At 37.9% G+C, this 72,089-nt stretch overlaps 3 protein-coding genes and 2 pseudogenes across 3 annotated transcripts; all 5 read left to right on the top strand.

Annotated features, from left to right (window-relative positions):
• The first annotated feature begins 8,137 nt into the window (after positions 1-8,137).
• Positions 8,138-9,073, top strand: LOC101717147 (olfactory receptor 2L5). The gene is given in 3 exon segments (XM_004841917.2): positions 8,138-8,189; positions 8,192-8,552; positions 8,554-9,073. Coding segments are annotated over 3 exon segments (933 nt in total).
• Positions 9,074-16,742: 7,669 nt separating this feature from the next.
• LOC101704107 (transcriptional coactivator YAP1 pseudogene) lies at positions 16,743-18,292 on the top strand (annotated as a pseudogene).
• A 20,963-nt stretch (positions 18,293-39,255) lies between these two features.
• Positions 39,256-40,927, top strand: LOC101697868 (cyclin-Y-like protein 1 pseudogene; annotated as a pseudogene).
• LOC101697493 (olfactory receptor 2L3) lies at positions 40,357-44,777 on the top strand. Its single transcript, XM_013067878.3, has 2 exons — positions 40,357-40,437; positions 43,818-44,777. The coding sequence occupies exons 1-2, from the start codon at positions 40,357-40,359 to the stop codon at positions 44,775-44,777; spliced, it is 1,041 nt and encodes a 346-aa protein (XP_012923332.3).
• A 14,213-nt stretch (positions 44,778-58,990) lies between these two features.
• On the top strand, positions 58,991-59,908 carry LOC101697124 (olfactory receptor 2L3). Its single transcript, XM_004870960.3, has one exon. The coding sequence runs from the start codon at positions 58,991-58,993 to the stop codon at positions 59,906-59,908; it is 918 nt and encodes a 305-aa protein (XP_004871017.3).
• The last annotated feature ends 12,181 nt before the right edge of the window (positions 59,909-72,089 follow it).

The following is a 72,089-nucleotide window of genomic DNA, read 5'->3' as shown; positions in this document are numbered from 1 at the left end:
AGCAGAGAAAGACCCAACCAAAAAGGAGAACTATACGCCAATCTCACTAATGAACACAGATGCAAAAATTCTTAATAAGATACTGGCAAATAGAATGCAGAAAATCATCAAGAATATCATACACCCTGACCCAGTGGGATTCATCCCAGGGATTCAGGGACGGATCAACATATGCAAATCAATCAGTGTAATACACTGTATCAATTGAGCTAAGGACAAACACCCTATGATTATCTCCATGGCCACAGAAAAAGTATTTGACAAAATCCAACATGCATTTATGATAAAAACCCTACAAAAATTGGAATAGATGGTCTCTGCCTCAAACTGATAAAAGCAATCTATGAAAAACAACAGTCTATATCATAATAAATGGTCAAAAACTGAAATCCTTTACACTAAAATCAGGAACAAGACAAGGATGTCCACTATTATCACTCTTGTTCAATATAGTTTTGGAAACATTAGCCACCACAATTAGATAAGAGAAAGAAATAAAAGGAATAAAGATAGAAAATGAAGTCAAATTGTCATTATTTGCAGATGACGTGATACTGTATATAGAAGACCCCAAGAACTCCACCAAAAGTCTTCCAGACTTTATAACCAAATTAAGTGAAGTAGCAGGTTACAAGGTCAACACACAAAAATCAATAGCTTTCCTCTATGTGAATGACAGACTCACTGAGAGAAAAATAGGTCAAATAATTGCTTTCACAATAGCATCCAAAAAACTGAAATACCTTGGAATCAACCTAATGAAAGAAATCAAAGGCCTCTTCTCTGAAAACTATAGCACTCTGAAAAGAGAAATTGAAGAGGATATCAGAAAATGGTCAGGCATCCCTTGCTCCTGGGTAGGAAAGTTTAATATAGTGAAAATGGCCATAATTTCAAAACTGCTATATAGATTCAATGCAATTCCTACTGAGATCTCAGCAGCATATTTCATGGATCTTGAGAAAACAATCCAAAAATTCGTTTGGAACAGGAAGAGACCCAGAACAGCAAAAGCAATTCTAGGGAACAGAGACATGGCAGGGGGTATCACAATCCCCAACCTACAACTCTACTACAAAGCTACTGAGATAAAACAGCATGGTACTGTCAAAGAAACAGACTTGAGGACCAGTGGAACAGATTAGAAGATGCAGAAACAACGCCAGACACACTCAGCCATCTCATCTTTGACAAAGGAGCCAAACACCCTCACTGGAGGAAAGATAGCCTCTTTAATAAATAGTGCTGGAAAAATTGGGGTTCAACTTGCCAAAGATTAAAACTAGACCTATATCTCTCACCATGCACTAAACTAAAATCAAAATGGATTAAAGATCTAAATATTAAAATAGAAACTCTGAACGAGTTGGAACAGAGGTTAGGTAGAACCCTTGAAGACATCTGTGTAGGAAAAGATTTTATGAACAAAACCTCAGTTGCCCATGAAGTAGTACAAACAATGAACAAGTGGGATCCCTTCTTATTAAAAAGCTTCTGCACAACAAGAGAAACCACCAGCAGTGTGAAGAGACAGCCCAAAATGTGGGAAAAAGATCTTCACCAGCTTTGCCTCAGACAAGGTTTACTATCTTGAATCTATAAAGAACTTAAAAAGATCAGACCTCCCAAATTTAAAGACCCAATCCAAAAATGGGCATCTGAAATAAACAGACATTTCTCAAAGAAGTAGAAATAGCAAATAAATACATGAAAAAATGTTCAACATCACTGGTCAATAGAGAGATGCAAATGAAAACAATGCTGAGATTCCACTTCACTCCAGAAAGAATGGCTGCTATCATGAAATCAACCAATAACAAATGCTGGCAGGGCTGTGGGGAAAGAGGAACCCTGCTCCACTGCTGGAGGGAGTGTAGACTGGTGCAACCACTGTGGAAATCAGTATGGACATACCTCAAAGAACTAGGACTGGAAGTCCCATTTGACCCAGCTATTTCCCTGCTGGGGATCTTCCCCAAAGAATTAAAAGAATCATACTAACAGTGATATATGTGCACCCATGTTCATAGCAGCAAACTTTGTAATAGCTAAAACTTAGAAACAGCCCAAATGCCCATGAACTGCAGACTGGATCAAGAAAATGTGCCTATTTTTTAAATAAAATGGAGTATTACTCAGCCATCAAAAATGAGAAATTAGAGACATTTATAGCTAAATGGATGCACATTGAGATGATACTCTTAAGTGAAATAAATAGGACACTCATGTATAAATACTGAGTAGTTTCTCTAGTGTGAGAAGCTGAAAGTGTAAATAAGGCCTAAAACATCTAATAGGTAATGTGAAATAGGAAGAAAAGCGGCAAAGAAGAAGAAAGTGGGAGGGGTAGGGGAAAGAAAAGAAGGGAATGGAATTAATAAGAGAAAATGGAAAAATGGAAACAAAATCTTTGTAAATAGGGAGGGATGGAGTGGTTGAAGTGAGGGCTGGGCAATGGTGAAAAATAAGAATCAAGAGAGATTATGTAAAGGTGCAAATTTCCAAGGATGAATGTCATTATATTGTATACCTAAAATGTACCAATGATTAGAATGAATAATTGATAATGCAAAATAGGAAGCAAGGTTCCAAAGGGGTAGGGGTTGTGGGAAGGGCAAGGGAAAGAAAAGAAGGGAAAGGCAAAATGATGAGAAATGGAAAAAATGAAAATAAAGTCTTTGTAAATAGAGAAGGGTTGGGGTGATGAAGGGTGGGCTAGAAATGGGGAAAAAATAAGAACCAAAATGCATCATGTAAAGGTACAAGTTCCCAATGAGAAATGTAAATGTGTTGTATACCTAAAATGTACCAATAAAAGAATTTATGTAAAAAAAAAAAATCACCTGTGAAGTGACAGTGAAGAAGAGTGAGGGGGTGACAAAAATATTCAGGAACCAATTGAACAGCATGTGAAGCCCAGAAAAGAGAATCACATAAATGATTGTATTATTTCCCACAGATGTGCTAAAACTATTCAATGGGAAAAGTATAATGTTTTCAATAAATATACTAGACAAACTTGGTATTAACATGAAACCATTCTATTTCAACCATTCTCTCTCTCTCTCTCTGTATATATATATATATATATATATATATATATATATATATATATATATTGAGTGTGGGTTAAAGCCTTGAATGTAATAATGAAAGATATGTAACTCAAGAGAAATACAGTCTTCATATAAAATCTTATTCACATAGATTTTACCAAAGACCTCATAAGTAAGACAACAAAAGTGCAGGTATAAAAATAGATATAATACTTTGTTAATTTGAAAAATAAACCCCCCAAGGAACACTTTCAAAAGAGGGAAAGGACAGTTTATGGACTTGGAGAAGTATTTGTATAAATTATAGGCATAAACCTCAACGGTATCTAAATAACTTCCTACTGAACAGCAACAGTGTCTAGAGAAGCAAGTACACGATCTTTATAAACAGAGAAAAGGCCAGTTGTGGCTCAGTGGTAGGACATTGGGGCAACAAGCGTGAGGCTCCAGGTTCACCACCCTGCATCATCTGAAACTAGGCATTTGATTTGAAGCCATATCCTTCTAAGGAGGATGCACACATGAGCAACAAGCACATGGGAACATGGTCAACTTTTCCAGAAAACCAAAAATGGGAACTTCTGTAAGATAAAACCTTCACATCCAGATGGAAATCTACCATTAAAAAGGAAAAGAAAGAATAAAAGAAGAGGAAATACTAGGTGTTGGCTTGAGTGACAAGAGTGTTGGTGAGCTGGAAGAATCTTGGTGCATTTCTGAAGGGAATGAAAGTGTGAGCCACTGTAAAAATGGTGCAGGAGTTCCTCAACACATTATGGATAGAAGTATCATATTTTAAAGTAATTCCAGGTCATTCAAGAATTGGCTCTCAAAGTAATGTTGCTGCACCAATGTTTATAACAACATCATTCACAATAGCCAGAAGTTGGAATCCAAACCAATGCCTGAAGGAGATGAATGAAAAGTATATAAGCTATGTACATCCAGTGCGGGATTATTTGGTCTTCAACAGGAATAAAACTGTGACACATGCTCTAAGGATGATCCTTGAGAACATTATTCTAAGTACAATAAGTCAGACTAAGAAAGGCAAATACTGCACAATTCAATCTTCATAAGAAACAGAAGCAGTAATTCATAAACTGAGAGTGACTGAGTTAACAGGATTACAGGGAGGGAGAATGAGAAGCTTCTCTCTATGTTGTGAATTCAAACTATGTATGATGGAGGTTCGGGAGCTGCGAGGTGTCAGTGGTTGCACAAAAATGAGAATCTGCTGAATGGAATTAAATAGCACCACCACAAATAATCAAATCATAAATTTTATGTAACCTGTGGTTTATGACAATAACAAATTTAGAAACATTATACCTGTACTAAGCCAGTATGTTCACTTCCCAGGAAACTTCTCATTAGTTCAGTGGTTAGAGATCATGAAAAAGACATAGCAGAACTTTAATATTTCATCTGCAATGAAATGTAATATGGATATTTCCTATAAAGAGTCCCACCAAAGTGAGGAATGGTAACTGTGTTATCCATTTTAATACTTAGCACCATTTTCTATGAAATAATAATTTTTACCAACATGAAACCAATTTGATCATAAATACTACATAAAGCAAATTAAAAATGAATTCTCAAATGCCAGAAGTTTTAAGAACTTACTGCACTGTAATGCAGTAAATTTGGTACCCAGTAAACTCAAAACTGGCAACCCCATGGAGACACATTTTAGCAGTGCATGGGATGGATAAGGAATATTTCATCATAGGTCCCATCAGAGTGACATGCAGTGATCCTGGGAGAGTCTGAGTGGAATACCGGGATCTCCCCAGGCACTGGCCCTCGGCACCCAATGAGGACCAGCATGCTTCTTCCAGGATTTGGCCCAGGCCCAGTCTGTGAGCAGGATGTATCCTTTATGGTCCTCATCCCCAAGGACTTTCTGGGAGCATGTGGACCACAAAGCACCCACATCAGGAAGGCTGGATTTGGGCTTGGGGCTCACTGCCAAGGAGCCAGGCACAGATGCATGCGGGCTGCTGGGACTCCGGAGGACTGGGCAGGATCTGCTCATATGGGGTTGGGTTGGGCATCCGTGGTCTAGGGGAGGACGGGGCTGGGCTCTGGGTGTGCATTCTGGTGTAGTCCTCAGGGGAGTCCAGACTCTGGAGGAAGCGCTTAAAATAACAAAATACTAGAATAAGCAATTTGTGATTGCAGAGAGGTTTTCTACAAGAGACCTGGAGATGGAATTTTTATTTGATTAACATGAGTTTAAAAGACAAATGAATGGAAGATAATCAATATTTTTCCTTAAAAAATAGAGTGTGTGCCTTAAAATTGTTGCAAAGTATTTTTTTAAACTTGAAGGTATATTAACATCTTAAATATAAAATATCATGCAATCCTGGAAGGGATGATTGTGGTTTTAGATACCTAATGTGAACTGGTTGTGAAATTGATAATCTACAGAAAGGCTGACATTATCTAAAATTACATTTACTTGATGTATAGTAAGACTGAGGTACACTTTAAATGATTCTCTATTCTTGAAATTATGATTGTTAATGTTAATGACAACATATAGTAAATTTTACCTTAAAAAGTTTCATAAACTCAAATAATATTTCAAAATCTGTGATGGTATTTCATCTTAAATTATCCAAAGTATTAGCAGAAAAATTCATATTTGAAAGATAAATATTTACTTATAAAGGGCACGTGTGTCATGGCTAGACCTATGATAAGCTGAACATGGAAAAGATTGGAGTCCATTTGAGCATTATTTTATATGGACATGGTAATCTCAATTATATTTTACAGGAGAAGGAATATTTTCATGCCAATGCATAAAGTGTTCAAAAAGATGCTGATTCCTTGTCATGAGTACTTTTGTCATGCAGATTACCATTTATATTGAAATAATTCTGTATTTAATTTCATTATTGTAGAAAATGAGGTCTGTAATTAGTGCAAGAATGGTGAATTTGAAAGTGAATTTGAAGTGGAGTTTTTGGGGCAGTGGTTGCAATTCTACAAACAGAAGTGCTTTACACAGTAATTTAGGAATATGCCTCTGGGTGTGAAGGGAACTGAGGTCATTTGTAAATTCTGGGGCTGAGTCACAGAAGGGGAGTCTCTGATGGGCTCCTGTGAATTGGGTGGAGGAAGCAACATCTAAGAGCCCAAGTCCTCATAAACTGTGCAACATAGATTTTCTTATGTCTGCTTTCACTTTGGTTTTAAGGATATTTATTATTTATTTATTTTTGCAAATGAATGCAATAACATGACAAGATCTCAAAGTAAATTTAGTTTTTAGATATACACTAAATCATATGAATCTGTTGATTATGAAAGTGTTTTTAAAAATGTTGCACAAAACTGTGTAACCAACATTTTACACTAAAGCATTTTGGACAAAGAAGTATTCCTTTGTAATTTAAATATACTATATTTAAACTAAAGCAGTAATGAGTAAAATTACCTGTCTCTGGGGCAATAGTTTATTTTAAAGAACAATGATTGTAAATAACTGAGATTTTCCTAGGAATCATGGATGCGTCCCAGTCATCCACCTTTCCTCACCTATAGTTGCCTGATTGTGCTCCTTCACAGGTCACATTAGCACTTCTTGACCGTCACTGCTGCACAATCATCTCCTTTGTCAGGGAAAACACTCAAGACATGGGGACTGTTCCCCAAGAACTGACCCAGCTAGGGCTTGTCCTCTGTGCAGGCTGGGGAGGGACCCGCAGACCTTGTCCACCAGAGCAGTGCACTTCCCTGATGTGTGGGAGAAGAGGAACTGTGTCACACTCTGTGTCAGGATCGTGCAGTCAGCAGTGTGAATCCACCCCAGTCTCACCCTCATTCACAGGAAGAAACCCTGTGATTCTCTCACTACTCTCTCAGAACACCTGGCTGCCTGTTTAGGTTCCACATCTGGCTGATGCTAATAGTTCCTCCGGGTATTTCATGGAGATACAAGTTTTAGGATGCAGTAATATTAATATGCAAATATACACTGTTCATTCCAAATCTCTTCAACTCCTAAAAATGTTGTTTCTTGCTTCTACATTTTTTTAAATGATTAAAAATAAAATTGCTTCTATAGCAATGAAGTTATAATAAAATATCATATATTAAAATAGCATGAGGAATTGCATTAACTTTGTACTTTACTAGAAACTGTTATGGAAACACTTGAAGAAAGGCATTGTCTCCTGAAGGATTCAGTGCCAGGACACTGGGTCGAGCAGTGCTTGTCTGTACTAGGGAGGACAGGATCCTGGGGAGTCAGTTTGCATTTTATGCTGCTGTGAATTCTCTTCTCTTTTGTCATTTTGACATAAGCCTTATGTATGGACATGCAGATAAATGTATGATCACACATTTTAGGAAATATGATGCACAAAGTGGGAGCCAGTGGGTTCCATGAGCCCCTGGGGAGGCGTCTGTCTGAAGGGTGATTAGGGAAGGACCCTGTGGAAAGTTCCAGCTCTTCAGGATAACGGGGAGATCATAAGAAAAGGACAGTGGGGAAATATGTGCAAAACATGGTGGAGAGGTTTCTTGAGTATTATTGTTCAGTTTTTTGAGATTTGTGTATCTACAATTATACATTTAAATTAATTATAAAATTTCTTACAAAGCAAAATTAAATATCATTTGTTATGCAAAAAATTTATGATATAATCAGACCTCACAAAGGAGGAAAAATCATTGACAGGGCTCATTAAAACTATATTAAAATTGGAGTCCACCATTTAGATAATTCCATTAATTTTTATGCATACACATATTTGGCAACATCTCATAGTAGTGACAATTGATCTAAGTAAATAAAGTATCTGATTTGAATAAAGCATTATAAAAATATATTATTTTCATCAATTCATGGATTTATATAGTATCTTCCCATATGTTTGTCATCTTCAGATATATGTATGAAGCAGAAAATGGAGATGATTTTTCAAAATAGTTTCTTCATAATTTCAGAGATGTGATAGTTGTATAAATCAGCCTGAATAAAATAGTGAATTGAAATAACGTCTTATTTATATGAACCATACCATTTCAAGTGCTCTCAGAAAAAGCTAAACAAATGTAGGATGGAAAACTACAATGAAACATCTACTGACTTCATCCTCCTGGGCCTGTTCCCACATCAAGCCTTGGCTTTTTCCTCTTCATTCTCATGGTCCCCATCTTCCTGATGGCCCTCAATGGCAACCTGTGCGTGGTCCTGCTCATCCTCCTGGATGGCCAGCTCCACACACCCATGTACTACCTGCTCAGCCAGCTCTCCCTTATGGACCTCATTTACATCTGCACCACTGTGCCCATGATGGCTTCTGGTTTTCTCTTTGGAAACAAGTCCATCTCCTTCATTGTGTGTGAAATTCAGAGTTTCTTCTTCCTGACTCTAGGAGCTTCAGAAGGACTGATCCTGATGTCTATGTCCTATGACCATCACGTGGCTATTTGCTTCCCTCTGCACTACCCCATCCACATGAACAGAAGAATGTGTGGTGATGATCCTGGGATCCTGGGCAATGGGTGCCATCAACTCCTGTGCTCACACAGTCTAAGTCCTCTGCATCCCTTAGTGCAGGTCCTGGACCATCAATCATTTTTTCTGTGATGTCCCAGCCATGCTGAATCTGGCCTGCACAGATACCACTGGATATGAACACACTGTGTTCCTGTTTGCCATCCTCTTTCCCCTGTTTCCTTTCATGGTCATCCTTGGTTCCTATGGGAAAGTGCTCCTCGCTATCCATCACATGTGCTCACAGGAAGGCAGGAAGAAGGCCTATTCCCCCTGCACCACCCACCTCATTGTGGTGACTTTCTACTATGCACCATTTGCTTACACTTATCTCTGTCCCAAATCCCTCCATTCTCCAGCAGAGGACAAGGTTTTGGCTGTCTTCTACACCTTCCTCACCCCAATGCTAAACCCTGTGATCTACAGCCTGAGAAATAAGAAAGTACTGGGGGCCCTGTGAAGAGTGACTTGGAGAATCTGCTCTGTGAAAATGTAGGCAAATTTCTGTCTATGTATGTTCAGGAATGGATAGGCACTATAGCAATGCTTAATGCTGAGGTTCAGAAACTAGAATTAGTAAAGTTTAAAATTTTTAAGACGTGATTTAATAATTATATATGCTAGTATATAATTTTTTTATTTTTCTTTGTTTCTTCTTTCCAATAAAAATAATGAACCTATGTTTTTGACAAATATAAGGAAAACATTTTAGTAACAGAAAAAATAAGAATGGAAAATCTAGAAAGAAAATCTAGTGATCTTTCAGAGTATGAGATGCTTTGAAAAGGTGATTAAAAAGTTTGTTGCATGTTTAAATTTGTTTTTCAAAATTATAGTAAAATCTATATTGCCATGAATCCCCTTTAAAATCCTCCTCCTTACTGAAACACATTGATCACATTATCCTTGCCACTTTTTGATGTGTTTCTGGTAGTCATCTTTGGCAAGTGTTGTTAGTTATGCTATTTTTGCTGCCCTGATGTCCAGAATTCATTCAAAATATTTACCTTTCATGGTTTCTTTGACTCTAGTGAAGAGCCAAAATTCCCCGGTGAAGTCCTCATGCATTATGTAGATGGAGACACTATCATGTTTTCAGGCCCTGCCTTTCCCTTTGATGGCAACTGGCCTCAAGCTTTGGATCACACTTCTTAAAGACAGTCACAGAGGAGCCTTCCCAAAGTGCTGCAGGGATTCAAAGAGGAGGGAAGAAATCTACTTCAAAAGGGAAGAAAACTATTTTGTGGGGGACTTATGGCAATGTACCTTTTATTGTAATTATATTTTAAGATATAAACATTTGTTATAAATTAAGATCTCCCTTTATATTTGCATGTTTATACTAAGAAATTTTTATTTCTTAAGTTTGGTAAACTAACATAACAATTACAACAAATATTTGTAATGGCTAGGCCTAATTGCAAACAAAAATAGTTTTGTAATAGTTAACCTGTAAGTCATACTGCACAGTTTCTAAATTGTTGGGGACCAGCCATGATATGTATAGATTGGTGAGGGACCAGGCTACAGGCTCCACAGTCCTAAGGTTGGTGTTACCTTGCCTCAGGAACAGAGAAGTATGCAAAGACTGCAGACTTCCTGGCTGGGTGAGAATGGCATAATCTTAGCACTCCAAACACCAGATAACTTCTTCTGGGGACAATAAAAAATGCAGGCAACCAGGTATGCTATGTGGAAGGACCTTAACTAATTCCCTTTGAGATGCTACACTCATTCCCTACATTACTACCCTAATCTTAGTGCAGTCACTGTTCTTACAATAATATACCCCTCCCCTGCTCTTCCAGCACAATAAAAGAAGTGGGGCCACCATGGAATCTGTTGAAGCCTATTAAAGACAGATTCCTCCTTGTCCCCCCTTGTGTATTGAATATTGTCTTTCTTTTATTCCCCCTCATCCTTCCTACAAGTATTTGGGGGTCTGATCAGCTCCCAACATGAAATGTTGTACTTAAATTATACATTTAATCTCATAGCATAGTCTTAAGGCATGGAGAAATGATGTTGTCTTTTTCCCAATACTCAGGGTAACTTACAATAGAGATTATTAAGTGATTTTGATCACAATGATGTAGGGCAAATTTGTGTATACCAGGCATAGACCCCACTGAAGTCATGTATTCCAGGTCTGCCTACAGTCCAAAGTTGGTGTCTGAAATGGTAACTTATTTTTTTCCTTTTACTCTGGATGAAAGTTCATTTGTGTTCAAAAGTAAATATTTCTACTAAATTTGTCACTATCTGAGGACAGATGGAAGTAGAACGTGGGTTGGGAAAAGCTTTGTTTATTCTATGACAGTGATGATGACTGGTGTGACCCTCTTGGGGAAAGTGATGTCCCAGACCAGCAGATAGATCTGCACATGAACAAATGACTTGAACAAGACAATGGCTTTAGTGTTTGCTTGGGTGCCAATTAAAACCTTGCATTACACAATAGCAAAAGAGTGTGACTTGTTTTTCTCAATTCTTATGAAGTAGAAATTTCTGATCACAAGAATTTTATGCTAGCACCATAAAAATATAGGAAAGGCCAGGAATTTCTTCTTGTTGGAAATTATACATTACCTTACCCATAAGACCTCACATTTGGAGGAAAACAAAAACTAGATAGTTGCTGCTTGGGACTACTAAATCCTTCCTAAGCACGTGGTACACTGCAAAGGAAAGATAGAGTGATCACAAGTAAACTTAGGCCAGGGGTTCTTTCAGTGCAAACCATAGAATCACCCCACAATTTTCCCAATTCTGGGCTGCTTGCACATTTTAAAGACTCCTTATCATCAATTTCTATAGTCACTCAGTGCCTTCCTCCAGCATTCCATCCTCCCTTTCACATATCTTCTTCTAATCAATGACTCCATAGAATTTGGTATCTCATATTATCCACTAGAATTTTTCAGTGAAAACTGAGAATCCCATCCTCCGATGTTTAAAAATCTTTGAGTAGATGTTTCCAGTAGGCAATCCTTACTTTCTCTGTGTGGTGTTGGTACAGGGACATGACAGCTTAATTCCTTCTATGTAGCCTTCCCCTTTCTCCCTTCTCATTACCAGACACTTAGATTCATAAGCTCAGGTCTGTTTGTTTGCCTCTGACTGAATAAAAGGTGGCCACTTATTTTATTAAAATGATGAAAGGATTTATTCAAATCTGGCTCCAAGGAGATGGAGAGGTTCATTTGCCTGGAATCACCATCTCCTGTGAGCTGATGGGTGAGGGGTCTTGTATCATAAGGAACAGAGGGCAGGAGAGCACAGGGAGATGATGCACATATCTATGCCTGCTTCAGCACTTTCAGCCACATGCAGCTCACTGACCCCTTTCTTGTGGAAAGAAAACTGCACCATCCTCCTGGGACTGGTGTCTGCACATTCTGTCTCTTTACTGGGGCGGAGGAGAGGCAGGGGTGTTGGTTATGTGCTCAGCAGGAGAAAGCTTGGGGAAGCTGCTTATCTCTAAAAGAATTTCTCCTGGCCTCCTTATTGAGTTCTTTCCAATTTAAACAGAGAATTGAATCCTACATAATAGTTGCAAGACCTGAATAATCAGTGATGGAGAAGAATCAGGTCTGAAGTCTGCTGCTCTGGAAATTTCCAGTATACACTTGAGAAAATTCATGAAAGGAATGGCTCTTCCCCTCCTGGGTGTGATCCCAAGCTCCCAAAGAGTATGAGACGGGGTCCCTAGAGGACGAGTATTCACCTCCATTGTAGTCATTGTTCTTAAGAAGACTCTCTTTTCATGACCTTATCTCAAGGTGAAGTCAGAGTCAGGAGTGTAAAGCAGACTGCACAATGTCTTATTCACTTACTCATTGTCAAGGATAGGGGAGCTGTGAGAGGTGTTTTAGGGATCATGGTTGGGGAAATAAACATGGGATATGGAGCAAAGTGTCAAGTGATTTGACCACTGTTCCCCAGTGAGAGTGAAGAAATATGACCACACTTTCACAGTCACATGAAAATACAGTGGAAGAGGCATGAGGAGAGTCTGTCACATACATGTGTCACACACAAGTGGGCATGTAGTGCTCCCTCCAGGCCTCTTGGTTGACTATGGCCACTGCTGGACAGGGGCAGCTTTTCATTTCAGGAGGGGTCAATATATGCAAAATTGCAGGGAAACCTCTCCCTGTCTTTGTCATCTCCAATATCCTACATCATTCAGACATCATGGCACGAGAACCTCTTGTGGAGGAAGATTTCTTATTGTTCTCAAAAACAAGTTGAATCTGGTGATGATTATATTATTATAGCAACACAAGTTCATTTCTCTCTTTCCAGTTATTTAACAGACTCACCTTGAAGTGAAGAATAGGTAAATGCTAGCCAAGCTTGGCACCACTTGCTTCCATTTCCACCTTTGGAAACTGAGGCAGGAAGATATAGTTTACACAAAACTGAAAAATGTAGGCAGGCTTTGTCATAACAAAAACTTTTTAAAGGGTCAGAGATGTACCAGAACAGTAGAGCAATAGTCTAGCACATAAAGTCAAAAATGCTACATGACATCACCTATTGGCTGGACATAAAATAAAGTGAATTACATGGAAACAGTCAGTAGCCTGGTGCTTAATGATGCTTACCAGGGTCCTGAAGGAGGAAATGGGGAGAAGCATGTCCCATGCTACTACAATGTGCAGTTAGGTAGATATGTAAATTTGATGTAGAGTGCATACTCACAAAATTATGTCTAATAATATTGTAATATTTGATAAAATGTTTTGAAAGTATACTTTCATTGCCCATATTGTATATGAAGAGATTGTAACTATGGAAGATTCATAGGTGAATTCGCTCATTATCTTAATCAACTCTGTTTGTATATCAAAGCATCTTTGTTTACATCTTAAATGTAGTGAACAAATGAATGATTAGATAAACCTATGGTAGTTTGAAATTGTTCCTGGGCATGTCTAGGGGACATGGAGTGATGATGTCATTTTGCATAATGTGATGTGCAATCATCTGCGCTAGGCCATTCCTTCCTCGGCAGCTTATGTTATGTTTGTGCTAAATGGAATGCAGCGCCTGAAGGAGGTGTCAGAGTCACCGTTCCTGACATCAGCTTCCCCAGTCCATGACACTCCAGTCTCTCAAAATGCAAGTGATTGGGTAATTTGCTGATGCAGTTTTCTCATTTATTAGGAATATTTAAGGAAGTATCCTGAATTCATATCTTTAACCATGCCTTTCCTCTACTTTATACAGCCCACATTCACATTAATACCCTGGGATGGCCCAGAATTTTGGAAGTCTCTACTTTAGGGTCACTTCCTACACCTACTGTATGCTGACACCAGGATGTACTCTTCCTCTCCAGGTGACTGAATCTTCCTTACAGTGTGTTCTGCATTTAAACTGTTTACCCCTCAAAGCATGACTTCTTTTTTCTCAGCACACTCCATCTCCAAATAATGACAGCATCAGCAAGTAAAATGGCCAGCCTAAAACACAGTGCACTGAGCATATCATTGAGCAAAATATGAGGGAAAATGGGAAAGAATAAATAGCATCTGTCAATTCTTCTTCAGTGAACATGACAGAACTAATATAAGCCCATTTATGAAGCAGAGAAACCCACCTATATCCTATTTAATATGAATGGATTAGGTTTCCTTTCATTATTTCCCAGATCTTTTACAATGTGTTTTGATAAAAGTCATTGCTGTCCTGTCCAGGCTGGAACTCCCTTACCCAAGCAGTCCTCCTGCCTCAGCCTCCTGAGAGTCTAACCCATAGGCATGTGCCACTGCAGTTCAGACAATTTTGTCACCCAAGCCTTGATCTTTGGGACACAGACTGGGCCTCCTTTTACAAATGAGTGAATAGGACTGCTCATCTAAAGAGCTGTGTGCTGTAGTGAAAAATTCCTGTGGGTGAAAGGGAGATAGATATTCAGAGATGATTAAGAGCAACAGCTGCATTTTACTCAAGGTTGGACTCCTGATTTCTTTCCCTTTGAGCCCAGTCCCCTGGCCATCCATGGTTACTGCAGGCTCACAGTCCAGAAGGTGAAGGCTGGGTCCTGGCCCCTCCATACCACCCTCAGGATGACAGTGCCCTGGGTCTCCAGGGACAGGTGGGGCTCTGGGGGTGCCCTGGTCCTCCTGGGTCCTGGCTGACTCACCCTGTTTCACCCACACAAGGCCCTGGGCTCCCTGGAGATGCTGCTGCCCTGGTCAGCCCAAGGCCTGGGTCCCACCCATGTGCTGAGCTCCATCTGAGTCTCCTCCTCAAGTTCCAGGACCTGGCCCAGGGAGCAAGAGATGCCACCGAGAAAGCCCCAGGTCATGGAAGCCTCCTCAGCCCCTGCATCCACATCCAACACAGTCGCTCAGCTCCTCCTCCGCCTCACAGTTCAGTCCCTGGGGGCCTGGAGGGCCAGACGGCCCTGCTGTAATACTCAGGGCAATTTGCTGAGGTTGATGGAGAGGAACTGTAGCTTATAGCGACCAGGGTATGCAAACTCTGTGTATTTTGACTTCAGGAATTGTTTCTGCCTGAATATTAACAATTCAAATATTAATAAATCCTTATACAAAATGAAACAATGTTATTCCCTCTTGAAAACAAGACACAAATACTTATTTCCTAAAAACTATGAAATATTTGTGAATATTTAAAGTAATACAATAAAATTAATTTTTGACTGTCATGTGAATAATTCCCTGAAATATGTAATAACATTGTTTTCATTATCTGTTTTAAAGAGGAAATTATTTCATAACTTAATGAGCATTTCTGAGAGGAAATAATTTGAAACAATATAATAGCCTGTATGTGATAGTCTAATAATTTGAATCTATGTGTTTCTATTTTTTTTCTATTAAGTTTATTGGTCAATTTTAAGTATAAAATACAGTTAGATTCACCATTGGGATCTTATCCCTTTACATGATGTATTTTAGTTCTTATTTTTCCCCATCTCCATGCTCTCCCTCCACCCCCTCCACCCTTCCCTATTCACAGAGACTTTGTTTCCATTTTTTCCTTTTCTCATATTTTTCCTTTTCCTTTCTCTCCTTTCTTCCACCCATCCCAATTCCCCTACTCCTTTTCTTCCTATTTCACATTATCAATTATACCATTTGAACTTTATTTACACTTTTAGCTTTTCACACCAGAGAAACTATTCAGTACTTATGCATTTGTGTCCTCTTTATTTCACTTAAGAGTATGGCCCCAATGTGTATCCTTTTATCTATAAACATCCCCAGTTTCTCATTTTTATGGCTGAGTAGTAGTCCATTGTAGAGAAAACCTTCATCTTTAACCAGTCTCCAGTTGACAGGCGTTTGGGCTGTTTCCAAGTTTTAGCTATTACAAACTGTGCCACTATAAACACGGGTGTGCATATATTGCTGTGGTATGATTCTTTTAATTCTTTTGGAAAGATACCCAGCAGAGGGATAGCTGGGTCAAATGGGACCTCTAATCCTAGTTTTTAGAGATATCTCCATATTGATTTCCACAGTGGTTGCACCACTCTGCACTCCCATTAACAATGGACAAGATTTCCTTTCTCCCCACAGCCCCAACATTTGTTATTTGTTGATTTATTGATAGCAGCCATTCTTTCTGGGGTGAGGTCGAATTTCAGCATTGTTTTCATCTGCATCTCTTGAATGACCAGTGATGTTGAACATTTTTTCATATATTTATTTGCTGCATTTATTTGTTTTTCTCAGAAATGTCTGTTCATTTCAGATGCCCATTTTTGAAATGAGTCTTTATATTTGGGGGGGTAATTTTTTGAGGTCTTTATATATTCTAGATAGTAGACATTTGTCTGAGGAACAGCTGATAAAAATTTTTTCCCACATTGTAGGCTGTCTCTTAGCTTTGTTGGTGGTTTCTCTTGCTGTGCAGAAACTTTTTAATAAGATGAGACCCCACTTGTTGATTCTTTTTGAAAGTTTCCCTGCCACCAATGATTTGTTCATTAAATTTTTTCCTATGCCAATGTCTTCAAGAGTTCTACCTAAATCAGGGCGGGGGCTGCGGGGCCACAGCGCAGCCCCCTGGCCCTGAGAGTGAGCACAGCACCATGCCTGCTCCTACTCTCGCCCATGGAGCCCGGGGTCCAGGCGGAGCCCTCGCCCGCCTGGCCAGTGGCGCCCATCAGGCAGGCTTGAGCCATGGATCCCGGGCAGCAGCTGTCACCTCAGCCGGCACCCCAGGGCCCGGGGCAGCCTCTCGCCCATGCATCCCGCTCAGGGCCAGGGCCTGCTGTCCGCGCCTGGGCAGCCATCTCCTCCAGTGTCCGAGGTGACGCTGAAGGCCCCCTGGCTGGCCACCAGATTGTGCACATCTGGGGAGACTCAGAGAGCAACCTGGAGGTGCTCTTCAATGATGTTGTGAACCCCAAGATGGCCAGTGTGCCCCAGACTGTGCCCATGAGGCTCCGGAAGCTGCCTGACTCCTTCTTTAAGCCGCTGGAGCCCAAATCCCATTCCAACAGGCCAGTACCGATGCAGGCACTGCAGGAGCCCTGACTCCACATGTTCAAGCTCATTCTTCTCCAGTGTCCTTGCAGATGGGAGCCATTTCTCCTGGGACGTTGACCCCCATTGGAGTAGTCTCTGGCCCAGCAGCTACACCGGCTGCCCAACATCTTCGCCAGTCTTCTTTTGAGATACCTGATGACGTACCTCTGTCAGCAGGCTGGGTGATGGCCAAGACATCTTCTGGTCAGAGATACTTCTTAAATCACATTGACCAGACAACAACATGGCAGGACCCCAAGAAGGCCATGCTCTCTCAGATGAATTTTACAGCCCCCACCAATCCACCAGTGCAGCAGAATTTGATGAACTCGGCCTCAGGTCCTCTTCCTGATGGATGGGAACAAGCCATAACTCAGGATGGAGAAATTTACTATATAAATCATAAGAACAAGACCACCTCTTGGCTAGACCCAAGGCTTGACCCTCATTTTGCCATGAGCCAGAGAATCAAAGTGCTGCAGTAAAACAGCCACCACCCTTGGCTCCCCAGAGCCCACAGGGAGGTGTTATGGGTGGTAGCAACTCCAACCAACAGCAACAGATGCATCTCCAACAACTGCAAATGGACAAGGACAGACTTTGGTTGAAACAGCAAGAGCTGTTTTGGCAGGCAATGTGGAATATCAATCCCAGCACAGCAAATTCTCCAAACTGTCAGGAATTAGCTCTTCGTAGCCAATTACCAACACTGGAGCAGGATGGTGGAACTCAAAATCCAGTGTCTTCTCCTGGCATGTCTCAGGAATTAAGAACAATGACGACCAATATCTCAGATCCCTTTCTTAACAGTGGCACCTATCACTCTCGGGATGAGAGTACAGACAGTGGGCTAACCATGAGCAGCTACAGTGTCCCTCGGACTCCAGATGACTTCCTAAACAGAGTTGATGAAATGGATACAGGTGATACTATCAACCAAAGCACCCTGCCCTCACAGCAGAACCGTTTCCCAGACTACCTTGAAGCCACTCCTGGGACAAATGTGGGCCTTGGAACACTAGAAGGAGATGGAATGAACATAGAAGGAGAGGAGCTAATGCCCTGTCTGCAGGAAGCTTTGAGTTCTGACATACTTAATGACATAGAGTCTGTTTTGGCTGCCAACAAGCTAGATAAAGAAAGCTTTCTTACATGGTTATAGAGCCCTCAGGTAGACTGAATTCTAAATCTGTGAAGGATTTAAGGAGTTGAGACATGTATACCTGAAATTTCCATATAAGCTCATTAAATTTTCCTGGCTAATACAGAAAAAGATGAACGTCCAGCAAGATGCTTTCATCCATTATTTTGCTCTTCCTTGTTCATTGCTGCTGTTAATATATTGCTGACCTCTTTCACAGTTGGCCCTAAAGAATCAAAAAAAAGTTTTTTTGTTTCTTTTGCTACTATAACTACTATTCGTTGTGGGGGCTGGGGAAATGAGCCTGTTTGGATGATGGATGTCATTCCTTTTGCCCAGTTAGAGGTTCACTGATCATTTTAACTATTTAGACTTGGAAGTCAAATGCTTCATTGTCACAGCATTTTAGTTTGTTCAAGTAGTTGTTTCTTCAGCTGCTGTTGGCCAGTGGCAAAACATGTCTTACTGGCCTGGCAAGCCGAAAATTATGTACCTGATTTAAGTACTTAATGCTGATTTGAAGAGATTGCTGAAACCAAGGCTGAAGACTGTTTTTGATTTTCAGTGTTTTTTTTTCCCCCTAGTGCTATCATTAGTCATGTAGTGACCTTGATTTTACTTTAGGGGCTTATAAGACATGAGTCAATTTCCATAGAAATACATTAATTATTGCCACATACTCTAGTATAGATTTGGGTGGATATTTTTGTGGGTGTTTTATTTTTTGTTTGGGTTTTTTGTTGGTGGTGTTTTTTTTTCCCCCCCAGAACCTAGGCAAATTACTATATTAGTGAATCTGTTTATAATTGTAGCTTGGGGAAGTTATTGTAGTTCTTTGGTAAAACCTGTATTTCCTGGTTTTTGCCATCTTATTTAAATCTTGATTATCTCCTTTTTCTATATATTCACACACCCAGTTACAGTGTTTATAATAGTGTGATAGCAGAATGTATCTTTTTTTAGGCTTCTCTACTTTCAAGTTTATTTTTTAAGTGGTAGCTTTAAATGTGTGCATTTAGAATACACAGCTAATAGTTTATATTTCACAAATAGTTTAATTCTGTTGGAGAAATCTACAGATATTTGAGGTAGTTTAGTATTCTAGAAAGGGTATTACTATGGATAGTGCCCTGAGGAGTACTCTCTGCCCTATGGACACATGATAAATATTATCTGATGAATTGAAAAGGGGTAAACAAGAAATGGCTTAATCTCTCCCTTGTACTAATTTGAGTCTTGATGAGAAATTACTGAGTAGGTTTGTAATGTACATGGCAGAAGTAAGCTTAGTGGTTTACCTTCCATTAACTTTGGAAGTTTACCTTCACCATAGTTTTGGAAGTAAATTCTAGTACCTTAGGTCTCATTTATAATAAACACAATAAATACTAGTAGGTTGAAATAAGACTTTATAAGACTTGCTCCTACTTTTGTATGCTGAAAATTGACCTGGGTAGTATGTAGAATACTGTAAGGTCATAAGTTAGCTGGTAAAGTGATTAGATTAATAAATGTGTATTGGTAGCTGAATTTAGCAAAGAAATAGAGATAATTATGATTATACCTTTATTTTTACAGGAAGAGAAATAACTAGAGTATGTGTCTACAGAAGTAATAATGGCTTCCAAAGAATATTTTTTAAAAGGAACAAAATGAGTATGAATTAACTCTTCAATATAAGCTATGAAGTAGTAGTTGGTTGTGAATTATAGTGGCACCAGCTAGCCCCTCTATGATTTAAGGGTCTTTCAGTGCTTCTAAAATAAGCCCTTATTTTCAAGGGTTTATAACAGACAAATTCTCTTTTCCTTGCTAAAGCTTCTATGAAATGCCTCAGCTTGGGAAGATAGAGGGTTTTTTTCCAGTTACAAAATCTAAGTATTTTGACCCTTCAATTTGGAAGAGTGCAAAAGTAGAAGTAAAGTTTTAATTTTAAATACCTTCAGTGCTCAAAAATAATGCAATCATTGTACTGTGTATAATGATTCATAGGTTGGTCATTCATCATAAATGACTACAGAATTTATATAAAAAGGCAAAAAGATTCTATCTTGAATTAAATCTGGGGTGATTTGGCCACTGTGCAGATGCATTGAGTTTTAGAACAATAATGAAATTCTACCTAGAATGCAACTTTGAGCATATGAATGATGCAGAATGTTGTGATGGTTGTTAATGTGCAGAAGATCAAAGCTACTTACAAGGAGTGCCTACAATTTTCCAGTAAGATACAAATTAAAATCACATCATATATATATATATATATACATATATAAATATATACATATATATATATATATCAGTAGAGTAGCTGTAGCTTAGCGGGAGGGTGGGGAGGTGGGTGTGGGTTGTGCAGAGTTAATGAGACCTTGATAGAAAACTTTATAAACTCTTTTCACTTCAGTAAAGATTTGTCTTGCATCTTGCTGTCATTAAAGGCAGTTGATCCTAAAATTTCAATCATTTAAATATACCCACAGAACAAAAATATGTAGTCTCCATTTCCCTTGGACTTCAATTTGCTCAATTATACCTCAGTGTTGTAGCAGCCTTGTGTACCTGACACAGTGCTTTGATCTTTTCATACCCTTTGTACTGACCTGAATGCGATCTAAGAGTCCTTTCTCCTTTTGAGTTTGAATCACAGTCTTAAAGTGGTCTTTCTTGCTTTATGTCCTTTTTCCTAATGTAAAAGTGTTTTAATGCTTCTTGTTTGTATTGGGTAGCATGGGGATAAGATTTTAACTGTTTATTCTTGAATTGCTTTTACAATAAACCAATTTTATAATCTTTTTTAAAAAAGAGTTCTACCTAACTTATATTCCAGCAAATTTAGTGTTTCTGTTTTAATATTTAGATCTTTTATCTACTTTAATTTTAGTTTAGTGCTTGGTAAAAGATAGGGGTGTGTTTTTAATGTTTGGCAGGTTAAAATCCAGTTTGTCCAACACCATTTATTAAAGAGGCTGTCTTTCCTCCAGTGCAGATAGTTGGCTCCTTTGTCGAAGATGAGGTAGCAGAATATGGCTGGAGTTGTTTCTGTATCTTCTAATGCATTCCCCTGGTCCTGGGGTCTGTTTCTTAGCCAGTACCATGTTGTTTATATCACAGTGGCCTTGTAGTATAGTTTCAAGTTGGGGATTGTGATACCACCTGACTTGTCTTTGTTACCTAGAATTGCTTTTGCTATTCTTGGTCTCCTCTGCTCCAAATTAATTTCTGGATTGTTTTCTCTAGTTCTGTGAAATATATTGTTGGGATTTCAATTGGGATCGCATTGGATCTGCATAGTAGTTTTGGAAGTATGGCCATTTTCACTATGTTAGTTCTTCCTAGCCAGGAGCAAAAGATGTCTTTCCATTTTCTTATATCCTCTTTGATCTTTTTTGTCAAAGTGCTGTAGCTTTCAGTGTAGAGGTCTTTTGTCCCCTTTGTTAGACTGATTCTGAGATATTTCATTTTTTTGAATGTTATTGGGAAAAAATTACTTCCTTAATTTCTCTCCCAGCGAGTCTGTTATTTGTGGGCAAGAAGGCTACTGATTTTTGAGTGTTTACCTTATATCCAGCTACTCTACTGAATCTGTCAATTAAGTCTAGAAGTCTTTTGGAGGAGTTTTTTGGGTCTTCTATGTTAAGCATCATATTGTCAGCAAATAATGACAGTTTTCCTATCTTTATTCCGTTTATATCCTTCCCTTTTCTAATTGCCGTAGCTAATGTTTCCAGACCTATATTGAACAGGAGTGGTGATAATGGGCATCCTTGTCTTGTTCCTGATTTTAGTATGAAAGTTTTCAGTTTTTGACCATTTAGTATGATGTTGGTTGTTGTTTTTTCATAGATAGCCTTAATCAGTTTGAGATAAAGACCTTCTATTCCAATTTTCTGTAGGGTTTTTATCTTGAATAGATGTTGGATTTTGTCAAATGGACTTTCTGCACCTATTGAGATGATCACATGTTTTTTCCCTAGGCTTTGTTAATATAGCATATTACATTTATTGATTTATGTATGTCAAACCATCCTTGTACCCCTGGGATAAATCCAACTTGGCCAGGGTATATGATCTTCTTGATGACCCTCTGTATTCTGATTGGCAGTATCTTGTTGAGGACTTTTGCATCTATGTTCATTAGGGAGATTGGCCTGTAGTTCTTTTTTTTGGTTGGATCCTTTCTGGTTTTGGAATCAAAGTAACACTTGCTTTAAGGAGTGAATTTGGAAGCTTTGCTTCCCTTTCAATTTCCTTGATGAGTTTAAAGAGTAATGGTGATAGTTTTCCTTTAAATATCTTATAGATTACATTTTCAATTTCACTCATTGTAATTGGGGTGTTTAGACATTTTATATCTTCTTCGTTCAACTGTGGTAATTTATATGTATCTAGGAATCTGTCCATATCATCTGTGTTTTCCATTTTATTACAGTACAGGTACTAGAAGTAGCTATTGATGATCTTCTGGATTTCTGCTGGATCTGTTGTGACTTCACTTTTTTCATTCCTAATTGCATGAATTTGAGCCTTTTCTTTCTTTTTTGATAAGGTTGGATAATTGTTTATCAATTTTATCTATTCTTTTGAAAAACAAATTCTTTGATTCATTGATTTTTTTCTATAATATTCTTAGTCTCCATTTCATTAATTTCTTCTCTGATCTTTATAATTTCCTCCCTTTTATGAGCTTTGAGTTTGTCTTGCCCTTCTTTTTCTAGGAGCTTTAGGTTCAGCATTAGGTTGTTTATTTGAGCTTGCTCCATTTTCCTAATATGGGCATTTACTGCTATGCATTTCTGTCATAGAACGGCTTGCATTTTGTCCCATAGATTCCTGTATGTTGTATTGGCATTATCATTTAATTGTAGAAACTCTCTAATTTCTTCTTTAATTTCCTCTGTTACACATTGGTTGTTCAGGAAGGTGTTTTTCAATTTCCATGTTTTTGTGCATGTCTTCCAGTTTCTTATGCTATTGATCTCCAATTTAATTGCACTATGGTCGGATAATATACAGGGGATAGCTTCAATTCCTTTGGATTTACTAAAACATGTTCTATGAGCTAGTATGTGGTCTATTTTGGAGAATGACCTGTGTGCAGCCAGAAAGAATGTATATTTTGATTTTCTGGGGTGGAACATTCTGTAGAAAAAAATTAAGTCCATTTCTCCAAAAGCTTGGTTCAGTTCTATTATTTTGTTGTTGATGTTTTGTCTAGATGATCTGTCTGTTTGTGACAGTGAGGTATTGAAGTCCCCCAATACAATTGTATTAATGCATATTTGGTTTTTCATATCACTTCATATTTATTTTATATATTGGATGCATTAGTATTTGGTGCATATATATGTATTATTGTCATCTCTTCCTCTTGGATTGTTCCCTTTCAAGGATGTAGTGGCCTTATTTGTCTCTCTTAATAAGTTTTGGTTTGAAATCTACTTTGTCTGCAAATAAGACACCTACACCCTGCCTTTTTCCAGGCCCCTGTCACATGGAGAACTATTTTCCATCCTTTTACTTTCAGACTGTGAAATTCTTTGTGAACAGAGTGTGTTTCTTGTATATAGCATATTGTTGGATTTTGCTTCTTAATCCATTCTGCCAGTCTACTTTTTTTTTGATTGGTGAGTTGAGGTAATTAACATTGATGGCTATAACTGATATATATTTGCTTATCCTTGTCATGTTATTTTCTTGATGTTGGCTCTTTCATTTTTTATTTTTCTCCCTCTCACATTAATTTCTTGCCTTTCCTGTTTGATTTGCACTGTTGGGCCTTATGGAGCTGTGACCTTCATTTTCTTTTCCCAGGATATTGTATAGAATTCTTTGGAGTGCTGGTTTGGTATTCATGAAATTTCTCAGATGTTCTTTGCCATGGAAATATCTTGTTTCCCCATCAATTTTGAAAGAAGTTTTGTACAATACATAAGTCATATTGGAGATTGTTTTCTTTTAGAACTTGAAATTCCTGAATCCAGGCCCAGACTAGAGGGTTTGTGTTTGTGTCTGCTGTAATTCTGATGCACTTCCCTTTTTATATGATTTGTTTCCTTTCTTTAAATGTTTACAGTATTTTGTTTTCTGTTGGGTTTCAGGGATCTTGATTATTATATATCTAGGTGTAGAGTTTTTTTTTTTTTATTATGGCTAGTTGGAGTCCCATATGCTTCCCTCAACTGTATGTCAAATTCTTTCACTCTGTTTGGTAAGTTTTCTGTCGTTAATTCTGTGAACACTATTTTTATGTGATTGTACTTTCTCCTGATTTTTCATGGATTCTTATCAGTCTGATATTATTCTTCTTTGCATCATCTATGAGCTACTGGATCAGTTCCTCATAGTCCCTTACTATTTTTAAGAGACCTTTCTTTTCATGGTCACTGGCCAAAATCCTGTCTTCTATAACTGATATTCTGTCTTCACATTCATTCATTCTGCTGTGAATGCTTTCAATAGAGGTTTTAATCTCCTGGATATCTGGTTGAATCTGTTTCATGGATTCCATTTCTTTCCTATGTTGGGAATTCATGGTTTCCTTTTCTTTCTTTTGCTGGGCATTCATGATTTTAATCATGGTCCTGAGCTCAGCTTTTTTTTTTTTTTATCTGTTTCTGTTCTAAAATCTCTAATAATGTCTTTCATTCTGCTCACCATCACTGTGGATATGTGGAAAATTATTTCTGTTTTGAATTTTTCTAGAGCTTCATTAATCTGTTTTGGTACTTCCAGTGCCATCAGTTCAGTGTGTCCAGGTGATTGATTGTCAGACTTTTCCACCTTGTTTACCCCAGAATTTGCCTTTGGTGATTTTGTGCCTTGCTTAGGTGTGGTCTGATGTCTATTTTTTATTTTGGTACTATTTTCAGTTCAATTCCTGGATTGATAGTTCAATAGTGCTTATTGTTATTATCTTTTTTGTTTGTATTTAGAACCTTTATGGAATAGTTGTTTCTCAGAAGTGTCTTCCAGATATATATGGCCTTTAGGTTTTGAATCTCTAATGACTTTAGACCATCTCATTTTCAGTATACCATTAAAGACAACTAATTAGATCAATCACAACACATTAGCCCAAGTGATACAATCAGCAACAACAATAGCATCAAGCACAGTTTAGAAAAATGACAATTTGTGTTACTTATTAATCTATCACTTTTAAACATGTTAATATAATCAAAATCACAGACCAGCCCAAAATATGTCTATAGTGAATGACCTTTTCAATATAGCAACTTTACCCTTCGGGATGGACACTTAGAAGGAGTTGAGGAGAGAGGGATAGATAGGCATGATAGGGAAAGGTTAGAAGTGAGGCCAGAGGACACAGAAAAATCATGCAAAGTCTAAGAAGCTATTGAAGAGAAGACAGAATGAAAGAACAAACACAAGATCAGAACAACCTAACAGCAATAGGGAGGGTAGAAACTGTATTCACTTTCCTTGAAAACTAAAGACAACCCAGAGAAGGAAAAAGAAAAGAAAAAGTAAGAAAAAAATAAATTTGAATTAGGACAGGAACAAGAATAAAAAAGGAGAGAAATGAAGAAACAATGTGGGAGACAGCAAGAAAGAGAAAGAAAAGAAAAAGGAAAAGAAGAGGAAAAAAGGGAAAAAATTTAAAAGAAAAGAATAGACAAAAATTATAAAACTATTAAACTGAGAGAAAAAATTACTTTCAAAGTAAAAAAATGAAAAATAAAAATAAATGGCCTCCTTCAGATTATGTCTCTGCTGTCACTATAGACAACATATGAAGGAGTGTGCAGATCTAAGTTAATTAGTCTCAGCAAGCCAGCAGCTGTCCTCTGAGGTTCAGGCTGATTTCTGCCTGCAAGGCCCAATTTGAGATCTGTGACCTCTTGCTGGGTTGAACTCTGCAAGTTCCTACTGCAGGTTCCACCTGCCCTGCCCCTGAAGATAGTCCAGGTTGTGATGGGAGGTGGTGATCCCTCCAATTTACCAATTAGGGTGGTCTGGTGTCCCTTTATTGCTGAGATTTTCTTTACTTTTCCAGTGGGCTTCAATTTTCATCTAGAAGCCTCAGAGAGGCCCTCTTTCACTTGTTCACTTCTGCTCTATCTTCTGGAGCTCAGAACAATGTCCTTTATGACCCCCTACCCCTCTGTAGTGTGGCTCCAAGTTCTCACATACCCCAGTGCCTACAGGTGTGGGGGGTTGCAATGGAACACTTGAGGCTCTGTTCCTCTGCCCCAAAGGGGTGGGGCCACTGGAGAGCCTGCTTGCTTCTCAGGACCTCTGTTCCTCTGCCCCTATGTGTTTTTTGTTTTTTGGTTTTTATTTTTAGTAGGGGGGATCAAACTAGGGAACTTGCACTTGCGAGGCAGGCGCCAGAACCGCTGAGCTATATCTCCAGCCCTCTGCCCCTATGTGTTTTTATTAAACCTTCTTTCATCCTCATCCCATTTCGTCCAGTACAAATAGGGCTGGAAATAAAATTATATATGTATGATTAAATTATACCCACACATGCACTGACTTACAGCATTGATACCAAAGGTACCATGATAAACCAGAGCAGGACAGCCCAGGAAGGTCCCCATGAACTTGCCTGGTCCTCACCATGGGAGGCTGGAGAGATCTTAGAGCCCCACAGTGCTCTGTCCTCACCTAGGCCTCAGGCCTGTCTATCCTCTGGCCCCCTCCCGTTGGTCTTAGTGGACATTCCCCAGGGACATGGCAGTCTGCAGCAACATGGGACGGAATCCTGGTTACTGCTCAGTCTCCTGGAGGTCTCTGAAAGGTCAAAGTGGGAATGAGAGGTGAATATATACATTTGTCAAGGCAATACTCAAAAAAGTTAATTAGAAAAGTTGCATTGTTCATTAAGACTGCAGAAGAGCCATGACTGTCACCTTAACTTTCACAGTGACTCTGTGAAGAGACTCTGAGAGTGGTGACTGGATCATGGGGGTGATGTGATTACTCCACTGAAGTTCACACCTGGAAGTGTTGTTAGGAGCTAGGCTCAGGTTGGAGGTGCTGTGGGTGATGGGTCTTTAAGGTTGTGTCTCCTGCTCACAGCATTATGAACCCACTCTGCCTCCTCAATGTCATGAGATGAGCAGTTTTGTTTCTCCCGGCCCTTCTTCTATGAGAATCCTGTCTTGAAGACAGCTGCTCATCAAATGAAACCAAGAGTCAAATTAAACCTCTGCTCTAGGCTGTGTGGGTCGGGTATTTCACTCAGTAACTTGAATGCAGACCAGCACAACAGGTAAGTAAAGCAGTGAGTTTTTCTGTGTAGGGATGTAATAAAAGGTATTGATCCTAATATTTTGCAATTTAATATATGGGAGGAGAAATTCTGGCATATGCTTAAGAGAACTTAGTGTGAGAAACAGATAGGAAGTTGAATGTGAGGATAAGTTGCTGTACTTTCCATATCACTGTGCACATACACCCTGGGCTATGAAGCACACACAACAGACAGTGATTGGGAGCTAATCACAATGCTGTCTTCGACAAGCCTCCGAGTTGGCCCACTGCAGAAAGGCAGGTCTGTGCATTCCCTACTGGGGTCCTGTGTCACAGAGAGGATGCTGAGTAGCCCCGCTGAGGACAGGCAGGTCTGCCCATGCCCTGCCTGGGTCCTGAGTCACACAGAACGTGCCAAATCAGCCCGCTGCAGATAGGCAGGTCCCCAGTCACGCAGAACACATGCCAAGTTGGCCCGCTGCAGATGGGCAGGACTGTGCACACCCTACCAAGGTCCTGAGTTGCACAGAAGACACCGAATCACCCCGCTGCAGACAGGCAGCCACCTGGTTCCACACTACAAAGGCACAGAGGACACCAGATCACCAGACCAAGGTACTGAGTCCCACTGTGCCCGGCCCAGAGGTAGGGGCTTCTGAGCCATCGTCCCACTGCTCCTGGTCCGGAGGAAGGAGCTTCCCAGTCACCATCCCTCCTGCTGCTCCCAGCTGAGAGGAAAGGGCTTTTGGGCCACCTTCTGTCCCACTGCTCCTGGCCCAGAGGAAGGGGCTTCCAGGCCACCATCACTCCCACCACTCCTGGCCCAGAGGGAGGGGCTTCTGAGCCACCATCCCACTCCTTCTGGTCCAGAGGAAGGGGTTTCCCAGCCACCATCCCTCCAGCAGCTCCCAGCCCACAGAAAAGGGCTTTTGGGTCACCATCCCTAGTGCTGCTCCCTGCCCTGTCCCACCTCACCCAGCTCAGAGGAGGTAATCCGTGCAGGCGCTAACAGGCCCCTGGCCCAGTCAAAATGAGAAAACATGTAAATAAGTCTCAAAACCAGACTTCCAGATCACCTAAAGCAACCCAAAACGGAAATTAGATGGAACACTCTGATGCTCAACCACCTGGACCCACTGAACTGGCAACAAAAGAGGCTCTGGAAAAAAATGAAATCAGAAATAATTTCTCAGATAAAAGGAGAAATTATGTCCCTAGTGCAAGACATGATTAATAAATCTAGAGAGGAGGTGAGGAACATGATCGAATCCCAACATAAGAAACAAATGGAATCCATAAAACAGATGCAAATAGATTTCCAGGACATGAAAAACTCCATTGAAAGTTGACACAGCAGAATGAGCCAATGTGAGGACAGAATTTCAGATATAGAAGATAAGATTGCAATTAGTGACCAGGAAAAGAAAAATTGCTTCAAAATTATAAGGGAACATGAGAAATCAATCCAGCAGCTGCTAGAAGATGCAAAAAAAGAATAACATAAGACTGATTGGGCTCAATGAAGAAACAGGAGAGAGTGAAGATGACATAAAAAAATCTCTTCACAGAAATAATGGCAGAAAACTTCCCAAACAAGGGAAAAGAGCTTGACTTACAGATAAGTGAGGCATAAAGGACTAAAAATAGACTTGGTCAAAAAAATTCTACACATAGGCATATAATTGTTAAGATTTCAGAGACACAACAGAAGAACAAAGTTCTCCAAGCAGTCAGAGAAAAGAAACAAATCACATACAAAGGAAAGATCATCAGAATCACAACAGACTTCTCAACAAAAACCATCAAGGCAAGAAGAGCTTGGAGTGACATATTCCAAGCCCTAAAAGAAAACAGCCTCCAACCCAGATTAATGTACCCTGCAAAACTATCTTTCAAAATGGATGGAGAAATAAGATACTTTCATGACAAAGAGCACCTTAGGAACTTGGTGAATACCAAACCAGCACTCCAAAGAATTTTACACAATATGCTAGGAACAGACATTGAGGATCACAACCCCAGGAAGCAAAGCGGAATGAGCCCATCTGGCATGACAAGAAATTAAATGTAAAGGAGGAGAACCCAACAAAAAGAAAAAGTCATGGCAATGACAAGTCAATACGTTTCAGTTATAGCCATCAACTTTAATGGTCTCAATTCACCAATCAAAAGAAATAGACTGACAGAATGGGTCAAGAAGCAAAATCCAAAAATATGCTGCAAACAAGAAACACACATAATTCAAAAGCAAACTCATAGACTGAAAGTTAAAGGGGGGAAAACAATACTCCATGTGACAGGAACCTGAAAAAAAGCAGGTATAGCTATGCTCTTGGCAGATCAAGTAGATTTCAAACCAACACTGATTAAGAGAGATGAAGAAGGACACTACATCCTTGTGAAGGGAAGAATCCAAGAGGAAGAGGTGACAAACATAAATATCTATGCACCAAACACTAGTGCACCCAACTATATAAAACAAATACTAATGGACATGAAAAGTCATATATGCACTAATACAATTGTAGTGGGGGACCTCAACACCCCACTGTCACAAATAGATCGATCAACTAGACTAAAAATAAGTAATGAAATACTAGAACTCTATCGAACTCTTGAACAAATGAACTTAACAGATGTTTATAGAGTCTTCCACCCCACAAAATCAGAATACACATTCTTCTCAGCTGAAAATGGGTCATTCTCAAAAATAGACCACATACTCACACATAGAACATGTTTAAGGAAGTGCAAAGGAATTGAAGTTATTCCCTGTATATTATCAGACCATAGTGCGATGAAATTGGAGATCCATAGCAAAAGAAACTCAAAAAATTTCATAAACACGTGGAAATTGAACAACACACTTCTGAATAACCAATGGGTCACTGAGGAAATTAAAGAAGAAATCAGACAGTTCCTTCAATTAAATGACAATGACAATACAACATATTGGAATGTATGGGACACAATGAAAGCAGTCTTACGAGTGAAATTCATAGCAGTGAATATGCATATTAGGAAAACAGAATGAGCACAATTAAACAACCTGATGCTGAACCTCAAGCATCTAGAAAAAGAAGAGGAGGACAACCCCAAAGCTCATACAAGGGAGGAAATTATAAAGATCAGAGGAGAAATAAATGCAATGGAAACTAAGAGAATCATACAAAAAATCAATGAAGCCAAGAGTTGGTTCTTTGAAAGAATCAACAAAATTGACAAACCCTTTGCCAACCTTGTCACAAAAAGGAAAGAAAAGGCCCAAATCCATGCAATTAGGAATGAAAAAGGTGAAATGACAACAGACCCAGCAGAAATCCAGAGGATCATCAATACCTACTTCCAGAACCTATACGCCAATAAGATGGACAACACAGAAGAAACGGACAGATTCCTAGATACATATGAATTACCAAAGTTGAACGAAGAAGACCTAAAAATTCTGAACAACCCAATATCAACCAATTAAAAATTGAAAATGTAATTAAAACTTATTAACTAAGAAAAGCCCGGGCCCTGAGGGCTTCACTGCTGAATTCTACAAGACATTTAGAGAGGAACTGTTGCCACTACTGTTTAAACTCTTCAATGAAGTTGAAAGGAAAGCAATACCCCCAAATTCATTCCTGGAAGCAAGCATCACCTTGATCCCCAAAGCAGAAAAAGACCCAACTGAAAAAGAGAACTATAGGCCAATCTCACTAATGAACATAGATGCAAAGATCCTTAATAAGATAATGGCAACAGAATGCAGAAGATCATCAAGAAGATCATACACCCTGATCAAGTGGGATTCATCCCAGGGATGTAGGGATGGTTCAATATACGAAAATCAATTAATGTAATACACTATATCAATAGAGCCAAGGACAAAAACCATATGATTATCTCCATAGATGCAGAAAAAGCATTTCACAAAATCCAACATGCATTTATGATAAAAACCCTACAAAAATTAGAATAGGTGGTCTCTACCTCAAACTGATAGAAGCCATCTATGAAAAACCAACAGCCAATATCATACTAAATGGTCAAAAACTGAAATCCTTCCCACTAAAATCAGGAACAAGACAAGGATGTCCACTATCACCACTCTTGTTCAATATAGTTCTGGAAACATCAGCCATGGCAATTAGACAAGAGAAAGAAATAAAAGGAATAAAGATAGGTAATGAAGAAGTCAAATTGTCATTCTTTGCAGATGACATGATACTTTATATAGAAGACCCCAAGAACTCCATCAAAAGTCTTCCAGACTTAATAACCAAATTCAGTCAAGTAGCTGGTTACAAGGTCAACACACAAAAATCAATAGCTTTCCTCTACACGAATGACAGACTCACTGAGAGAGAAATAGGTCAAATAATTCCTTTCACAATAGCATCCAAAAAACTGAAATACCTAGGAATCATCCTAATGAAAGAAATCAAAGACCTCTTCTCTGAAAACTATGGCACTCTAAAAAGAGAGATTGAAGATGATATCAGAAAATGGGCAGACATCCCCTGCTCCTGGGTAGGAAGGATTAATATAGTGAAAATGGCCATACTTCCAAAACTGCTATATAGATTTAATGCAATTCCAATTGAGATCCCAGCAGCATACTTGATAGACCTTGAGAAAACAATCCAAAAATTCATTTGGAATAAGAAGAGACCCAGAATAGCAAAAGCAATTCCAGGGAACAGAGACATGGCAGGGGGTATCACAATCCCCAACTTGAAACTATACTACATAGCTACTGTGATAAAACAGCATGGTACTGTCAAAGAAACAGACTTGAGGACCAGTGGAACAGATTAGAAGATGCAGAAACAATGCCAGACACACTCAGCCATCTCATCTTTGACAAAGGAGCCAAATACCCTCACTGGAGGAAAGATAGCCTCTTTAATAAATGGTGCTGGAAAAATTGGGCTTCAACTTGCCAAAGATTAAAACTAGACCTATATCTCTCACCATGCACTAAACTAAAATCAAAATGGATTAAAAATCTAAATATTAAAATAGAAACTCTGAACGAGTCGGAACAGAGGTTAGGTAGAACCCTTGAAGACATCGGTGTAGGAAAAGATTTTATGAACAAAACCTCAGTTGCCCGTGAACTAGCACAAACAATCAACAAATGGGTTCTCTTCTTATTAAAAAGCTTCTGCACAGCAAGAGAAACCACCAGCAGTGTGAAGAGACAGCTCACAATGTGGGAAAAAATCTTCACCTGCTCTTTCTCAGACAAAGGTCTACTATCTCGAATCTATAAAGAACTTAAAAAGATCAGACCTCCCAAATTTAAAGACCCAATCCAAAACTGGGCATCTGAAATGAACAGACATTTCTCAGACAAAGAAGTAGAAATAGCAAATAAATACATGAAAAAATGTTCAACATCACTGGTCAATAGAGAGATGCAAATGAAAACAATGCTGAGATTCCACTTCACTCCAGAAAGAATGGCTGCTATCATGAAATCAACCAATAACAAATGCTGGTGGGGCTGTGGGGAAAGAGGAACCCTGCTCCACTGCTGGTGGGAGTGTAGACTGGTGCAACCACTGAGGAAATCAGTATGGACATACCTCAAAGAACTAGGACTGGAAGTCCCATTTGACCCAGCTATTTCCCTGCTGGGGATCTTCCCCAAAGAATTAAAAGAATCATACCACAGTGATATATGTTCACCCATGTTCATAGCAGTGCAGTTTGTAATAGCTAAAACTTGGAAACAGCCCAAATGCCCATCAACTGGAGACTGGATAAAGATAATGTGGTTTTTTAATAAAATGGAGTACTATTCAGCCATAGAAAATGAGAAATTAGAGACATTTATAGCTAAGTGGATGCACATTGAGGCAATATTCTTAAGTGAAATAAATCAGACACACATCTGTAAATACCGAATAGTTTCTCTGGTGTGAGAAACTGAAAGTGTAAATAAGGACTAACTGTATAATAGGTAATGTGAAATAGGAAGAAAAGCGGCAAAGGGGAAGGAAGTGGGATGGCTAGGGGAAAGGATAGAAGGGTATGGAATTAATATGAGAAAATTGTAAAGTAGGAACAACATCTTTGTAATTAGAGAGGAATAGAGGGGTTGAAGGGAGGGTTGGGCAAGGGTGAAAAATAAGAACCAAGAGAGACTATGTAAAGATGCAAATTTCCAATGATGAATGTCATTATATTGTATATGTAAAATGTACCAATTATTAGAATGAATAATCAATAATGTAAAATAGGAAGAAAAGGTCCAAAGGGGTAGGGGTAGTGGGAGGGGCAGGGGAAAGGAAAGAAGGGAAAGGAAAAAATGATGAGAAATGGAAAAAATGGAAATAAAATCTTTGTAAATAGGGAAGGGTGAAGGGTATGAAAGGAGGGCTAGGAATGGGGATAAAATAAGAACCAAGATGCATTATGTAAAGGTACAATTCCCAATGATAAAAAAAGAAAAAGAAAATAGTCACAAAGCTTTTCTCCCATGTTTTCTTCTAGGAGTTTTTTTTTTTTTGAGGGTTTATGTTTAAAGGTTTAATTCATTTTGAAAAATACAACTGACTTTGTACCACAAAATACACAGAGAGATGACTATGACCTCAAGCCTTCCTCAGAACTTAATACTAAGTGTTCCCTATTAGACAATAGGGCAACTCCTGAGGTACAGATTAAGGGTTCTACCTTCTCACTCCAGCATATTGTTTCATTGGTTTCCAGAAAGTCTATAACAATATGGGTGAAAGAGGTATGCTGAGCATGGTGACCAGGAAATGAAAGAACAGAATCTTCTAGCTTGAGATTTATGAGTAGATGAGATCTTTGGCAATGATTACTGGCATCTGAACCTCACAGCAAGCAAGTAGATCAGAAGTGTATTAGGTTTTAAGGGAACTGTATTTCCCAAGAAATCACAATTCTGGCCTGTAAAATCTTGTATCTAACTCAACCTTAAAGTAATCCCCAGACTCCTAAACCTTCACCAGTAGGGAGTGGATTATACCTACTTCGTATGTAGACCTCAAAAATAAAAGACAAAGGAAATTCCTCCAAAGGGTCATGGAGGGGAATACACAAAAGGAATGTTCCAGGTAATGTATATAGATCTAACCAAGGGTTTCCTGTACTTCCAGGGCATAGAGACTACAATTCCTGCCTGGTGGGGTTGATAACTGTTTTGGAATAGTCCCTGCTGCATGTTCACTTTTCTGAATGGGAGATTTATAGTGGTTATCCAGAATAAAATGGTCCTAAAGCTTCAAAAAAAAATCACAATGCTGTCCTCTACAGCAGGTGGCAGGTGGTGTCATTGGAAACACTAAGCACAGCATATTGCACATGGTCTCCATGGACTCAAGTGAAATTTGAAGAAAAAGCTACATTTAGAGTTCAAATTCACAGTAAGAATAATAGTGCATTTCTTCTTTCCTTGTTGCATTTTCTTTTGCTTTTGATTGGTTTGTTTATTTTTTTCCATGACTAATGACTCATTCTCTGGACCTTTGTAATCTTACTACTGTCATCTGCATCCTATTTTATTTTCCCTGGTTATAGTCAAATTCTTGGAAATTATTAAGATTATTTCACTATGAAAATATGTAATGGGGTTTATGGTAAAAGAAAACTTAGACTGGTTAAAATTAACCATGTATGAAATAATCACAATCTTTAAATTTTAAAAGCACACTTTGGGTAGGATGTAGGTAACTGCATGAATAGAAGCTGTGTCCAATTTTTATTTAAATCCAATTGGTGATTTATTTTCTTAATTTTTACAAGTTATTTATTTTTTATTTTCTGTGCAGAAATCAGAGTTTCAGTAGTGATAATAATAATATCTTCTTTAGTGACCTGGAAAAGCTTTAGTGAGAAGTAAAGAGGCATAATTTACAAAAACACTTTGAATTCTATAGCATTGGAAGAGCAGAGTGGAAAGCAAGCATTTTTGTACCTGTGATGGTAATGATACTGATGAGGATGGAGAGGTTAGTGCAATACTCTAAATCCCCACCATTGTTCTGTGCTGTCCTTGGCCAAGTCACACCCTGAGTTTGCAAGGTATGTGTTCTCATGGGCAGCCTGTAGGCATCCACATTTGTGTCTCTGCAGACTCAGAGAGACCTGAGCAGCCCAAGTTTACCTTTCTAGAGGTCAAGGCTAGAATTAGATCAATGTTTAAACCTGAACTTTATCTGGTGATGTATACAATGTAGATGAATAAAAATTCTCAAAAAAAAATCAAGGGACTGACTTAGGTAATGACTTTTTATGTATCCATGAGATGTCTTTCCATCACTTACCTGCTTCTGTATAAATGCTAATCTGTCACTGTGGAACTTTGCATTTAGAGACACTCAAACACAGAAAATTATTACTGGGTACTTTAAATTTGATCAACACTGAAACAGTTTTTTATACCATTTTAAATATTGAAAAAAATATTATGTACTTATGCAATGAGGTCATTTATTCCTAAGCAAGGAGAATAATCTGGAGCTCTGCAGTGTTTGCTCATCTTCATGAATCTGTGGTAAAATGCCCACATAGAAGGGGACCCAGGAGAGCTCCCCACACACTGTGAGTGCTCTCCTCACGAACTCCCCTCTGCCACCTGAGATTCTACAGAGCTCACTTCACAATGATGTGAATCCAAGTGTGCTGAGCTCAGTGCAGAACATCTCTCAGTGGTCCAGACTCAGGTATGGCCAGGTTTGTGTAAGGACTGTGGTGGCTTTCCAGAATTGATGATACCAAAGCCCTGCCAGTAAGACCGAGTTCATTCTCAGGGTTAGAGAGCTTAGACCTTCACCAGGCAGGTGGGGCAGTGCATGGTCACTCAGGAGCACTTGGGTGTTGCAAGCATCAGGAGAAGAGAAACCTGATGCAGATTTCTGAAAAACCAGTGAGACTGTGCCATGAACTTGAGAAATATGTGTTTATTTATTTAGTATTTAAATGCTTGACAACTTACTTCATTCAGAGGCTTTTAAAAGTGGACTCTGGGATTTCTTGCTACAAAGTGAAATTTAGAGTCTCTGGGTAAATTCAGAGACTTGTTCCACCTCTGAAAATGATCAGAACAGGTGCAGTGAAAGCAGCATTGCTGTATACGATCCCTCTCTGAGAATCCTCTGATCAACAGGGAGCAGAGTGGGGGAGCCTGTGCTGAAGTGAAAACTGCACAGTGCAGACTCTGGGGGGGCACCGCTCCTTGCTTCCCAGATCTATCACTTGGTCCCTCCATGGGCACCAGTGACTCAAGGGTCTGTGGTTCTCTTATTCCTGCTCAGACAAGGATGTTACATGGGGGAAATCTATGTATTTTACTAATATGAGAATCCTAAGAAATGCCTTAGAGTGTCTCATTTTCTACTCTAAATAGAAAGCATTAAAAGAGGTCTATGCAATGAACTGATGCACTTTGACTTCAAATGGTAACAGAGAATTCATTTTTACATGCGGGCCACACATGTACATGATTGACACTGTGGATTGTAAAGTTGTTTATCTGTAATCAAATTCTCCTTCTAGGGCCATCTCATCCCTGGGAATAAAGCACAAATTTTCATTTTCTTTTGTCCAAACAGCATTTTTCTAGTAAGATTTTATATTTGTTTCAGATTCAAGTGGAACACCAGTAAAACCAGGTGATAAATGATACACAACAAGATGCCAAAGTATTAAACACTAAAATAATTTTACCTGAGCCTTGGTGATTTTCACATCCTTTCTCAATCCTATATCAACTGTAGCAAATTAATATTTCAATGAATTTTCCTTCTTTTCTTCTTGTTTTTCATTATTACAATGTGGACTTATTTCAGGATCAGTATTTAAAGATATTAGAAAAATAATCAGACTTCTAAACCATGTTGAAATACATTTGTATTTACTTGCAAAAATATATGTTCTTATGTGTTTCAACATGTATACTTAAGTAGTGGGACATGTGTGCAAGGCATTATTCTTACACACAGAATCTGTATATATTTCATGTGTGTGTATACCTTCATAACTAGCGTGCTAGGACAGTTCAGTTACCATCTCTGCATCTCAGTTTTCTCATCTGTAAAATGTTGTGGGATGTGTCACCCTGAAGGGACTACTGTTAGGGTTAAATCCACCTCAGTCCTGGACAGACACTATCACACCCCTGGGGACAGCATGTGAGGACAGTCAGTAAAGTACCTGCCTCCATCTCTCCTCTCAGGCAGAACAGAATCCTGACCCAAAGTCTCTGCTGCTTTGCTGCCCAACTCTGTCCTCTGAGTGTTCCTGCCTGCTCTCTCCTTCAGTGTAAATGTTGGCACTGCTGATGTCCACATTAAACAAATTGAAGGGCATATAAGAAAATCAAAGTAAGCGGAAATGTTCAAAATAGGGTTCATATATAGAGAGAGCTTTATTTTTGTATGAAAACATTCTTTTACCTATTGAAATAAATGCTGGATGCCCAAGGCTGCTCCAGTGTCAGGAACATGAATTTTAAGTGCACAACACAATATGGTGCTGTATTGTGGCTCTTGTCCACTTGGGTGTGGAGAAGCAGAGAGATGTTGACCGGCATTCCTGAGGTGCAGTGTCACATTTCAGATCTGACATGGTATTTTTTTTAAGTCCCTTGCTCCTTTTCCAACTCTGAAGTCAGGGTAACTGACCATCTGATGGACAGTGTGTCACTGACAGGACTGTTCCAGCAACAGGGGACAGAAGTTACTGTAGTGTCTAGTGCATCAGTAATTTCCAATAACATACTTTCTACTGCAGAATTGAAATTTCTTATGTAAATTAAACATGATTGTATCAGTCTACTCTGATATTGATTTGAATCAAATTTATAAAAATAATCTGTTCTAATACTTTTTTGCAAATTACCATCTATTAAACAATAATGGAAGATAAATTTTTCCAACATGCCTCAAGATACTACTTTATTTACATTAAAATATACATTGTGAATCTACATTTAGAATAACTTCATACATTTAAGAGAGTTTTAGTTTGGGTTAAGATATTTAGGAAAATTTTGCTATTTTAATCATTTCCATGTGCATAGTTCTGCAGAACTAAGTACATTCATACCATTGTGTATTTATTGCCTCCATACATTTCCAGAAATATTCTATCATGCTGAACTACATGTGTACAATCACTAAATAACACCTCTCCTTCTCTCTACTCCCCCAGCCCCTGAAGACCCCCATCTCACCATCTAGTTCTGAGATTTTGACCAGGGTGACTCTTCATGATGTGAATTTAGTCAATATTTGTCCTTTTGTGGTTGGCTTATTTCACTTGGGACAATGTTATCAGTGTTTATCCATTTTATAGCATGTGTCAATAATTGTTCCCTTTGAAAAGCTAACTATTCCAGTGCATATACATGGCCCATTTGGTTTATGCATTCATCAGTGGATTACCAATGAAGTTGTTTCTGCCTTGTGCACATTGTGAATTATGCTCATTGAAAATGGCTATAAAAATAGCTGTAATAGGCCGGCAGTGGCTGTGTTTCTCGGCGCTAGTCGGGTCCCCACCCCTTTTAAATAAGCCTGGTTGGTTGCCGCCCTCCCAGTCTAGTCTGCTCTGAGGGGGCGGCGGTGGCTGTGGAGGTGGCGGCGCGGCAGAGGCCGGAGCCCTGCCCGGGGCCGGACAGCGGGGCGGGCGGTCGGCGGGCGGGCTGGCGGCGCGCGCGGAGAAGCCCTGGCATAACCGGGGGCTGCTCGCGCCATTTTTGGGGGAGGGGGCGCCCGCCGAGTGCCACTGGGTCGGAGCGACGTGAGGCACTGGCGAGGGCGGAGAGGCGCGCCGGCGCCCATGGGGAACACGCTGACCTGTTGCATGTCCCCCAGTGCCAGCCCCAAGCTGGGCGGGCGCAAGGAGCCGCCAGAGACCAACTATGAGTCTGAGACTTGCTTGGCGGCGGCTGGCGACGCTGTGGCGGTGGGGGTAGCGCAGGCGCCAGCGGCCGTGGAACCCTGGGAGTTGGATCTGGGCGCTGGCATGGGCCACCACCTGCAGCACATCAGCGACCAGGAGATGCCCGAAGATTTAGCTTTGGAGTCAAACCCTCCTGGCCATCCAAGGGCCAGCACAATTTTCCTGAGCAAATCTCAAACGGATGTGCGTGAAAAGAGGAAGAGCAACCATTTAAACCATGTATCTCCAGGGCAGCTTACTAAAAAGTATAGCTCATGCTCAACAATATTTCTAGATGACAGCACAGTCAGCCAGCCTAATCTTAGAACCACAATAAAATGTGTGACCTTAGCAATATATTACCACATAAAGAACAGAGATGCAAATAGATCCCTGGAGATTTTCGATGAGCGGTCACATCCACTCACATGAGAGAAGGTTCCAGAGGAGTACTTTAAGCATGACCCTGAACACAAATTTATTTACAGATTTGTTCGTACCCTCTTTAGTGCCGCACAGCTAACAGCTGAATGTGTAATAGTAACTTTGGTTTACTTAGAAAGGTTTTTAACTTATGCTGAGATTGACATTTGTCCCACTAACTGGAAAAGAATTGTTTTGGGAGCCATTCTTCTTGCCTCCAAGGTTTGGGACGATCAGGCTGTGTGGATTGTGGACTACTGCCAGATCCTCAAGGACATTACAGTTGAGGACATGAATGAGATGGAAAGGCACTTCTTGGAGATACTCCAGTTTAATATTAATGTTCCTGCTAGTGTTAATGCCAAATACTACTTCGACCTACGCTCCTTAGCAGATGACAATAACGTCAACTTTCTGTTTGCTCCTCTCAGCAAAGAGAGAGCACAGAACCTAGAGGCCATTTCAAGATTGTGTGAAGACAAAGACTTGGGTAGAGCTGCAATACGAAGATCTTTGAGTGCTGACAATTTCATTGGTGTTCAGCACTCTAATGCTATCCGCTCTTAAGAGGGAGAAATGAAGGATAATAAAATCACGAACCCCTCATCCATAGACTGGAGAAATACCACCTCTCCTGCTCAAAAATCAGCAAAGTTAGTATTTTCACCAAAAGGAAAGACCCTGAATTCAAGAGACTCCTGGACAATGACAGTTGCACTCCATAGAGAGAATGGGATTTTGTCAAAGCAACAACACACCTTCTGTCTTTCTTAATGTAAACAGTTAAAAAAAAAATCACTCCAAAGCAGAAGCTCCCAACTCACACAGAAATACCTGCTTAATTTGTAGGCCAATAGCTGTGAAATGTGTGAGGTTTCTTAAATTACTACTTTAAATTTTTAGACTTTAAAGACACTAACAATGTAACTTTGATGTGTTTCCTGTTACCCCTGTCCATATTGCTGCATATGCCTTCAGAATCAATGGAGTATTACCATTAAATCATGGGGCTCTTTTTTTTTTTTCCAATTACACAGTACTGGAAACAGAACCCAGGGCCTAGCAATGTGCTGGGCAAGCTCTCTAGCTCTCGGCCACTAAGCTACAACACCCAGCCAAAAACATGAGACTCAACACTCATGAAGCCATTTATAAGTAGATGGTAGCATTGCTAGGTTATTAAAGGTTCTCCCTTTCTCCTGTACCATGGAAGCTGCTAGTCATTATTGGCAGTCAGTTTAAGATGTTCACACTCACTTGAACAACTGGCGGTACTTGCATGACTGTCCCGTTGGGCGGCTTGTACCGCTGGTGGTAGAAACGATAGTTATGAATGGGACAATCCTGCAAATATCACCAGTGGTGATTCAAGCCACTCAGCAGCAAGACATACAAATTAGGGCCTTGTTGTGAACATGTTAAACCAAAAAATCTGCTGGATAACACTTGTCATTCGTAATCTTTGCAAGCACTACTTACTAACATCTTGGCATGTTTGAGGTCACAAAAAGATACCAGTTATTGACTGTCTACACTGAATGGGTCTACATCTCTTGTCAGCTATTAATGGTGCCTCTCATTTTCTGATCATTTTCCACTTGTTAAATGTATTAAAAGATACAGTAAGTCCCTGATTTAACATTTGAGTTGCAACCTTTTCACAGGTTACTGTATAAGACTCACTTTGGGGGATGGGGATTTAGCTCAGTGGTGCTCGCATCTTCACAAGTGCAAGGTCCTGAGTTCGATCCCCAGTACCCCCCACACACAAAAAAATTACCTCACTTTGTCAGCTTATGAATGAATCCAATTTATGAACAATTCTCCTGGAACAGAAATCGTTCATAAGTTGGGGACTTACTGTATTTCCATAATGCCAACCCACATGTTGTACTGATAAATAGCAGATAGTAAGATACAAAGTGTCCAAAAGTTTGTGTAATATGTGTATAGAGTAATAATGTGCTTGGGCCGTCCATGGCACTGCAGCAGGAGTATAAACACTACAAACACATGCAAAACATGATTTGAAAGTTTTAATTTTATAAATATGTAATATTTGCCTTTTGTTTGTTCCAGTCTCTTATAAGTGTCTGCCTCCAATGCCCTTGGCCAGCCGAGTGCGGCAGTGGTGAGTCAGACTGACTTGGATGTGTATCTTGGCTTTGAGCCATTAGAACTTTCAAATGATGTTATATAATTTTGTAGTGCCTACACTTCTATTGGTATGGGTACCAAAGCTTAAAATTACACTCATTTGGGGGATACTTTCTTTCTCTACAGAACTGTCCTCAATCTTCAAAGTAGTCCTTTCACAGCTGTGCTCTATCTGCTTTGATCACCTAATTTTTTTCCTGTGGGTTTGGTAGATTATGAAGAACAGTGTTAATTCACATGTGGTAAATGCAAAGAAATTGGACTTGATAGCAGGTGATAATGCATCTTTCTTTTAAAAGTCTCCACCTTAAATCTGAATAAAGGAGCCCTGTTTCAAGACCTATTTGAGAGAACTTAAAATGAACCTTAGGAACACTTCACAATTTGAAGGGCAGAGAGTAATTTTAGCAGATTTACAATGTTACCTAAATGTGAAGTATTAAAGATTAGTGTTTCCAGTTACACAAAGTCTATTTCTCTTAACCTTATCAAGTGTAATGCTAGGTTTCTTGGTTTTTGTTTTGTTTTGAGACAAGGTCTCACTATCTAGCCCAGGCTGGCCTCAAACTCAACTTTGATCCTCCTGCCTGAGCCTCGAAAGTGCTGGGATTACAGGCGTGCAGTACCACGCCAGTTAATCCTAGGAATCTTGCCTGTAAACACAGCCCTTCTGGCCAGGAATACTTCCTCTCAGCATAGCAGAGCTTCCCATTTTACATTGAGTGCTTCAGGTTCCATCATTTTTTTAAGACATAAATGCTTAAATAATGGCATATGACATATTACAAAAGAATTGTTCATGGAGTGTCAAGCTTGGAGATTTAAGTATTGATTTTATTTCAAAAAGAATGCTACAACTTAATGTGGTTTTTTTCATGTTTATATTAAAAGAAAATCTAATAAACTCTATTTTAATTTAAAAAAATAGCTGTAATACAAATCCAAACATGGAGTACTAGATTGTATTCAAATTCTTTCCATTTTTTGAGTGATCACTATACTATTTTCCATGGTGACAGTACTATTTCTAGTTCTCCCCAAAATGGACAAAGATTTTCAATTTCTTTATGTCTTTGTCAAGAAATATTTTCTGCTTTATTTGGCTCTTTAATGAGGACTTTCCTGCTGAATGTGCAATGGTGTCCCCTTGTAATTCTAACATACATTTCTCAAATGATTGCTCATGCTGAATGTCTTTCAGTGTGCTTGGTATACATTTGGATGTGGAGGAAGAAGTTAAAGAGGAACAGTGATGATCAACACTGTAAATAAGTATGAATCACTGACACTTCATACAAAGGTGCATGACAAGAAGAACATTATCTAGTTATCTGAACCAAAGAGTCTTATAGTGATATCTGACCAAAAGCAATTTGGACAAGGTAGTTTTGGGGCAAAGACTAACAAAAATGATATGTATTTCATTAAAATGAGTGCTTTTCCTATGAAATACTAAGAATAAGCCTGAAAAATAAATATTTTAGAATAAAATTATATGTGAGTGTATTAAACTTTATTCATAATATAGACCAGACTAAAATATGCACTTTTACAAGGATTTTAAAGCATATATTTTGAACATAAAAGAGAACTTGATGTTGTGTAAGTCATTATGAGGCAGTAAAGCATTGATATCACTTGCAGTTTTATTAAACTATAATTGTTCTGTGAATTTTAATGTTTTTATAAAACTCTTAAATCATACATAGTTGTTTCATAAAATAGTAGCGTCTTAGAATGAAAATGACATTTACTTTTTCAAAATTGATTCTTCATTTCAAAACGTTAAAATTAATGAACAAATCACAAGCTAATTATAGTAGGAAATTTGGCAACGTTAATAATGATCTTTGCCTATTGACTGTTGCATTTCTTTTTAGGGTAAACCATACTTATACTCCGTGGAAAATTACAATGAGACCTCTACAGACTTCATCCTCCTTGGCCTGTTTCCCCCACCAAGCCTTGGCCTTTTCCTCTTCACTCTCACTATCTTTATCTTCCTGATGGCCCTGGCTGACAATCTATGCATGGTCCTGCTCATCCTCCTGGATGCCCAGCTCCACAAACCCATGTACTTCCTGCTCAACCAGCTCTCTTTCATGGATCTCTTTTACATCTGTACCACTGTTCCCCAGATGGCTTCTTGTATCCTCTTTGGAAACAAGTCCATCTCCTTCACTGGGTGTGGGGTGCAGAGTTTCTTCTTCCTGACCTTAGCAGGTTCAGAAGGACTGATCCTGATGTCTATGTCCTATGACCATTATGTGGCTATTTGCTTCCCTATGAACTACCCCATCCACGTGAACAGAAGCGTGTGTGTGCTCATGATCCTGGGATCCTGGGCAATGGGTGCTGTCAACTGCTGTCCTTACACAGTCTATGTCCTCCATATTCCTTACTGCAGGTCCAGAGCCATCAATTATTTCTTCTGCAATGTCCTAGCCATGCTGACTCTGGCCAGTAGGGCCAACAGAATCCATGAGTATGCTGTTTTTCTGAGCACCACCATCTTTCTCCTGTTCCCTTCCCTTGTTATCTTGGGTTCCTATGGCAAAGTGCTCCTTGCTGTCTACCACATGTGCTCATGGGAAGGCAGGAACAAGGCCTATTCCAATTGCAACACCTGCCTCACTGTGGTGACTTTCTACATTGCACCCTTTGCTTACACTTATCTCTGCCCAAAGGCCTACTGGTCTCCAGCAGAGGACAAGATGGTGGCTGTCTTCTACACCATCCTCACCCCAGTGCTCAACCCTGTGATCTACAGCCTGAGGAACAAGGAGATGCTGGGGTCACTGGGAAGAGTGACTCAGAAAATCTCCTCTCTGAAAATGTAGGTAAATGTTTTCCTCAGTATGTTCAGAAGTTGATTTCACATGAAAAATATTTAATGCCAAGGTCTCAGGACATAAATTGGTATGATTTAAATCTTTAAAATTTGTTACTGTAATTATTCTAGTAATATGAGTATTCTAATAGTATAAGTATTCTAGATCATAATGGGGTTTTTTTGCTTCTGCTTCATCAACATAATGAACCTATATGGTTTATTAATGTGAGGACAATGTTTTATGAACATGGAGAAATGAAATGGAAAATGTGGAAAACTTTGTGAACTCAGGAATCGGAGGTATGATTAATTAGTTTCTTAAATGGTTAAATTTAAAAAATATTCGTATTGCACTAAAAAACACCTTGTCATAAACCCTGCTCAAATTCTCCTCATTCAAACACACTCATCCCATCATTGTTGCCATTTTCTGAAGCAGATCTGGAAAGCCTCTTTCATCCTATTTTTATTTTGGCCACATTCATTTCCTGAATTGATTCCGAAAGTTTACCCTTCCTGTTTATTTTGACTTTGGAGAAGAGCTTAAATGTGAATGGTGCCAGATCTGGTGAAGAAAGTGGACGAAAACCCTGCCATGTTTTAGGAGCCTGACTTTCCTCTGGATGGTACTGGGTAGCAGAATTCTCTCTATTTTTCACCCTACCTCACAAATACAGTCAAGCAGAGGCCTTCCAGATCTACTTCAGTACTGACAGTATCAATGCAATAAGTGGATTTGAAGCATGGGAAAGGATTTTGATGAGGATTAATGACAATGTGTATTTGACTGTAATTATGTTTTAAAAATTTAAATATTTGTATTGTGGTCATCACTTGTATTAACATATTAATTGCACAATTTTATATATTAAGCTTAATAAACTAACCCAAATAACAAGAATATCTATAATGATCAGGTTTAACCAGAAACAAAAAAAGAATTTACATTAATTTAAACTAGGCATACTGTCCAGTTTCCAAATATTTTACTTCATTTATAATAAGACACTCTGAAGGCATACTTTTAAAATATATTGCAAATTTGATCCTCTTTTCAAAACTCTTATTGTAGCTAAGAACAATAAATAATTTGAAAATTTTTCTGTAGATATGCAGAGGTCCTTTCATCCCTCAAAGGAAGGTGGGGCAAGTTTGTATTTTCCAGGAGACAGACCTGGGTTTTACGTCATTAAATTCTACAGGAGTTACAGAGCTAAAAGCTCTGCCCAGAGTTCAGTAATGATATCTATAAAATTCCAACTCATTTTCTACTTTCTACTCTGATTAAAAGGTCTTTTCTGAGCAAAAGTAAGCATTTCCATGAAAATTCTCATTATCTGATGACAGATGTAAAGAAAAATATGTGGAAAGTGAATGGAGAAAGCCTTGCTTATCCAAAGTTGGGCAGGGGCAGTGAATGGTGTGTCCCTAGTGGGGACAGTGACAATCCAGACCTGGAGAGCTGCTGTTGAACAGGGGACAAAAACATGAGTATGAGCACTGAGGATTTGCCTGTGTGCTGACTAACTCAACCCCGAGATTGCAGAAAGGCAGAAGTGAAGCACTTGTTTCTCTCAACTCTAGTGATGTGGAAATTTCTTATCACAAGGAACTGTAGGCTGATACCATAATAATATGGAAAAGGCAGTGTTTCTTATTTTTGAAAATGAGGCATCATCTCCTTCATGTGCTGCACAAATTTGCAAAAGAAGAAAATGAAAAATCGGAGAGTTTCTGCTTACCACTCTTCACCAGGGGCTTCCTAAGCACTCAGTACATTGTGGGGTAAATAAATGCTCACTTACACTCAAAATGGAGAGACAGTTTGATGGATTTAGCACAACTTCATTCTTGTTTCCTTTCATTGCAAAGAGTCAGTTCTAAAATTTTTTCATTCTGACCAAATTTAAAATTTTGAAGACCCATTTTTCTCAATTTCTAAAGGCACTCACTGCCTTCCTCTAAATCTACATTCTCCTTTCACACTTTATTTCTAGCAAATGATGACAATGCAATTTGGAATCCAGTATTATCAACTTCAGTTCTTAACTAAAAATGGAAAAATAAGTTCATTTCAATTCCAACAGGAAACTGAATGTTGCCAATGCTTTTTAATGTTTTATATTTTAATGTAATAAAAGTAGATATTAATAAATAAAATGTAAAAACAATTTTTGAAAAAATAATTTTTATAACAAAAATGATTAAAGAATAAAAGTAGTAAATACTGTATATCATAATTTTAAAAGAATATATTTCATTTCCCAATCTATCTCTCAGCTCATTTCCTAATAATATGTTCTTTTTCACATAAATCATTTTAATTATTAATAAAGCATCTCCTATTTCACCACATCTGTTATTTTATTTGGTCATTACTTACACTGTTGGTTTCTCATACCAGAGTGACAATGCGATATTTATACTTGTGTGTTCAATTTATTTTGCTTAAGAATATGTTCTCAAGGTGGATCCATGTGCCCAGAAATGTCTCAAGATTGTCCTTCTTTATGATTGAATAGTACTCCATTATATAAAATAACCACATCTTTTTTTATCCATTCATCAGTTGAAACATATTAGGGCTATTTCCAAGTTTTAACTGTTATAAATTGTGCCACTATAAACATGGGTGCACATATATCACTGTGGTTTGATGCTTTTAAGTCTTTGGGGAAGGTACTCAGAAGCGGAATAGTGAAAAAAATGAAAGACTTTTAGGAATCAATCTCAAAAAGTCAGTAAAAGATCTTTACATTGAAAATTACAGTACTGTAAAGTAGGAGATTGAAGAGGATACCAGAAAATGGAAAGCCATCCCTTGCTCCAGGGTACGGAGAATCAACATAGTGAAAATGCCCATGCTGATAAAATTGTTACACACATTTAATGCAATCCTATCAAAATACCATTAGTATACCACACAGAAGTAGAGAAATCATTCCTAAAATTTATTTGGAACCAGAAGAGAGAGGTCTAGAATAGCTAAAACAATTCTGGGCTACAAAGGAATGCAGGGGATATCACATTTCCTGATTTGAAATTATATTACAGAGATCCTGTGTTAAAAACAGCATGGTACTGGCCAAAAAAACCAAAACAAAACAAAAAAAACAAACCAGACCTGAGGATCAGTGGAGCAGATTAGAAGATGCAGAAAGAATCCAAAAACACACTCAGTCAAATTCTCTTTTTCAAAGGGGCCAAACACCTTCACTGGAAGAAAGGTAGCCTCTTTCATAAATGGTGCTAGAAAAACTGGCTTTCCACAACTTGAAGACTAAAATGAGACCCAAGTCTCTGATGCTTTAAACCCATGAAGAATCACCAGGAAGGAGGGGAATCTGGTCTGATGATGATACTGTAGGCAATTCCCAGTGCAAATCTTAGACTGACTCCATGAAAGACAATGTTCTTCCCCACATGGGTGTGAGCTGGAGGCCCAGGACTAAGAGCTGAGGGCCTCAGAGTACTGATGATATTTACCTTGACTATATTCATTGTCCCTAGGATGGTGCCCTGTGTGGGTCAGAGCTGAATGCATGGACCCATGAGGAAGGCAGAGTGCATAAGCTGGAAGGTGTGTGGTCAATTCAGCCATGTTTTCTCTCTGGGACATTGCACAAGAGAGTTCAGACACATAACTGGTAGTGACCATGTTACAGAAGTTGTGCTGACAAAGGACTCCCACTAGCATTCTTTTCTCTGTCTATGAAGGAGAAAGGGGATGTGTGACAAGTTTGGTTTAGGTATGGCGATTGGGGAAATAAACACTGCTGGTGGAAAAATGTGAAATGATATGGTCTCTATTTGCCAGTGGGGCCAATAAACTATGACATACATATTCTGACAGACGTGGAGAAATAAACATGAGAGAGGTCACGTGGAAGACACCGAATCACCCCGCTGCAGTCAGGCAGGCCTGCCCACACCCTACTGAGGTCCCCAGTCCACACATTTCTCAGACAAAGAAGTAGAAATAGCAAATAAATACATGAAAAAATGTTCAACATCACTGGTCAATAGAGAGATGCAAATGAAAACAATGCTGAGATTCCACTTCACTCCAGAAAGAATGGCTGCTATCATGAAATCAACCAATAAAAAATGCTGGTGGGGCTGTGGGGAAAGAGGAACCCTGCTCCACTGCTGGTGGGAGTGTAGACTGGTACAACCACTGTGGAAATCAGTATGGAGATACCTTAAAGAACTAGGATTTGAAATCCCATTTGACCCCACTATTCCACTGCTGGGGATCTTCCCCAAAGAATTAAAAGAATCATACCACAGTGATATATGTGCACCCATGTTCATAGCAGTGCAGTTTGTAATAGCTAAAACTTGGAAACAGCCCAAATGCCCATGAACTGGAGACTGGATAAAGATAATGTGGGGTTTTTTTTTATAAAATTGAGTACTACTCAGCCAAAAAAATGAGAAATTAGGGACATTTATAGCTAAGTGGATGCACATTGAGGCGATACTCTTAAGTGAAATAAATAGGACACACGTGTAAATACTGAATAGTTTCTCTGGTGTGAGAAACTGAAAGTGTAAATAAGGATGAAATGTATAATAGGTAATGTGAAATAGGAAGAAAAGGGGCAAAGGGGAAGGAAGTGGGATGGCTAGGGGAAAGGATAGAAGGGAATGGGATTAATATGAGAAAATGGAAAAATAGGAACAAAATCTTTGTAAATAGGGAAGACTGGAGGGGTTGAAGGGAGGGCTGGGCAAGGGTGAAAAATAAGAACCAAGAGAGACTATGTAAAGGTGCAAATTTCCAATGATGAATGTCATTATATTGTATACCTAAAATGTACCAATTATTAGAATGAATAATTGATAATGTAAAATAGGAAGAAAAGGTCCAAAGGGGTAGGGGTAGTGGGAGGGGCAGGGGCAGGGGAAAGGAAAGAAGGGAAAGGAAAAAATACTGAGAAATGGAAAAAATGGAAATAAAGTCTTTGGAAATAGGGAAGGGTGGAGGGCATGAAGAGAGGGCTAGGAATGGGGAAAAAATAAGAACCAAGATGCATTATGTAAAGGTACAATTCCCAATGAGAAATGTAATTGTGTTGTATACCTACAATGTACCAATAAAAGAATTTAATACAAAAAATAAAAAATAAAAGGATAAGTTGAAATTTCACATAAAGAAAAATAAACATGAGAGGGCAGAGTGCATGAAAAACAGTGGTCATGAAGAAGTCTGTGACCAAATGTGCCTGTCCTTCAGGAATGTGGTCCCCACAAGGCAGAAGGATAGAGGCTCTCATCACTGCAGAGGGGCAACATTTCCCTGTCTCTCATCTCAAAAGCCTGAGGTCTCTCAGACATGCTGGCATGAGGACTCCCAGAGGATCCCAGTGCCAATTCTCATCTGTTCTCTCACTGGTGGAATCTGGAATTGATTATATTAATATAAGAGTACAGCTCTCTTTGTCTTCTTCTAATGTGAACTGAATCACTTTCAGATGAAAATCTAAAATGGTAGCCAGGCTTGCTAGCATGTGCCCTTAAACCCACATACTGGAAAAACTGAGGAATGTCTTCCACAAGTTCCAGGCTAGATAGGCAATTTGAGGAGACTGCATCAACATAAAATTTTATAAGGTCTGTAGATGCACCTCAGCTGGAGCTTGCTCACCGAATGTATGCAAGGTCCTCGGTTCAATGCTTAACATTGTAAAAAGAAAAATAAATACTACATGAAATCACTCATAATTTTGATGTGCAATGAAGTGAATGACATCAAAAGAGATGTAACATGGTGGTCACCAGGATTCGTGATTGGGAGGAAATGGGGAGAAGTATGTTAAATGATAGAACTTTGCAGTTAGGTAGGATACATCAGTTTAGCAATCTAAAGCATAGTCAAAAGTGATAGGTTATAATATTGTATTGCATATTAATTTTTGGAAAGAAGGAGTTTTAGTTGCTAATTATACTCACAGAGAAGCAGGAAGCATGGAAGGTGCTATATAGAAGAATTTGTTACTATACTAATCTATTTGTATATATGTAAACATGATAGTTTTCATCTTACCTATGCAATAAAAAATAATGAAGAAACCCAGTCAGCTTGAAATTGTGTCTGGGGTTTTGTAACTAAAATCATGGTGATGTAATCACTTCCCAAAATGTGACATGCAACTCTCATAGCTGATCTGACACTACTTCTGTGTTTTCCTATCTACAGTTCTCCACCAGACACTTTCTGTATATTTATGCTAAATGGAGTGAAGTTCCCTGAGGGAGTCCTCAGATGTCAACACTTCATGAATCAGGTATGTAATTGCTTATATCCTCAGTACCTGGCACCCTAGACTGAAACGTTATATGCCTAGAAAAATCACTTTTTTCCTTTCTCAAGATTATTAGAAGAATTTATAAGAAATCACCTGTGAATTTACATCTTGAACTGTACCTTTTACTCTATTTATGTACATCCAAGATATCACAATAATAAAATATGATATTGCAGAGCCTTATAATCTTCCCTTTACTGTCATATTATGGACCCATTTACTTTTTCTCCTCATAAATTACTGACTTTCTTTTTTTTGTCACTGGATGTTGTTTACTGATTATTTAATCTTCATTAAAACTATTTCCATGTTCCCAGGGATTTAGCTCAGTGGTTCTACTGCCTGGCTTGCAAGGGTAGGGTTCCAAGTTTTATCCTCCGTACAACAAAACGAAACAAAACAAAAAACTATTTCCATGTCACAGCATGTGTTGGCCTTTGTAATCTCAATAAATAAAGTGAAAGGAAAGACCATATCAAGGAAATAAGAAATGAAAAAGATGAAATCAAGATGAACACCGTGGAAATTGAGAGGATCCTTAGTAAATATTTAAAATTCTTGTATTCCAACAAATTAGAGAATCCAGAAGGAATGGATAGATTTTGAGATATGTATAAATTACAAAAGGGAATCAAGACGATACACTATCTCTGAATACCTCAACAACAGGCAAAAATATTGAGGCACTAATATAAAGCTCCCTGCTAAGGCAGCCCAAGATGTGAGGGATTCACCACTGATTACACAAGAACTTTAGGAAAGCCCTCATGCAAATACACTTAAATCTCTTCCATGAAATTGCAAAGAAAAGAGTACTATCAAACAAATTCCTGGATGCTAGCATTACCTTGATTGCACAGATAGACAAGGATTCAAATGAAAAGGAAAACTACTGGCCAGTCTCATTAATGAATGTAGATGGAAAGACCCTCAACAAGCTACTAGCAAACAGAATAGAAATCATTTTAAAAATCATACATTAGGACTGAGTAGGCTTCATTCCATGAATGCAAGGATGGTTCAGTGTTTGCAAATCAATAAATGTAATGCAGCACACAAACAAAAGCAAGGACAAAAACCACATGAGCATCTCAATAGACACAGAAAAAGCCTTTGATGAACTCCAATGACTGTTCATAATAAAAGACCTGAAAAACTAGGAATTGATGGACCTCACCACAATCATATAACATTTATTTGAAACCTTGTGCCAATACTACATCAAATTGAAAAAAGCTGAACAATTTTGTTCTAAATTCTGGAGGAACAAGACAAGTGTGTCCATTATCACCACTCCTGCTCAGTGTAGTTCTCAACACTTCAGCCAGGACGATCAGGTAACACACACACACACATACACACACACACACACATTACCTCATACACAGACACATAAACATTATATATATGTGTATATATATACACACAAACATATGTATATACATATATTCACAACATATATATGCACAACATATATATACATACATATATATACAAGCATATATATATATATATGTATTATTGCAAAACTATATTATTCTCAGATGACCTGATCCTTTAATAGAATACATAACATTACACCAAGAATACTTCTAGAAATATCAAGCAATGTAAGCATGGTAGAAAGATACAAAATCAACCTACAAAAAATAGTTCTCCTGTACACTAGTAATGAAATTATTGAGAAACAAATTAGGAAAATGGTACTATCCACAATGGCTCCAAAAAATTAAACTTTTAGGAATTAATCTTACAGAGAAATTGAAAGAAATTTACAATGAATACTACACTACACTTGAAAAAGTAGATGGAAGAGAATATCAGAAAATGGGAATATATTCTCTATTCCTGGATCTTCTGAGCCAGTGATGACTATATTTCCATTATAAAAAAACTCACATATCCATTTAGTGCAACTGCAACCCTGTTCTCAATAGCATTCCTCACAAAACCAGAAAAAATAATCCTAAATTGATAAACAAGTACATCCCAGATTAGTCAAAGGAATTAAAGGAATCCAGAGTAAATCAAAGAGTAAAGTAGGTAGAAACACAATTCCAGATTTCAAGTTATGTTACAATTCTACGAATCTGGGAAGCACATTGTTGTTAATCAACAGATGAATGGATAAATAAAATAGAGAATTTATACAAAATAGAGTACTACTTTTCCACAAAGATGGATAAACTTGAGTCATTTGTAGAAAAATAAATGTAGATTGAATCATAATATTGAGCAAAATAAATCAGACACACAATCTTAAATATGATGTGGTTTCTCTTACATTAAAATTCAAATTATAAATAAACTAAGAGTAAAATAAAACATAGGTAATAGGAAACATAGAGAGAGATCCTTTGTGAATAGAAAGGAAAACAAAGGAAAGAAGGAGGGGTCATGAAGGCAAGGGGAAGGGGATGTACAAAGGATTAAGGTGCATTTCCAATGTGTATCAACTTCCTACAATGAATGTAAAAATTATATACTGCAAGAATGTTTGAATAAAAGTTTGAAAAAAGAAATAAATTCAATAACTTGTCATGTGTAAAGATATTGAATATGTGTGCATTTTGATTTCTGGAGTATTTTTGGTCAAGAAAATCAAAAGTGCAGATATTTTTAGGGCCTTCAAAATGAAAAGAACAATATTATAACTTCCTGAAGAGGAAGCAAAATTAATTCATTTCTAAGAAATTCTCAGAGGTAGATGAACATTTAAGGGATAATATGCAATAAAAATTTAATTTCATCATATTCTTTGAATAATTCACTACCATATCCATAATAATATCATGGGATTATAGATTTTAGTAAGAAAAATTGTTCAATAAACACCGGCATTTTGAAACAAAAAGGAAAAATGAAACAGTCTCTGTAAATGGGAAGGGTTGGAGGGGTTGAAGTGAGGGCAGGGGAATGGTGAAAAAATAAGAACCAAGATACAACCTATAAGAGTAAAAGTTCCCAATGATGAATGTAACTGTATTGTATGCCTAAAATGTAACAATAAACTTAATGGAAAAACAAAGAAATAATTTGAACCTATTTAATATCATTTTACCACACTGAATTTTTTATGTATTTTTATCAAACTCATTTCATTTTCTTATACTTTACTTAAAAAGCAGGAAATAATGCATGAATGGATAGCATACACATGCATGTACTGAGTTACAGCATTGACACAGAAGGTTCCATGACAAACTAGAGCAGGACAGCCTGGGAAGGTCCCCATGAACCTGCCTGGTCTTCCCCACGGCAGGCTGGAGAGACCTCAGTGCCCTGCTCTGTCCTCACCTTGGCCTCAGGCCAGGCCATGTCCCTGGTGACTACCCCCTCCCGTTAGTCTCAGTCGACATTCCTCAGGGACACTACAGTCCTTAGACAGTCTGCAGCTATAGGAGGACAGAATCCTGGTTGCTGCTCAGTCTCCTGAAGGTCTCTGAAATGCCAGGTTGGGAGTGAGAGGTTTATAGGTACATTTGTCAGGACAGAACTCAAAAGTTCCACTCAGAAACATGACTGTGTCCTCCTGTGACTGGGCTCATTGTCCACTGAGTGGATCAGAGATCTGGGAGAGGTGGTCAGGGCATGGGGTGAGAGAGTGCAAGGTGGACTGACCCACTGATGTCCAGCTGAGTGCCGGCAGAGGGAGGGTCAGTCAAAAGTGGCATTGATGGCTGACATCGGAGCTTATGTCTCATTCTGATGCTCTGTTTGACTGGGCTCTGCTCTGACTTCTGAGATCCTACAACAATCATTTTCCAGTGTGGTGAATTCTAGTTCACCGAGGTGAGTGTAGAATATTTCTCAGTATAAGTAAGGAGACTCAGACAGGACCAGCTTTGCGCACAGAGCCGTGGCTGGCTTTCAAGAGTCAGAAACTTCAAGGCCCTCCTCACACCCCTGACACCATCCTCAGGTTGACCTGTAAGCCAGGAGGGTCACCTTCTGGGAGATAAGGATCATGGGACAGGTCATGTGTCCTGAGAGAAGAGAAGTGACTCAGATTTCTGCCAAACAAGCCAATGGTGTCCTGGGTGTGAGAAATAATCATTTATTTATGTAATTTCTACTTAAATCTTTGACAATTCATTTCATTTAAAAGCTTTCAAAACTTTAGCCTAACAGTTCTTTGAAAACTTTCTACAAAATGGCTGGAGGCCTTTTCGGTTAATTCAGTCTTGCTCTGCTTCCATAAATGATCAGAACAGATGCAGTGAAAGCCTCATTGCTGTGTAAGATCCCTCTCTGAGAACCCTCTGATTAACAGGGAGCAGAATAGGGGAGCATGTGCTGCAGTGGAAACTGCACGGTGCTGATGCTGAGGGTGCTGCTCCTTGGTTCACAGCTCTACCACTTCATCTCTCTATGGGAACCAGTGACTCAAGTATCTGTGCTTCTCTTATTCCTGTTATGACAAGGATGTTATGTTTCAAAATTCTATGTATTTTATTAGTACAGGAATCACAAAAGAGGCATTTTTCAGTATCTTATTTTCAACTCTAAATGGAAGCATAATGAAGCAATGCAATGCAAAGATGTATGTGGGCTACAGCACAGAATTCATTGTAATGTGTGGGCAGCACTTGGAGAATTTCACTCATGATGTTGAATATGCATCTGCTTTACACTGAAGATCACTAGGATGTTTCTCTTTCATCAAATTCTCCTAGCAATGGCCTTGTGCCATGGGGAATAAGATATCAATTGCCATTTAGTCTTTTAAAAAACATTTTTATATAAGAGTATTTATATTTCTTGCTGGGTCAAGTGGAAAAACAGTAAAATCAGGTGATATAGGAAACACAAAATGCTCACATGGGTAACTTTTTATTTTAGTTTTATTGGTACATTTAAGGTATTCAATATGATGGCATTCATTATTGGAAATTTGTATTTTTACATAATCCAACTTGGTCCTTATTTTTTCCCCGTTCCCCTGCCCTCCTTTCAACCCCTCCACCCATTCCTATTTGCAAAGACTTTGTGTCCATTTTTCATTTTCTCATATTAATTCCATTCTCTCCTTTCCCTATTCCCTCCCACTTCCTTTTCCCCTTTGGACCTTTTTAACAGATAAACAATGTCATTTGTGTTTAAACAAATTTTAAAATTCTTTTAAATAATTTATTAGGTGTTTAAATTTATATTTTAACTCTTTTTGCTTCTTTTCATTTTTGTTTTTGTTTTTAATGATTAAAACATGAATATCCTTTATTTTAGGATCATTAACCAAAGATACTGGAAAAATAAATTGCCCAGGCAGTTTTTAAAGGTTTAAATATGTTTGTATTTATTTCTATAAATACTATACAACTGCTGTGTGCACTAACAGATACACATTACAATTACACATGCACTAAGTCATACATATATGGAAACTTTATATATATTTCTATACATATGCATGGACATTTTCCTAGCTGGCATTCTAGGACAGTTCACTTAAAATCTCTGAATCTAAGCTTTCTCACTCACAAAGTGTCATGGTCAATACCCAAAGAGACTACCATTAGCATTAAATTCACCTGCATCCTGCACAAATCTGAATAGGTTCCTGGTGACAATATGTAAGGATAATCAGTGATTTCTGTGCCTCCTTCTCTCCTCTCAGGTAGGACAGTCCTTCTCCAAGGCCTCTGCTTCTTAAGGTCAGGACTCCATCCCTAGAGTCTCCCTGCCCCATTTTTCTCCATGTTGGCTCTGCTGACATCTACATTCCACATTTTGATGGGAATATAAAAAAAATCAAAGTAAGTGGAAATGCATAAAATATGCTCTGGATAGTTTACTTATACTTTTTTCACTAAAGAATAAAAGGGTGAAATAATAAAAACAGAAGTTATATTTACACAAGAAAAATGTTCATCTGCATAAGTGAAACCAATAACTTAATGACTGAGGTTGCTTCTCTGTTAGGGATAGTGCTGGAATGTTTTTCACACAACAGGATATGGGGCTGTATTCTAATGTTAGCACAGAGGAACTCAGATGAGAAAATAGATGCTGAAATGGCACTCATGAGATACACTATCCATATCAGACCTGATCTGGCATTTGTGCATATTTCAATTATCATTTTTCTGCTTCTTAGTAATAAAACATTATACACATTAAAAGGAAAATTTTAATGTAACCTCTTGCTGTCATACTTATTCTAAAGTTCTTCTTTCAATTATCATTTTTCTGCTTCTTAGTAATAAAACATTATACACATTAAAAGGAAAATTTTAATGTAACCTCTTGCTGTCATACTTATTCTAAAGTTCTTCTGAAAACAGTTTTTTTCTATTAAATTTTTATTTGCAAATTAGCACAGATCACACAATGATGGAATATAAGTTGCTCCAACATGGCTCAGGATAATGCTTTAACTGCCTTAAAACATATTTGGAATAACTTTAATAAGTGTGAGTTTTGCTGCAATTCTGTTACAGTAGAGATGTGTGAGGTAAAGTTTGGGACTTTTCCATTTCTAAAGCAAAGTGCAGGGGGCTCTGAGTCATCCTCCTGTGGCAGCTATCACCTCTCCATCTCCAGATCTTGCCACCACACTGATCCAAAACTCTGTATGCATTGCATTGTCTGTCTCAGCTTCTCTCTGTTCACTTAGCCCATAGGCCATGCCATTCCTCCATCTCCACTTCCTAAAGTGCATCCACACAGTGTTTGTCCTCCTGTGGTGGGATTCTTTCACTTAGTGTGACATCATCAGTGCTCCTCCAAGTTGTAACTTGGGTCAACATGCATTCCCCTTAAGAGATGGAATAATAATCCCTGGGTATGTGTACCACATTTTTTGTGGATTCACTGTGGATAAAGAATTAAGGTGTTTCTACCTGTGGCTATTTTGAATTATGCAGCTTTGCAAATGGGCATGAAAACAGCTAGTTGAGTATCTGTATTACCTCCTAGGCATTCACAGAAAAGGTGCAATTACTACTTCATGTTCAAATTTTGATTCCTTTTTGAGTTATCATGACATTATTTTCCACATTGGCAAGTATCACTTGAAATGAATATAAAAAAGCACAAAGTTTGTAAGAATTCCATATACTTGTCACAAAATATTTTGTTTTATTTGTTTCATTAATGAATTTTTCCCTACTGAATGTACAAAGGTATCTCATTGTGATTTAACTTTACATTTACCAAATGATGAATGATCATAGCTTCTTTTTAAGTCCCTGTTATCTACCTTGATGTCTGCTCTCTCTCATACAGAGCACTATTCATGTTCTGATTCTGAGGGAGTTGTGGAAAGAGAATGGATGATGGTTAACATTTAAACTCAGGAGTAGGAATTATTATGAGTTTTTCAAAGAGGTGACAGTAAGATTACATTCCAGATTTCTAAGAAAAATAACACAATAATGAGAACTGATGTAAAGAAGTTTCACATGAGGATTATTGGACAAGGATCTCTGAAAAGGAAATACATTTTTAAAAGTAACAGTTTGCTGAAGAAGTAAATACCAATGCAGAAGTCATACCATGAGAGAATTAAAGATTTATTCATGATATGGACCTACTATGGACATTCACTTTCATTTTCTATACAAGTGTTTTGAAAAATGGAACATCAGAATTTGATGATTTTGAAGTTCACATTGGGAAGAAAACTATAAACATCTTCTTGAAGTTTTAATAGAAATATAATTGTTCTGAAAGATTTATATTTCTTAAAATGTTTTCAATAGTAGATGTCTCATAAAGTATTAAATTCTCAGGCGGAAAATAATATTTATTTTTTTAAATAGGTAAGATTGAGTATTGATTTTTAAGTTTTACAAATTTATGAATGATTCAGATGCTTATTATCTTAAGGAATTTTTCAAAAATGGCTAATGGTGATCTCTACCTATCACTCTTATGTCTGTCTTCAGACAAACTATATGAATCCACCATGGAAAATTACAATGAGAACTCTAATGACTTCATCCTCCTGGGCCTGTTCCTCCCATCAAGCCTTGGCCTTTTCCTTTTCACTCTCACCATCCTCATCTTCCTGATGGCCCTGGCTGACAACCTATGCATGGTCCTGCTCATCCTCCTGGATGCCCAGTTCCACACACCCATGTACTTCCTGCTCAGTCAGCTCTCCCTCATGGACCTCATTTATATCTGCATCACTGTGCCCAAGATGGCTTCCAGTTTCCTCTTTGGAAACAAGTCCATCTCCTTCACTGGGTGTGGGGTGCAGAGTTTCTTCTTTGCAACTTTAGCTGGTTCAGAAGGACTGATCCTGATGTCTATGTCCTATGGCCATTATGTGGCTACTTGCTTCCCTCTGGACAACCCCATCCACATGAACAGAAGAGTGTGTGTGCTGATGATCCTGGGATCCTGGGTAATGGGTGCTGTCACCTCCTGTGCTCACACAATCTATGTCCTCCATATCCCTTACTGCAGGTCCAGAGCCATCAATCATTTCTTCTGCCATGTCCTGTCCATGCTCACTCTGGCATGCATGGACACCAGGATCTATGAGTACACTGTGTTCATTACCACCATCCTCTTTCTTGTGTTTCCTTTCCTGGGTATTCTGTGTTCCTATGGTCGGGTCCTTTGCACTGTCTACCGCATGCACTCATGGGAAGGCAGGATGAAGGCCTATTCCACCTGCAGTGCTCACCTCACTGTGGTGACTTTCTACTATACACCATTTGCTTACACTTATCTCCACCCCAAATCCCTACAGTCTCCAGAGGAAGACAAGGTTCTGGCTGTCTTCTACATCTTCCTCACCCCAATGCTAAACTCTGTGATCTACAGGCTGAGGAACAAGGAGGTGCTGGGATACTGGGAAAAGTGTCTCAGATAATCTATTGTGGGAAAATGTAGGCAAATTTTTGCCTCTGCAAATGCAGCAGTGTATCACTACTTGAAAATATTTAATGTCCACCACTTAAACTGAATTTAATATGTAATATTGCAAAATCATCTGATGTGGCAAAATACTTACATATTATCGAACCTAATATTAATCTTTCTTTATTGCTTCTTTCCCATCTACTAATGACCATGTGTTTTTCACTAATGTGAATTAATTTGCTGACATGGAAAAAGAAAAGAGAATATAGTCAAACCTTTGCAAATATTTCAAAGTTAGAGTGAGATCAATAACTTAGCTGAATTTTCAAATTTTTGAAACTAGTATTTTAGCAGACACATTGCCATGATTCCTCTCACAATCCTCCCCCACATTTGAACACACTTATCCTGTTATTCTTGCCAATTCATGAAGCAGTTTCTAAGTCTCATTTCATGAGGGCCTTTAGCTGTGGTATTGTGGCTGTCCTGGTGTCCAGAATACACTCAACATATTTACCTTATGTGGTCATATTTACTTTTGGGAAGAGGCAGAGTTCCCACAGTATTAGATCTGGCAAATCAGGCAGATGAGAACACACTGTCAAAGTTTTATGAATCTACCACTCCTATTCATGGGAATTGGCAGCAGCATGCACTATAATTTTTATCATTTCATAAGGATACTTATAAAAGGGGACTTGCAGAAGTGCTTCTGAGAAAGGCAAGAACAATAGAATAATGAAAGTGTGTTTAAAGTGAGGAGAAATGTTTTTAGGGTCATTAGTGCAAATGTGTCTTTTACTGTAATCATTTTTAAAAATTTAAGCATGCATTGTATATTGTGATCACTTGTATTGGTGTTTCAATTCTATAATTTCTTTTAGTCTTAATTTTAATAAATTACCACAAAATTAAAATAAGCATTTTTAATGGACAGGTCTAACTGAAAACAGAAAATTTTTCATTTATTTAATAATAACTTACATGCATACTCCACAGCTTCTATACAAGTTACTTAATTGATAATGATTTACTCCCAGGGCATATTGTTAGGCATCCTGTAAAATTTAAAATTATTCTTTATTTCCTAAACACTCAGAGAAACTTATCCTCAAGTTATTATGGAGGGACTACTCTCAGAAAGAAGTGGAAAAAATTTGTATTTTCCATGAGACAGACCTTGGAATTACATGATTAAAGGATTCTGAAGTGATACATATGCTGTTTGCCTGCAGTTCAATAATAATGTCTGTAAAATGCCAATTTATTTTTTTTACTTTTTACTGTGAGTAAAATGTTTCTGTTCAAAAGTGAGTATTTCTGGTACAATTATCATTGTCCAAAGACAGATGGAAAAAAGTAAGCAGAATGTTGCTGAGGAAAATTCTTGGCTAGCACAAACCTTGGCAGTGGTGGTGAGCTCTATTCCCCTTGTGAGCACAGTCTCTTCTCTGACTGGAAGATCTGTACTTGAATAGATGATATGAACACAACAATGGACAGTTAGAGTCTCTTATGATACTGATTAATTAAAACCTTTGATTATGAAGTCACAAATTAGTGTGACTTTTTCTCTCAAAAAATATGAATTGGAGTTCTTGGGCTCTTCTATATACAGTATCATGTCATCTGCAAATAATGACAATTTGACTTCTGCATTTCCTATCTTTATTCCTTTTATTTCTTTCTCTTGTCTAATTGCCATGGCTAATGTTTCCAGGACTATATTGCACAAAAGTAGTGATAGTGGACATCCTTGTTTTGTTTCTGATTTTAGTGGGAAGGATTTCAGTTTTTGACTGTTTAGTATGATATTGGCTGTTGGTTTTTCATAGACGGCTTTTATCAGTTTGAGGTAGAGGCCATCAATTCCAATTTTTGTAGGGTTTTTATCATAAATACATGTTGGATTTTGTCAAATGCTTTTACTGCGTCTATGGAGATAATCATATGGTTTTGTCCTTGGCTCTATTGATATAATGTATTACATTGATTGATTTGCATATGTTGAACCATCCCTTCATCCCTGGGATGAATCCCACTTGATCAGGGTGTATGATCTTCTTGATGATTAGAATGAATAATCAATAATGCAAAATAGGAAGAAAAGGTCCAAAGGGGTAGGCATAGTGGGAGCAGCAGGGGAAAGGAACGAAAGGAAAGGAAAAATGCTGAGAAATGGAAAAAATGGAAATAAAGTCTTTGTAAATAGGGAAGGGTGGAGGGGGTGAAGGGAGGGCTAGGAATGGGGAAAAAATAAGAACCAAGATGCATTATGTAAAGGTACAATTCCCAGTGAGAAATGTAATTGTGTTGTATACCTAAAATGTACCAATAAAAGAATTTAACAACAACAAAAAAAGAATCAAGCTACAGTGATATATGTGCACCCATGTTCATAGCAGCACAATTTGTAACAGCTAAAACTTGGAAACAGCCCAAATTCCCACCAACTGGAGACTGGATAAAGAAAATGTGGGTTTTTTAAAAAATGAAATGGAGTAGCACTCTGCCATAAAAAATAAGAAACTAGAGACATTTATAGCTAAATGGATGCACATTGAGGTGATACTCTTAAGTGAAATAAATAGGACACACGTGTAAATACCAAATAGTTTCTCTGTTGTGAGAAACTGAAAGTGTAAATAAGGACTAAAAAGTAATAGATAATGTGAAATAGGAAGAAAAGGGCAAAGGGGAAGGGGAAGTGGGAGGGCTAGGGGAAAGGAAAGGAGGGAATGGAATTAATATGAGAAAATGGAAAAAAATGGAAACAAAGTCTTTGTAAATAGGTAAGAGTGGAGGGGTGAAGGGAGGGCAGGGAATGGGGGAAAAAAATGAACCAAGATACATCATGCACATGTACAATTTCCCAATGAGAAATGTAAATGTATTGTATACCAAAAATATATCAATAAAAGAATTTAAAAAATATGAATTGGAAATTATTTATCATCAAATGGAATTTTAGGCTGACAATAGAATAACATGAGAAAGGGCAATATTTCTAGTGGAAAATGATATATCACTCATGTGATGATCAACTTTGGAGAAAAGCAAAAATTTGGTAGTTTCTCCCTGAGACTACTGTCCAAGTACTTACTAAACATGCAGCACACCATGTTGGACACCAACACTCTCATTCCACTCAAATGGAGAAACAATGGGATAGTTGCAAGTTAACTTCTTCCATGTGTGTTTTCACTGAAACATATTCAATCAGCCCTGATATTTTCTAATTTTGTTCCATTTTAACATTTTAAAGACCCATTCATTACTCTCAACTTTTATAGTCACTCATTGCCTTCCTTCAAGAGTTCATTCTCTTCACATTTGGTTTCTAGCAACTGAATGTAAATAGAACTTAGAACCTGATCTTATCAGCAAAGTTCTTAAGTGAAAACTGAGAAATGATTTCACTCCAATTTAAACAGAAAATAGAACACTACAAAGTGGATGAGAGTCTTGAAGAAGTGATACATCATGGTGGATCTGACAGATTCCAGATAGATTTTCATGTACAGCAAGCAAATAATTGAGAGTTTAACATAGAAGAAAAAGGCAGCTATATTTAGTGAAGATCATGAGAACACATGCTCAGGGCAGGTCTGTGCCAACAGAATCAAGAATATAGCATGAACAGAAAAGTGGTGTTGTGATGCCAGGGGAAGAAAGCATACATATAAAGCAAGCTTTCAGATTTTAAAAGATGAGCATCCCAGCTCGAGTGATTCTCACTGGGTCTCTGGATGATCCTCCTCTGAGTATTTCTTGATCAGCTATGAATTAGATTGATGGAAATGACTGACAAGCTGCTGAGTCATCTCAGTGGCATAATACACACAAGCATTTCCCAGAATCCTTGCAGATGAAATTACATATGTGAGATGCAGTCCATGTGCATGAACTTTTAACAAGTTTAGAATGCCAAAAAGGTTACTGAAGGTCCAAGCATGAGATGTAACACATATGCTCTCTGCCCTTGAGCTTTAGAGATTTACTGGGTCTTTGTTGTTTTATTTTTGCTTCTCTGATAACAGTGGGAGGAGGACTGGCTCTGGGATGTTGCCCAAATTCAGGTGAGTGGAGGAGGAGGTCTGCCAGCCCCAATTGTGCTATCTCTACTAGTCCCTGCTGAAAGACATTGTCCCTGAAAATTGATGAAGGGTGGTAAAGGAGGAAGGTCCATCTTCGATGGCTATCTCCTGCTGAATTGGGAGCTGGCTCTACCTATGTAGACATGAAGGAGCACCCTCCCTGTCTGACATAAGGGATGAGGGGAGTTCTGTTCTTCTTCTGAGGATTTACTGATGAGCCATGGATTTGGAGCCAGGCTTTGATCTCGGGCTTGGTTCATTACCAGTACTTTAATGGTTATCAAAGAAGAAGAAACATGTTTGAGTATGTAAATTTAAATAGTGAAGTTATTGAAAAATTAATAAAGGCCATGGCCAAGACTGTAACCAGGACCCCCAATTCCAGATATGGCAACAGGGGATCTATGACTCAGGTAGTTTCTTATAGATCTTGGAAGCATGGTCAGCCAGATTTTGTGCAGTATCTTTTGCTATTTCAGACTGATTGACACAGTAACTACATTTCTCTTTAACAGACAAACATAACTCTCTGTTTTGGGAGTCAGATCTAGTCCCCTACAATGCATCATGGCCACCACAGTCAGTGATTCTATTTGATCTTTAAAGATGGCAAGACAAACTTGAGCAAGTTTGTCTAGGCTACCTATCATGTTCTTAGATAACTATTAATAAAGGAGAAACATGTGATTAGATAAAAGGTATATAAATAATCACTCTTTATTACCTAAACTACAGCCAATTTTTTAATAATCTATACAGTTTGCATAAGAAATGGAAAAAAAGGGGTCATGTGATAAGGATATCAAGTGTAGGAAACAAAAATATATCAAGACTAGCCACACAATTTACTGACAGGGAACAAAAGTTTTAATTATATGGTTTAACAGATTGGTTGGTGCTTTTTATTCTGAAAAAAACATAACTTGAAGTTGTCTACTGGATCAGAGATGTACAAGGTTTGTGGTCTCCCTTCTTTATTTTCCAGTATAGCAGGTGGCTTAGGTTTTACCATGGAGAGTTGAATCCAATTATCTGTTCCTTGTACCTTAATGACAGAAAGAGTAATTAGAAGGGTGTATTAGAAGTACTCATTTATTTAGGAGTAAGTCATTCCAGGGGCCCACCCTTCTTCAAGACCTTGATTAAGACCTGGTCACTAGGGAGGACTTTGGGTTGACAATTATTTTTAGTCCCCTGGAGTGGAAGGCTCTTGCTTCCATATTCCTGAAGATGTTGGAATATTTCCAGATGGTCATATGTTGAAGGAGCTGGGAAGTTTTGGTGTCAGTGAGTAAGTTAGATGTTACAAAGGGCCTTTCAGAAAGAATCTCAAATGGGATGAGATTTAGTTTGGATTTGGGAGATGCCCAAGGCCTCAGTAAGGCAATTGGAAACAGATCCAGTAACTTATGGTCTGTTACTTGAAATAATTTGGCTAAGGTTTACATGAAAGTTTGATTGGCTTGGTGAACTTTTCTTCATAATTGGGACCTCCACACAAGGTGGAGATGGTACTTCATTCCCAGTGCTTTGGAAACTCCTAGTATGATTTGAGATGTGGAAACCAGGAAAGAACTGACAAGAAATTAAAAACGTATAGAGACATTAAAGTGAAAGCTCACAATGTAGAGAAAGGAAGGAACAATCTGCACTATCTCCCAGGCCCTTGGCCCATGGCTCAAGGGAACCAGAGACTGAATCTATAGAGACAAAGTAAAAGCTGGGAATCTCAGAGGGATTCAGGGAGAAACATTGGGCTTGAACAGACTGGCAGATGCTGTGAGTTGCAGGGAGAGCAAAGGATTCTGCTCTCACATGAGTTTTTCAAGGGGGAAGAGCTGGTGCATGTCTCCTGCTCAAGTGCCATCATATCTCGTGAAGAGAGTGAGATCACTCACACACCATTCTGAGGAGGGGCTGATTGTTTGAACTCAGTATTAAGGGCAACCATGAGATGCCTTCAATTCAGAGCTCCCTGTGTTACTTTTCCATAGTGACTGGGTGAGAAACAGCCCCAGCAGACAGCCATGGTCAAAAAGTTGTGGTCAGGCTGAAGATATACCTTCAGGGCTTTAAACTAAAAGTTGCAGGCCTACAACCATGACCAGCAGCCAGGGACAGCTGAAATTTTCCTAGATTTGAAAGTCACGGGTGGCCTTACCCTAATATGATGGACTGCTCATGACTACATTTAGAATGGATCTGATGTTTGTTTGCTTTCTTTAGCAACTTGTTGGAGCAAAGACATTTATTTCCTCAACTTGACATTTCCACAAAATTGTAGATCCCAGAAGAAAACTACATAATCAAAATCACAGATAAATTTCTTCATTTTTTTGTTTTGATTTTGATTTTATGTTTTGAGCTTTTTTTGGTTTGCTTTTTGTCCATTGTTTTCCTATTTTTGCTGCTGTTTTATCTTTTGTGAATGTATGCATTATTTTAAATTTTCTTTTGTTTCATTCTTTGTTTTTTTTTATTTTCTTCTTTCTTTTTCTGCTTTCATCCTCATGAGTTTATTAGAGATTGGGAAAATTTTCTATGTCTTTCTTCCTTGCTTATCATTTTCTTAATATTTTTCATTTTTATTCCTTTTCTCCATTTTCATTTTTCACTCTTTATTTTTCTTCTTTAATTTTACTCCCTTTGTAATCTCTTGTTTTTTCTTCCTCTTTTGATTTAATCTTCTATTTCTCATAACTTTTTTTCTCTTCTCTTTCCACAATTCTATAAACATCCTTCTATTCCAATAGGTTCCTTTGTACAACTTCTCTCTCTCTCTTCTCATATAATATATTTTAAAGTTTCAAATTTTTCTCCTTGAATTCCCCCATTCTCAAAGCTCATATCTTCACTAGTATAAGCATAAAAATGTCTTAATCTTTTGCTAGTTGGATAAGCCTGCAAAATTACTTTTTAATTCTTTTCTACTATTAATGGAGATGTAGCAGTCATATTTTTACATATTAGATTAATTCAACACATAGGTTGTCTTAAATTTTTCATCACAATTATTAATTTCTTCTCTACAGTTAATGGTAGTATATAATTGATTCTTACCTTTTAGTAATATTCAGTTTGTCTTGGATAATATTACTGTCCCTGATTTGTTTAATAGTAACAGGGTAAAACAACTGTTGCTATCTCTCTGTAAGCCAACACTCAGATTACATTTACAACAGTAATAACATTAGAGTACTTTCCCAGAAAGCACTGTTCTTGAACTAATTACACTGATTTCTTGTATTCTAAATTAACCAAGGTAGTCAGATCCTGCGACTGAGGTAAAGGACAATAATTAGCCATGCCCCAAATACGTCACTGAAAAGCAACTAAAGTTATCTCTATACAATCAACAAAATCTTTACACTATCCATCCACAAACCTCAGCGCAAAACAAACAAACAAAAACAAACAAAAATAAAAGAAACATGAGGAAGCAAGTCAACAAAATGCCTCCCAAAGTACTGAAGTCTCTGGAAGCCAATGAAGAGAGGAGAGAGGGAAAGAACAGAATAAACCACACACCCAAATTACACAAAAGGTTAACAGAGAAGGGTAATAATAAGATGCAGGTAGTACTCATTAAGATCATAGAAAAAAATAACTAAACTAATAATGGAAACAATAAAAAATCCAGGAGCTTTCAGAAGACACTAATAAACAGCTAGATGAGCTAAATAAAATAATACAAAACATAAATGACCAGTTTGGCAAAGAATTAGAGCCCATGAAAAGTTTACAATCAGAAATCCAGGAGATTAAGTTATATTGAAAGTATGGGCAGCAGAAGTGACCAGTGTGAAGAAAGCTTTTTCTGTTTTAGAAGACAATGATTCTTTCAAAGGCCAACTATGAATAAATCTTTAAAGCAACAAGAAAACATGAAAAATGGATCTAATAGCTGCTAGATGATTCAAGGAAGATTAAGATTATTTGGAATAAGTGAAAAATAAGAAGGCCACAGAAATGGCATAAAAAAAAACTTATTCACACAAATAATGGCAGAAAAGTCCCTAACTATAGAGGAAAAAATAAACATAACAAATAAGTGAGGTATCACATTGTACTCTAAGCACCAGAAGCTCATCACAGGGACAAAATCTTAAAAGATCTTATAGAAATAAAATAAATCACATAAAAAGGTAGACCTATTAGAATCACAGCAGACTTTCTTATACAGAACTTAAAGGCCAGGATGGCTTGAAGTGTTTCAAGCCCTAAAGATAACAACTTCCTAGGCCAATTTATGTATTGTACAAAATATTCATTCCAAATTGGTGTAGAAATAAGGTATTTCTATAAAAAGTAGCACCTCAAGAAATTCATGATCACCAAATCAAAATTGCAAAATGTTCTAAAGGATATCCAGAAAGAAACAATGCAGTTAACATTGCAAACAAGTAAAAAAGAATGTATAAACCTGCTGGGATGAGCAGTTAAGCTAAAGGAAAATAATAAAAGAAAATTAGCAACAAGAAATTAACACCATGACAGAAATATATCAGTACCCCTCTGTAATAACTCTCAATGTAAATGGTCTCAATTTTCCAATCACAGAACACAAAATGACAGAATGGATCAAGAAAAAAACTCTCAACAATATGCAATATACAAGAAACACATTTAATTCTTAAAGGAACACACATTAAAAATCAAAGAAGAGTAAAAAATATTCCATGGAATTGGAAGCAGAAAAAAAGTGTAGTGGGTATCTTAGTTTCAAACAAAGTGAATTTCACTACTTTTATTTCTTTCAAGACTAATCAGAAGAGACAAAGAAGGCCACTACATACTGGATAAGGGAATAATTTCACAAGGAGAGATCACACCTATAAACATACACACCAAATACTGGCACCCCCAACTTCACAAAACAATACTAATAGGTGTGAAAAACCAGACAAATGCCAATGCAGTTGTAATCAGGGACCTCAATACCCCATGGTCACAAGTGGACAGATCAAGGCAATGAAAGAGCAAACAAAAATTATCAGAATTTAAATTAAATTTTCAAAAAAATGTACCTAATAAATATCTACAGAGTGTCCCATATGATAGCAAAATAATACACATTCTTCTCGGCCATATAATAGCCCAAAAGCATACAGAAGTAAATGCACAAGAATCAATACTTTCCCATGAATATAGTGACATCATAGTACAGTGAAAATAGAAGTCATTAGCAAAAGAAACCACAGAAAATATGTAAACAAATGGAAATTAAACAATATCTTCTGGAATAATCAATGAGTCATGAATGCAATTAAAGAAGAAATTAGTTCCTGCAAACAAAAATGCCAATACAACATACAGGAACTTGGGAGCCACAATGAAAGCAGTTCTAAGAGGAAAGATTAGAGGGGTGAATTCCAACATCAGAAAAACAGAGGAAGCTCAAATAAGTAACCTAATGATGAAATACAATGTCTTAGAAAACAAAAACAATCCAAACCCAAAGATTGTACAAAAAAGAAAATGAAAAGAGCAGGGCAGAAATTAATGAAATTGAGACTAAAAAAGCAAATCAATCAATCAATGAAAACGTTGGTTCTTTGAATGAATAAACAAAGTAGACAAAATTTTACCCAATCTTACCAAGGAAAGAAAGACACCAGATCCGTACAATTAGAAATGAAAAATGAAAATCATATCAGATTCTTCCAAAATCTAGATTATTGGCATCTATTTTGAGAAAATGTAATAAAGCCAAAAATTTAGGAGACATGGATAGTTTTTAGATTTGTATGAACTAACAAAACTGAATCAAGATTATATAAAAATTATGAAAAATCCAATATCAGTCAATGATATTTAAGAAGTAATACAAAAACTGCCAACTCAGAAAAGTCCAAGCCCAAATGGACTCACTGCCAAATTCTACAAGAACTTTAAATAAGATCTAATACTAATGCTCCTCAAATAATTTAATGAAATCAAAAGTGAACTGTTACTCCCTACATCATACCTGGAACCAAGCATTACCCTGATTTCAAAATCAGAAAAGGACACAACCCAAAACTAGAAGTGTATGCCAATCTCTTTATTTAATGTACATCCCCAAATCCTCAATAATACACTGGCAAACAGAATTCAGGAAATCATTAGAAAGATCATACCTCACAACCAAGTAGGATTTATTGCAGGGATACATGGATGGTTGAACATATGCAAATCAATAAATGTAACACGGAAGATAAATAGGAGCAGGGACAACAATCACATGATCATCCCAGTGGATGCAGAAAAAGTCCTTGACAATACTCAACATTCATTCATGATTTTTAAAAAATGCAGGAAATAGGAATGCAAGTTCTTTATCACAACGTGATAAAAGAGTTCTGTACAAACCAACCGCCAACATCAAATTAAATGAAAACAAGCTGAAAGGTTTTCCTCTAAAATCAAGAACAAGAATAAGACAAGGATGTCTGCTGTCACTGCTCCTGTTCATTATAATTCTTGAAACATTTCCAAGAGAAACTACACAAAAGAAAGAAATAAAAAGGATTCAGATAGAAGAGGAAGGCTTTAAATTATCATTACTTTCAGATGAAATGATCCTCTGCAAAAAAGACACCGAAAACACCACCAAAAGACTCCTAGAATTAATTTAAAATTCATTAGTATAGCAGGATACAAACTCAACACTCAAAAATCAAGAGTGCTCCTGGAGGGGAAGGATAATGGATACATATATGGAATTGAGATGCGTTATGAACGTGTACCTATTCTGCAAAAGGAATTTAGACATTAGGTACTATAAACATGTACACAAAAATAAAAGCAAGGATATCAAGGTGTGCATGGAGAAGAGAGGGAGCTGAGGGAACAGGATGAGAAGGGGAATTAAGATGTTTTATACACATGTACCCACTTTGCACAAGGATTTCAGACCTTATATATTGCATGCAGGTACTAGGGTAGTAAAATAATAAAAAGAAAGAAAAAAAATCAACAGCATTCCTGTACACCAATAAAAAATTTACAACAAGTGAGATAAAGGAAGCAACACACTTCATGTTATCATCAAAACAAAAATATTTAGGAATTAACCTCACCAAGGAAGTGAAAAACGTTCTATAATAAAAACTACTGGACTCTGTAAAAGTGAATAGAAGAGGATATCAGAAAATGGGAAGATGTGCTCTGCTGCTGGATAGGTACAGCCAATACAGCAAACTGGCCACACTCCCAAAAATGCTACACAGCTTCAATGCAATCCCCATAAAACTACCAATCACACCCCTGACAGAATGAGAGAGAGCAGGCCCAAAATTCATATAGCACCGAGGGGACCCAGAAGAGCAATAGCAATTTTGACCAACAAAGGCAATGCAGGGGGAATCACAACCTCAGTCTTCAAGATATGCTACAAAGCTACAATGATAAAAACAGAATAGTGTTGGTAATGATAAAAACAGAAAATAAAACAGAACAAAATTTTAAAAAAACGCATGGTCAGTGGAACAGAATAGAGGATGCAAAAATAAATCCAGGCATGCTGGCTGTGTGCTAAAATCAAATAAAACTAAATCAAAGATATAAATATTAAAACTAAAAAGGTTAAGCAACTGGAAGACAAGATAAGTAAAACTCTTGAAGACATAGGCATAGGCAAAAATTTTCTCAATAGAACCCCAGTTGCATAAGCAATGATACCCATAATCAAACTGTATGATCATATTAAATTAAAGAAATTCTGCTGGACAGCAAAGGAGACCATTAACAGAGTGAAGAAACAAACTATAGAATGGGAAAAACTCACAAGCTGCTCTTCAAAAAATTAAAAAAATTAAATCCCTTAAAATCCAACATTGAATTAAACAATGGGCATCTGAACTGGACATCTCAGATGACAAAGCACAAATATCTCATAAATACATGAAAGCATGTTCAACATCACTGGTTATTTGAAAACATAAAAATTAAAACAACAATGAGATTCCATCTCACTCCTGAAACAATGTCCATTATCAAGAAATCAAGCAATAACAGATTCTGGCAATACTATGGGGAACAAGGAACACTTTATTGCTGGTGGCAATATAAAATAGGACAACTACTATAGGAATCAGTATGGAGATTTGCCAA

This window comes from Heterocephalus glaber, unplaced genomic scaffold, assembly GCF_053883595.1.
Source record: "Heterocephalus glaber isolate CG9 unplaced genomic scaffold, H.glaber_assembly_v1.0 deba00001461, whole genome shotgun sequence".
Classification (NCBI taxonomy): Eukaryota; Metazoa; Chordata; class Mammalia; order Rodentia; family Bathyergidae; genus Heterocephalus; species Heterocephalus glaber.
This window is presented reverse-complemented; position numbering and strand designations above follow the sequence as displayed.

What these genes read in the sequence shown, in the direction of transcription:
- LOC101697493 (XM_013067878.3), top strand. Translation starts at nt 40,357, where the DNA reads ATGAAGGATAATAAAATCACGAACCCCTCATCCATAGACTGGAGAAAT. An exon ending in CTCAAAAATCAGCAAAGTTA is followed by an intron (nt 40,438 to 43,817) that starts GTATTTTCACCA and finishes ATTTCTTTTTAG; the next exon opens with GGTAAACCATACTTATACTC.
- LOC101697124 (XM_004870960.3), top strand. Translation starts at nt 58,991, where the DNA reads ATGGAAAATTACAATGAGAACTCTAATGACTTCATCCTCCTGGGCCTG.